Genomic DNA, 72,089 nt, shown 5'->3' on the forward strand with positions numbered 1-72,089 from the left:
ACTCATTCAAAACTGCACCCTTCCAGCACACTGCGAACTCCCCCCACCCGTCCCCTTTCTATTAAGTCTAGCCCACTCTGTCGGCGGACAATGGTGACTGGGCTCCCTTCCGGTTTGCTGAGCGGAGGCCGGAAGTATTGGTTTTAGGGGGTCTGGGAGTAGAAGAGTGTTGATAGCCGCAGCCAGGGCAGCGAAGGGGTTACCCAAGTGCTCGGATTCTCGCGGCTGTGCAGGGTGAGTGGTGCTCGCGATCCGGCGTGTGAGGCCCATCCCGGGGACCCATCTCCGCGGGGCGGCTGGGTGGGCCAGCGCCAGGAGCGCACCTGGGCAGGTGTACTGGCGGGTTCCCTGGTTCCGGGCTCATCGGCGAGCTCCGGGATCGAAGTCACGCCCGGAAGTACCGAGGCGCGAACTTTGTCCCTTTGCCCAAACTTGGAGCTCGGCAAGTGTGACTTAGCTCGCTGGCGCCGCGATCTCCAGCGACAGCCGGGCCTGCGAAACCCGAGTCCTGCGGCGCTGACTCCAGCACTAAGTTTAGTTTCTAACGTAAACTTGCCCGATTCAAGAGAGTTTGCGCAAAATCCGAAGCCCAGTGTTCCCCATGCTGCAGCTGCTGTTGCAGCTGTGTGGCTACGTTTAGTAGGAATAACCAACTCAAATTAGCAATTTCCTCAGCTCAGCATCCACTTCTATGATTAGAACTTTTCTTAAGTGATATTTTACAAAGGGCTTAGGGGTGTAGTTTGCAACTTGAGAAAACTCCAAAATGCAACACCAAATTCCTTTTGGATGGAGACTTTGGGTTATGTCAGTTTACCGAAATATTAACTTTTACAGTAGTTGAGTAGGTATATGAAAGAATATATTTCTAAACAGAACTTGGGAACAGAAATAAGGGTTCAGTTGAGATTTTAAGTTAAATGCAAAATGTTTTATATCTGAAGACGAAAGGAGAGAGTATTTCTTAAAATACCTACTGTTTGTTTTATGTTTTGGAAGGCTTTTGGTAAAACTTAACCAGAAAAGCTTTCCATTTTCAAGAGTGAGGCTTTACTGGCAAGTGAACCCTGACAACTTAATTGCCATTGTCAAACGCTAAGAACTTTGGGTGTGGCAGTCTGAGATCTAATCCTACCTTCAACCGGAAGTTTGCGTAGGAAGTGAAAACTTGGTTCATTTGGAAAGGAAGCACCAGCCTGAAAATGTATTTTTTTAAAACTGCTGTTGGCTCCAAAAAAATCACATGCTTAGCTTGAGGATAAAGTACATTGATTAAATGAAACAGGAGATTTGGTCTGGATACTATATGCTATCACACTAGGAAGTGTTTTTGTTTGTTTTCTTTTTCTTTAAGTAGGCTCCAGGCCCAGTGTGGAACCCCTCCAGGGCTTGAACTCAAGACCCTGAGATTGAGACCTGAACTGAAATCAAGAGTCAGACACTTAATTGACTGAGCCACCCAGGCGCGCCACTAGGAAGTGTTTCTAAGATGGGCGTTTTTCCTTGAAGAATGTATATTTTCCTAGGATACGATCAGTTTGAGTGTCTGTTCTGTAGGAAAAAAGCTCTAGATTATTTTACATTTATTAGCACTTCATAAATGTTACATTCTAGGATTATAACTAGAGTAATCTTAATATTAGTATGGATCAGTACCAATTTATAAATGAAACCATAGTATGTAGAGAGGCTGAAAAATCTTCCGGTTGCCCTTGATGTGTCGGAAAAGCCTCTTCTACCACTTAATCTATTGTAACATCTTCCTTATGTGATTTTTTATTCCTCCTTTTGTCATAACCCTGAATTGAGTCTCTTCCTATTTGATCAAACTAAAACACACACACACACACACACACACACAAATACATTGTTCCGACACTTACCTCTCCTGATTTAAAACAAGGTTAGGGGCACCTGGGTGGCCCAGTGAGTTAAGCCTCTGCCTTGGGCTCAGGGTCCTGGGATCGAGCCCCACATTGGGCTCTCTGCTCAGCAGGGAGCCTGCTTCCCCCTCTCTCTGCCTGCCCCTCTACCTACTTGTGATCTCTCTGTCAAATAAATAAAATCTTAAAGAAAAATAAATAAAACAAGATTATACTCCTGTAAATCTGTAAACTGAATCTTCTTGACCACCACTGTTTCATTCACTTTCTTGTGCATCTGAAATCCTTTCATATTTCATAGACGCCTGTACTGAAAGTTTCCCTGCTTTAAAGTTTCATACAACAAATATGTCTTCACGCCAGAGATCTTTCGTTAAGTGCTTCAAAAATAGACTCCAGGCTCTTACTTAGAATGAGTGAGAATACTCTTTAACTTGAAAATCTCTGATGCCTACATCTTCCCGTCCTATATAAAGAATACTTACATTGATGCATGAAGTATTTTCAATGTTTTTTACCTTAACTTTCTAAACTTCTGTGGGAGTTGTGCATTTGCTGAAGGCTTGTTACATGAGGAGAGTTAGTCTCACTCCTTTGGGGAAAGTAAAAGTGGATAATGAAACTAGCATCATACCGAAGGGAAGACAGTGATAATATCATAAGTGATCTGCTCTTTGGGATTATAGCACTGTCACTTATTTGGGTCCCTCTACATCAGTGTTTATTCCACCCATGTTTTTTTTTTTAAGATTTTATTTATTCGAGATAGAGCAAGTGAGTAAGAAAGAGAGTACATGCGTGTACATGAGGGGTGTGGGGAGAGGCACAGAGGGAGAGGGAGAAGCAGGCTCCCCACTGAGCAGGGAACCCTATGTGGGACTCAGTCCCAGGACCCTGGGATCATGACCTGAGCCGAAGACAGGTGCCTAACTAGCTTAGCCACCCAGGCACCCCTCCACCCATACTTTTAGTTTGGTAGGGAAAAAACCCCACACTTCCCTTTAGAGCAACTTACTGTGAAGCTGAACTGCCTATTGCTGGAAGGTTCCTGGTTTCTGTGGAAGATGAACTCATACACAAGAACACAGTCTCCTTGGGAAAAAAAAGGCCTAGGTAGTAACTTGCCTAACATTATACTACCAGTTTTGGTAGAATTAACTACCTTAATTTGTTAGAATTAAAACTATTATCTGAATCTCTTAATTCTAAGGATGTCTTGCAGCTCTTAAATGGTGTAAGGTTTTTCAAGGTCTTTCTCCACTTCCTCAATCTCTTAGAAAAAAGATCTTTCTCAGCTTACAGTATTTGATAATCATTTACCACCTTTATTTCATTATTGTCACACATGATTTTAACTTAAGAGTCCTGTTTCAGGAATGAAAACTGATTCATAAGTTTAACCAATCCTTTAATTTCTTTAGAGTTGCTTCCCCAACTAGATTTCAAGCTTCTTGAAGATAGGACACTTCCTTACATTTCTTCATTCTTAAGTAGTGTTTAACACTATTGATACTTGATGTACACTGATGTAATTAAATGATCATATTAAAGACTGATAATTAAGTATTGATTGAGCTAAAGAAAAGTTCTTTGTGAGACACTGTCAGTGCTGACCAAAAAAAAACCCAAAAAACTTTATAATTTTTACAAACTATTTTACAATGAAATACAGATTTAAATAATGTATCATTAAAAGAAAGACTAATGGGTGGCTCAGAGGGTTAAGCCCCTCCTTTCAGCTCGGGTCATGATCCCAGGGTCCTGGGATCGAGCCCCCGCATCGGGCGCTTTGCTTCACAGGGAGCCTGCTTCCCTTCCTCTCTCTCTGCTGCCTCTCTGCCTACTTGTGATCTTTGTCTGTCAAGTAAATAAATAAAATCTTTAAAAAAGAAAAATAAATAAAAGGAAGACTAATGGGAAATACTTTAAAATTAAAATAAATATATATAACTTCATAGTGCAAACTAAGTGTTTTTAAAAGGTACCTAGAGGATGCCCATCAAATTTAATATTATGAGGTTTTATAGTTTAAAAAAATCTGCCAACCATTTGACCTATAATTCTCATCAGTTTCTTTGTTCTTAAAATAACTGGCATTCCTGCCTCATGAAGGGAAGACAGTGTTGTCAAAACAGACTATTTTTAAAGACATGCTTTGGTTTGCAAAGACATGGCATGCCTAAAATACTAAAAAGGTGGACTGGTAAATCTGTGTCACTCACTGGGTTTCAGCCACTCGCCCAAGTCCTTGAGTACAGTTAAGAGATGGAGGAATAATATGCACTGTAATTCTTTGTAGTTTTTGCAAGTACATTTAGAATAGAGGGAAAAATTACAGCCCTATGTAGTTTAGATAATAATGGTATTTACTACCCCCCAAAAGGTGTTGCAGAATAATAAGCATTCGAGAATGGTGCAGATAAATTATGACAGGCAGCCTCCCAAATTGTGATTAAAGAAACCTTGTTAATTGGGGAGGAGTGTATATCATAACTTCTGTGTTGGGTAGGGTATATCTTACCAACAACCACATTCCAGTATATCACCGAGTGCTCTGTTGGACGGCCTGGAATTTGTGACTCCCCTTTGTGGAATTTCCTACTAAAATCTGAGAACAGATTTAGCTTTAAAAAAAAAATCTGAAGCAGAGCTTTTCTAATTATTTCTATAATTGAATTTAGTCTGGGTGATGTGGTATAATCAAAGAAGAATGTAAGAAATAACTTTAAGCTCATAGGAACCATTGTATTCTGAGGTCACTTTGCAGTGCTGAGATCTAGGTAGTACTTCATTCTTTGCAGTCCACAGATTTATTTTTAGAGCAAGGGCATAGTGTTTTGCTACATCATAGCTAAATGTTGTTTTCAGAACGTAAGCTTTAAAATTGTTGTCCTGGTCAGAGAGTGAAATCAGGAGTGCCTATTTTAGGCCTGCTTGGAAGAATATAACTCAATACAGTGGCCTAGTCTTGCTGGTAAGAGGTTTTGCAGACTACCATCGCCACCCCGGCTCTGAAGGATGGTACGGTAAAATTTTGTTATCTGATAGCTATGTGGCTTTTCACTCCAAGCGAATTTTTATAGTCTTTTAAAGATTGAGTGTTGAAAGGAAAATTGCCTTTTCAATTTTAGGTATTATTAGGCTTTTTTTTTTTTTTTTTTAATTTTTAACTTAAATTTTATGGGGATAAATTTGGATTGGAGAACAAAGTTCATTTCCATAGCTCTTAAAATGCGTTCTAAAACTTCTTTAAAAGAACTAAATAGATTTAAAAACTGTTGTGCTATGATTTTTGTCTAGAGAATGTAGTCACCTCAAGTGATTTAGCTTGGCTCTGTGTAAGAAATTGGTTTGGGTAGAATGGAAATAAATTATAGGTGAATTCATAGTTTTTTATACTTCTCAGTTAGCTTTTCAACAAATATGTTTTTAAAACTACTTGGATTCCAGAAGGGAGGGTACAGTTAAAATTGTTAGTTGCAAGTGGACGAATGCTATTTGACAGTGGAGATTAAGAAATGAAGACCTATTCCATCAATTAGTCTTCCTTCATACTTTTCTGTCCATCTTAGAGTGGGACACCTAGTTTAGGCTAGGGCTGCAGGATAGACTTGCTGAAGATGAATTAGTATTCCCTCATACTGCCATAACACTGAAGTATAGAACCAGTTCTGTTTCCCCAGGGTACCTCTATTTTGTTTCTTGTTTTCTCTATTGTTATTAAACCAGTAGATTTGGTTATCAGTACTTTATCTAGCTATTCAGCAGTATGGGAGACATACAATCTTGTTCATAGGCTCTGAGCTTTGAATTTATGTTGGTTTTAGTCTGGAATTCGAAGTTAGTGACAGGCTGTTGATTAGATGTCATGACTACTAAGGATGAGCAAACTGAAAACATGAGTCTGGTTTTTCTCTTTTTAGTTTGGTTTTGTAAGTAATAGTATTGATTAGTTGAGTGAGATTTTTTTGCTAAGTGGTACTATTCTGCTGAGTAGTTCTTAGGTACATCTCTAAGTAGCTCAGACATGTCAGGAAGTTTTATTCAGTTTACTTTCTGTTAATCTTTTTTTTTTTTCTTTTTGCATTTCCCTTCCTAATTAGGATTTAAACACCACCATGTCGAGCAAAAGGGCAAAGACCAAGACCACCAAGAAGCGCCCCCAGCGCGCAACATCCAACGTATTTGCCATGTTTGATCAGTCACAGATTCAGGAATTCAAAGAGGCCTTCAACATGATTGATCAGAACAGAGATGGTTTCATTGACAAGGAAGATTTGCATGATATGCTTGCCTCCTTAGGTAATGATCAGTTTTAATATTAAAGACTAAATAGAATTTCTATAATGCCTGTGAAATCAATCTAATAATGTTGTAGTTTACCAAGATTGAAAGTCTGGAACAGTGTTCCCCAAAGTGTGGTCCTTGGACCACCTGCAAATTTCTGGCCAGGCCTCAGGATTGAGCTGGGGGCCAGTGTATATGTGTGTGTTGTAAACACTGATATTATGAGAGCAACAGTATTATTCCTCCTAACATCCCAGTGGAATAGCATACAATCTCTAGACTCTTAATACAGGCCTTATTCATTGAGAAGACTTTTCCCCAAAGTTTTACTATTGTGAATACAAACAGCAAAGTGTATAAATGATAATCTCTCATGTCAAAATGTTCAGTATGTTGAATACTTGGTGCATTTTGTGCTGTAATTAAAATTATGACCCTCCTTTTTATTTAGGAAAAAATCCAACTGATGAGTATCTGGATGCCATGATGAATGAGGCTCCTGGGCCCATAAATTTTACCATGTTTCTCACGATGTTTGGTGAAAAGTTAAATGGCACAGATCCGGAAGATGTCATCAGAAATGCTTTCGCTTGCTTTGATGAAGAAGCAACTGGTAAGTCTGAGGTAACCTTTAATTACCAAGTGATTTAATTTTTGGTTGTGGTAACTAAAACATATAATAACTTGAACTATGATGACATAATACCCTCAGGTTTATACCATACCTGTTTTAGGGACAGGCTTTTCCTGTGGCATGTTAACCACTCATTTTACTGCCTCTACCCCTAAATATTTAATTTACAATTTAATAGGTTTATTTGGAACTTCTCTAGGAAACTTATGTTACCCTTTTACTAGAATAACTCCACAAGGGTTAGTCTCTCTGTAATTGTGTTGAATGAATAACTTTCACCAGAGCAATCTTGAACCAAGTTTGAATTGGTATAGGCCATGACCCCAGTACAGTCCTGTATTTGTTTATCAGGTACCTCTCAGCCCTCAGATTGTTTACGTCTAGTTATCTAAACTTTTTGCTCTAGAATCAGGCTCCCTGGTTTCGTATGCCTGTTCTGTATGATAGCTGTGTGATTTGGGGCAAGTTACTTAACTCTAAGCCTCTGTTTTTGTAACTACAAAATGGGCAGTAATATTACCTACCTCATAGGGTTCTTGTATGGATGAAATGAAGAAGTGAGATAATTTATATATGAAGTGCTTACCGTACTGCTGGCATAGAATTAACTCTTAAAAAACCCCAAAAGTTAAGGGCGCCTGGGTGGCTCAGTGGGTTGAAGCCTCTGCCTTCGGCTCAAGTCATGATCTCAGGGTCCTGGGATCGAGCCCCGCATCGGGCTCTCTGCTAAGCAGGGAGCCTGCTTCCTCCTCTCTCTCTCTCCCTGCCTCTCTGCCTACTGTGGTCTCTGTCTGTCAAATAAATAAATAAAATCTTTAAAAAAACAAAAACACAAAAGTTAACTACATCAATGCTTGATCCTTTTGCAGAAGTGCATATAAGGGACATGTAAAGGAGTGACTCACATTGCATGTTTTTTGAGAAGGGAGGCACACCCTTTAGTTACATATCACTTGAACTATTTTATTTTAGCTTATTTTATTTTAGAGAGGGAGAGGGGAAAAGAGGGGTGGTGGGGAAGGCAAAGGGAGAGGGAGAGAGAAAATCTCAAGCAGGCTTCATGCCTAGTGCGGAGCTGGATGTGGGACCCCATCCCATGACCCCGAGATCATGATCTGAGCCAGAATCAAGAGGTGGATTCTTAACCGAGTCACCCAGGCGCCCCTACTTGAACTATCTGAAATAGTCCAAGTGCAGTCTGCTGTTGGAAGCATGGTCTCCACACACAGTATGGCCTCATCAGGCCTATTAAGGTATACTATCCTTGACTATTCTATCATCTTCGCAACTTCCAAACTCTTCTGTGCATTGTTGTCCTAACTTCTCTCCACCGTTGCTTCTTCTATGCCTTCCTCATACCACCTTCTCTTCCCTCTTAAAACTCAAATTCTTAACAGTTACACCTGGAAAGGATTGGGTGTGGGGAGGGAAAGGCAGAGGAAACTTACTTTTTTTCCTCCTAAAGGCACTTCTGTATTGATTGAGTTTTTGATTGTGAGCAGTTGCTACTTTTTTAATGGAAGGGAATAAAGCCATAAAAGAGTAAAATGTCTTAACCTATTCAATCTCATCTCAGTGATCACATTCTTTATAGAGTCTTACTTATGTTTTTATACTGTTTTCTCCTGGTCCCAAGAAAACTTGAAGCCTCTCCTTTCATTTCACATCTGAAGTATTTTATTATCTCTCTTCCCGACCTTCTATTTTAGTTGTGTACTTAATCCCAATCATCACAGTCTCCCCACACTCAGAGCAATGGCTCTGTGTCTTCAACAGTGTTAGGTTCCCATCTTTGTAACCCCTTTTAGCACCTACCACACCTCCTCACACATAGTCGACGATAGGTTTATGTGATGGTTGAATGACATGGTTGGAGATGAGGATTTATTTCTATAAGCTAGAAATCTAACATTTGAGAAACATTTTTTTTTAAGATTTTATTTATTGATTTGACAGAGAGAGATCACAAGTAGACAGAGAGGCAGGCAGAGAGAGAGAGAGGGAAGCAGGCTCCCTGCTGAGCAGAGAGCCCGATGAGGGACTTGATCCCAGGACCCTGAGATCACGACCTGAGCCGAAGGCAGTGGCTTAACCCACTGAGCCACCCAGTCGCCCTGAGAAACATTTTTAAATGTAGACTGGAATTAGCAAAAACCCTGTAAGTTTAGAGTTTCTTTTGCGAATGGACCTTCTACGTAAAACTCATTTTATAGGAATATGTCGTCAATGTTTTAGCTTAATTTCACATACAAGAATATTATCAGAGTTTTCTTTTTACATTATGGATTTCAAAAATCTCTGTGCTTGGTCATTTGTCAACTTTGTGTTAGTACATTAGCGGTTTTCCATCATGATGGGAATTACCTGGGAAGCCTTTTAAAAATATCAATGCCGTGGGGTGCCTGGCTGGAAAAGTGTGCAGCTCTTGATCTCTGGTTCATGAGTTTGAGCCCCATGGGTATAGAGATTACTTAAAAATAAAATCTTAAAAAAAAAAAAAAATCAATGCCAGAAAATAAATCAAGAGTGGCATCTGGACTTTTTTTTTTTTTTTAAGCTCCCTAGGTGATTTTGATGTATAATCCAGTCTTATGAGAATCTTGATATTACAAATCCAGAGTAAAAAGCACATCTTTTGACTCAGCATTCCACTTCCCCAAATCCTAGCCCAGTGCCTGCGACAGTTAATGCTCAGATATATACTCAGATGTTTTTACACACTCAGGGCCAGGCTGTATTTGTTATAAAGTTTAAATTAGATTTGTAAAAAAGAAAAAAACATTAAAAATCTCTTTGTACATATTCAAAAAAAACCAACAACCTACAGACAGAGATAAAGTGAAATGCCTGAAGTAACATAACTTGTTAAAACTATCCGTTAAAACTGGCTGGCTCAGTCAGTAAAGCATGTGACTCTTCATCTCAGGGTGTAAGTTGGAGCCCCACCCGGGATGTAGAGATCACTTAAAAATAAAATCTTGAATACAAAAAACTGGACCTCAAAACTCAGTATTCTTTCTACTGAAGCACTTTATTGATGTTTATGATAATGGTATTCAGTGTTACTTGCTTACAGACTAAGTGTGGCCAGGGGTGCCCCACATTGGCCATAGAGTTTAAGAAAAGGGAAAAAAAAAAAAAAGACTAACTGGAAACATTCATGCTACTTTAAGGAACCCTGAGGCTTAGATTCCTCAGTCGTACTTTATTGTTGTTTAGGTGTAGGTTTAGGCCCTATTACGAAGATTGGGGACAGAAGTTGATAGAGCAGAGCAGGATCATAGAGCTGGGCAGCTGTCTGCTGAGGCTGGCTTAAGCATGTGAAGAGCCCATATTTCCTATATTTGCATGTTTGTAGTTCTTAACATGAACTATACACTTACTCAAGTGTAGATGTTCCTTGTAATCCTCAGTAGTATGTATTCTGATCCCCAGTTCTTTCTTCTTTAGGCACCATCCAGGAAGATTACCTGAGAGAGCTGCTGACAACCATGGGAGATCGGTTTACAGATGAGGAGGTGGATGAGCTGTACAGAGAAGCGCCTATCGACAAAAAGGGAAATTTCAATTATATTGAGTTCACACGCATCCTTAAACATGGAGCAAAAGACAAAGATGACTGAAAAGAACTTCAGATTCCAGCCAAATGTTCTTTGTTGCCACTTTGGGTATTTCTGAGACTTTCTCTTAGAGTCTGTTGCATGCCCTGAGCTTTGCAGCTTTTGCCTTTCTTGTTGTATTTATTCTCAGCCATTTTGGGCACATGCATCTCTAGAATCAGACTGGAAATGGGATTTTTTATGATTTTCAGAATAGAAAAAGGGCAATTTAACTTACCAGCCCCCTCCCAAAATAACTGCAGTCTACACAGAGTCAGTATATTTTTTCAGAGAAAGTTATTCACTCAATTTTTTCTGAACCATAATTAAACTTTATGATAAAAAACTTACTTGTTTAAAACTTATTTACCAAAATCGGCTTTTGTTAGTTGCATCTTCTAAGGAAGGGTAGATGAGACAAATCCTAGAAAATGATATGGTTATTAGACCTCTCCATTATTCCTTCCAGTTTCCCTAACAATCCTCTCTCTACTATATATTCCTCCCCCTCCCAAAGAAATCCAGTTTTAACTGCCTTAATTGGGGTTCCTGTACTTTGTCTTTCAGTTTTAAAAATAATTTTCTATAGAATTTGCATAGACATGCTAGCTTTGGTAGCTTTAAACCCTAAAATTTAACATACCTGTCAACATCCCTCCTTATCTGTTGTAAGCTTTTGTGCATTACTTGATGTCATTTAAAATTAGACCAGGCCACTGAGTGTAATTTTAATTTGTCCTAATTTTTAAACTATTTTAGGCCCAAAAGTTTCTATGGAATGTTTCTTACCAAAAAGATTTTTTTGTATTGTATTTCAAAATGTTGGAAATACAATCCAGTATTTTTTATTGCATGTAGTTTCTTTTTTAATAGAACGGTCCCTCTTGAAATACCATGTTTGTTTATGCAGAGAGTCACTGAGGCCATGTATGAATTTTGGACATTCCTGACCTGCCCACAATCAAAACAGCTGAAGCTACATGCCTGGGAAAGTGAGATCATTTTTTCAGCCCTAAAAATAACTTCTGCTATTTGCAGAAATGCAGGACTGTTTCAAAGTTAATCAGGAAGCGATAGAGTTTCATTTGCTTTAGGCTTCAAAAATCTAACTTTCAAATATTCATGAATTTAAAAAGACCTTGAAATGTTGCAAGAAAAAGCTGGCTGAGAAGGGTTGATGGCCTACAAAAATGAGTAATTGACAATTACTCTAACAACTTTATGTTTTATGCTACTATTAACAAGACTATCCTCAGACAAAGCCATTACCTCATTCAATAAACAATTACTGAATGCCTTCAAGGCAGCAGATCTTTGCACTCAACAGGATAGGTGAGCTAGATCCTTTAATCTGGTGCAGCCAACTTTATAGAGCAGAAGTAGAAAGACCAGTAACAAGACTGCTTCTGTACCCTTCAAGATTAGAATCTTAGCACCTCCCTTAACTCGTTGCCTTTTATGTGTGTCTGAATTTCATTCAGTGAGTTAAGCAAAATATATTTTTCCTAGGCTCATAGCCATGATGCTAAAAGCTTGTTTGTTGAATTGAATTTCCATTTCAACTGAAAACATGGGTCACTTCAGTTTTTAATAAATTTCCAAATAACATTGTTTCCACTATAGAAACAATGTGGTCTCATCTACTAAAATGTGCTCTTGCCGTATTCCCTTCATTTCAAATAACTGCTCAAAGAATCAGCTTCCATTAGGAATAGTGAATGTTCTCCATGCATGAAATAAGTCTCCTAATATGGTAACAGCATTCTCTAACACAGTAACTAGGTTTTACTTAAGATAATTGCCAAGAAAAGACTAAAGCATCTAACTCCAACAAGAATTTGACTAAAAAACCAGTCTCCATGAAGAAAGTCCTACATTCCAAAGTTCTCATGAAACCAGCCTACTGCGGTAGCATCCCTTATTCACCTGCTTATGATTATATTATCACTGGACTCCAGGGTCCAAGTTTAAGTCAGTCAAGGAGCGTAGAACTCAAGAGCAGGAAGTGATGAGTGCTACTGGGGGGAAAAGGGAGAAAGCCAAACCATATGAGACTAGTAAAATCATATTCTGAAAAGGAAAGGCAATCTTTCATAAGTACGAAGGAAAAAAGGACACAAGAGGTGTAACACCTAGGTTAGGGATGTGCAGAAGAGTTGTAAGAAAGATCAGATAGATGATAAAAGGGCTTGAAGAGGTAGAGCCACAAAAACAGTATTGTGGAAATCAAGTGAATCCTTTTAAGAGTGAGGTTCAATCAGCAGTGTTAAATCATAGAAAAGCTGAGTATATAGTAAAATTTAAATGGGGCCACGAGATTTGACAAGTCATTGGTCACCTTTGCTAGCTCTATTAGGTAGAGGTGGTTGTTTTGTTTTGTTTCTTTGTTCTTTTAATACTTTATTTATCTGAGAGGCAGAACATAAGCAGGGGAGGGGCAGAGGGAGTGGGAGAAACAGGCTCCTGCTGAGCTGGGAGCCCAATGCAGAGCTCAATCCCAGGACCCTGAGATCATGACCTGAGCAGAAAGCAAATGCTTAACTGACTGAGCCACCCAGGTGCCCCTAGGTAGAGTTTTGAATGCAGGATCCATAGTGCAGCATGAAATGGCGGACAGTGCCTAGGTTTAGGGATCAAGCCAATCTGCATTTTAATTCCATTTTTTCTACATGGCTTCATAACCTTAAATAAATTAAATTCCCTGGACCCCTATTCATTTGTAAAATGGAAGAAATGCTATTGGTTCATAATAGGAACATAATCTATTAATATATAAAGTAGTACTTTTTGTGACTAAGAGCAATATGGGACCAACTTAATGGAGTGAATTTCACCTGTTAGTTCATGCTAGCTTTGTATCCTTGGGCAGGTCATTCTTCAGTTTCATCACCTATATAACAGGGATGATAACCTCCCAAGTGTGCTGTGAAAATGAGAAACACTAAAGCTAAATGATTTGGCACACAGTAGGTATTCAAAAAGTTATTCTTGTTCTGTTTACCAATGGAGGGTCTGAAGCATGGCAATGAAGAGAAGCTTAAAGAAACGGCAAGATCGAAGGGCTCATCTTTAGAGATTCAAACCTGTCTTTAGACGGAGGAGGTGTAGAGGAAACAATCAGTGGTACAAAAATGAATCATATCCAGGAGACAGGAAGGAATAGAACCTAGATCACATGTTGTAGGATTATCCCTTGAGAGAAATAAAAATCAATACTCCTCCCCCTTAAAAGAGAGAAGGGTAGGTGATGGGAGTTTAATGGTAGTTGGAATAAAAAGCTGAGGTTAGGAGAAAGGTCCATAGTTGTTTGATACTAAATTAGCTCAAACTAGAATTTTATTATACTAAAGGGTTGTAATCAGAATTGAATGAGAGTATATTAAAAAGCCTATTAGTTTCCTGGTACTAACTAGATGATCAAATAATTCACTTCAGATTTCCTGGGTAGATCCAGTATGTAGACTTGTATCTTCCTTAAGTGTACAGTTTCTTGATTTCCCTGAAACATGGCTTTTTATTGTCCTTGAAGGCATTGCCAGAACTCACCACATGGAAGAAATGCCGTTTTCCCAATCCTACTTCTCCCATTTCCACTTGCTCTTGACTGTCCAAGTCCCTGTATCCTTTTACCCTAGATTCTATCTCCCTACTCAAATAATGTCATAACGTCTCTTATTTATCCACATACATTTTATGGTTGTAATGAATATACAATTTGTTTTTTAGTTTAATACATCTTAACTTACTTTTCATATTTTGGTAAAGCCACCATTTTTATTTTTAACCATTCTTTTCAATGACCACAATTATCTTTGACAAGGATATGCTTTAATTAGCCATTACCTAAATGCTAGATATTAAGATATTCAGCTTTTCATTAATAAATATTACATTTTTCTTTTGAATCTAGAAAACAGTATACCCTAGAATTATGGTCTAGAACAGGGCTCTCCGGTAGAACTTTGTGATGATAGAAATCCCCTCTGTACTTTCCGATAAGGACACTAGCCACATGTGACTATTGAGCACATAAAATATATCTAATAAAACTGAGGAATAGAGTTTTTAATTTCAATTTAAATAGCCACATGTAGTTAATGACTATTATACTGAAAAGCACAGTTCTATAAAAAAATACGGAGATCAAAGTCAAAGTGCAGTCAGGGTCTTAATTAAGGTGGTCAAGATGAGGGCTATGGGATGGTAACAGACCTCTTGAACTCTACGACATAGACCTAAGGAAACCAAAATCTTTTGATTCCGAGTAGAATTTTAAAATTACACTATTGAACCAAAGAGCAGACTGAAGCCAAGGGAAAGTAAATCTTTTAGAACCAGGTGTGACTTCAAAAATTGCTTTTCAAATTATGAGAAAAATGCATTCTGTAATGATCTGGACCACAACATCAGCATCCCCAAGGTGCTTATTAGAAATGTAAATTAAGGCCCCAGCCTCGTCCTACTACATCTGACTATCTGGGGTTGGGGCTCAAGAATCTTACAAAGCCCTTCAGGTTTTGCTTACAGTGCTGTTGTTTAAGAACTACTATAGAATACTGAATCCATCGCTCCTACTATCTAGGAATTTCTCATCAAAGACTTCTAGAATATAAAAGGCATTTTTATTCCTCTCCCCCCAACATCTGTCACACTTTCAGTCACAGTGCTCAATAAAGGTTTGGTATTAAGTTGACTTACTCTCCATTACCCAGATAGTGCTATTCATCTCTTATTCCAAGTGAGGCAACTGAAGGTTATGGGCACAAACACTATTTAGAACAAACCTTGAATAACGTAGCTTCGTGGTTTCCTGTTTTGACGAAGAACATCTTATAATGTGTGAGCGCTTGTAAGTATGTGTGTGTGCAATTTGGTCACCTATCGACCCAACGGAAAGCAAGTATTTTGAGTAAGACTTTCTTGTGGTTGGAAGGGGAGTGAAACGGTCATAGGCTGGCCGTGGTCTGTAAGGCGGTAAACCTTAAATGTGACGGTAGAAAAGCTCCGGTTGGAGCCTAGTTGAAAAAGAAAGGGTTTTCCAGCAGGCAGGGTCCGCCCGGCCGCCGCCCTCTTACCTTCCGTAATACGTGGGACGCACCCTAAACAATCACTTGTTTTACCTCAAGTACAAATAGAACTACGCGAGCTTTACTTCCCCGTGCTAACTCTGAGAGTCCAGGGTGGGCGGCTTCTGGCGCCGGGGGAACCCCAAATCCTGAGGGATCGCAGCGAGCCCCGCCCAGCCCCACCAGGTCAAATTCCAGGACGGGACCAGCGCCCCGCAGCCGGGGAATGCGGAAGGGCCGCGGGAACTCGCCGTGCCGGGCGGGGGAGGAGGGCGGGCCAAGGGACTGCAGCCGCACGCAAAGGGGGTATGCAGCAGCAGGTCCCACAGGCCACAGAAGACAACTAAAGGCCAGGCTGTGTTCGCCGGCCCTAGCCCGGCTCCGCGGCCCACACAGTGCGCTTCGCTCGGTCTTGAGCGAGAACACCTCTCGCATCCCCCCCGTCCCGAGTTGGATCCAGCCGCGCCTTCCGGTGCGCTTTCCGGTCCACCTCTCCAGGCAGGAAGTGCCGGCCGCCGCCACTGTCGCGCCGCAGCTCGGCCATCGTCGCCGTCGCTCCTCGTCTCGCGCAGGGCAGCCCGGGTTCTGGTGTCTGGCGGCGGTGAGTGGCACTCGCCCCCGCGCACGACACCCTTCGGGCCGCGTCCGTCCCTCCTCCCTTCCGGCCTCGCGCCGGCCGCCGGACCCCGCCCCAAGGGTCCGGGACGCTGGGGGCCGGGGACTGCGGGACCTGTCAGGTTGGGCGAGAAGGGTGGGCGAGAAGGTCTTGGCAGTGGCCCGGCCTCCGCCTGGAAGTTGAGAGGCCGGGCAGCGGCAGGGCAGATGAAGCTGGGCTGGGGAGACGCCCTGTCGGAAGAGGTGGCTGGGTCCCCAGCAGAGGGTAGACCAGCCCTTGCGTCACCCGGCTGACTTCACCCACCTGGTGCCTCCGACCGCCCGGAGGCTCCGCTGCCAGCGCCTTGCCCTCGGCGGGCCCAGTCGGCCGATGAAGGTGTTGAGCGCCTGCTCTGTGTCCCGACATGGTGCTAGGTGCTTTGGTGGGTAGGAGTCTACTGGTGCCTGCTTCTTGCCTTAGATGAAGTGTCCGAGGAAACTATTAGAGCACCTGTGTCGGAGTGCATGGTTGGTACAGGCTAAAATGTAATGATTTCCGTAGGAGTTGTAACTCTCACTGTGTCTTGCATCTTGTAAAGATTTAGTTCATTCGTGTTGATTGAAGAAAAGGACGAATAACAAAAGTCAAGAAGGATTTCCTGGAGAAAGAATCATGACCTTATTGAAGACCTTGGATTTAGCCCTAGGAGGTAGAACTTAAGTATTTCTGGCAGGATCTGTGGAAGGAGGTAACAAGACTAAAAGCTGAAAAAGTGGGAATTGTGTTGTGTGAGAAAGAGGCCGCGGGGGGAGAGACTAGCTTGAAAGAAACAAGAAATATAATGAATAATAGCTGGATATAAGGGTAGGTAGGTAGGTAAATAAGTGAGGCGTTTTTACAGATGTCTTGAAAACTTGACCGAGAAATAAGAGATTATGTAAGAGGCATCAGGCAGTCATTTTGGATTCTTTAAAAGGGAGTAATATGAAGAAAGGGGGTGTTTAGAGGATTAGTTTGGCAGCCTTTGTTTAAGATGGATTTAGAATGGTCTTTTGATAAGAGAAGAATCATAACGTTTTCGAATTCAAAAGAACTTTACAGATTATTTTGTGAAATAGATTATCTATTTAATAGATTATCTTTCATTTTATAGTTGAGGAAACTGAAACCCAGAGAAGTGAGATAATTTGCCCAAGGTCACTTGAAGGATTCACATGTGCCGTCCATTTTCTCTGTAAGCATTAGGTGGACCCCGCTGGACCTCGTAACTAAGTGCACAGCTTTTTGTTTGTTCAGGCTCTGTTGAATGAAACAACTTTTATAATGGCTGGCTTGATATTCATTTATGCTTTAATGAGACTGAATTTGGACAGGATGAACTGAAACTTCTGAAGGATAGATCCCCAGGTGAAGGTCATTGTTTTAGGAAATAAAAGAGTCTGTAAATAGGGCTGGTTGTCCCTCTTTTCTAGGATTCAAAGACATTGGGTATCTGGGGATGAGTTTCATTACCAGCACCTTTCGTATTTTCCTTAGTCTGCATTTTAGCTGTGTGGTGACATTGTTTGGTACCCCCAACCAGCTATCCACGTTTTCCTGATAGAGAATTTGAGCTGTCTATATATATAGGATATTAGGGGCCAGTGGTACAAGCTCTGGACCTAGACTTCCGGAGTACAGATACAAAATATAAACTCTACCATTTTCTAACTGTGTGGCTGTAGGCAAATTGTTTATTCTCTTTGCCCTAATTTTGTCATCTGAGAAATGGAGATAACAGCACATATCATTAATTCAGAGGGTTAAATATGTTAATATATGTGAAATGCTTAGACCAAGGGCTAGCACATATTTAGCACTCAGTTATTGTCTATTATCAGCATTGTTTCCTCCAGATATGGAACAGGGGTTAACTGGTAAGTTTTGTTGAGGATCGCTTAGGGAAGACTCCAGTAGAATTAATGTTGAACCATGGGTAGACCATAGAGAAAAGATTATTTTGGGAGTCAGATCCAGGATCTACCTTATGTATGTATATGTAATTCTGCTTGTGATAGGAAGGAGGCATATGTATGTATTTGCTTTACTGATATTTATGGAGCACCTACTGAGTGTAAGGAACTATTATACCATACAATCCAAGGTAAAAAGGTCACAAAAATGTGTAAGTAAATGACATGGCAAGAGAATATTACTGGGCAGTAAAAAAAGAATAAACCACTGATAAAAGCAACAAGATAAATGAATCTCAGAAATATTATATTGAGTGAAAGAAGTCAGGAATATAGAATATAATTCCATTTATAAGAATGTCAAAGACGGGTGCCTGGGTGGCTCAGTGGGTTAAAGCCTCTGCCTTCAGCTCGGATCATGATCCCAGAGTCCTGGGATCAAGCCCTGCATCGGGCTCTCTGCTCGGAGGGGGGCCTGCTTCCTCCTCTTTCTCTGCCTGTCTCTCTGCCTACTTCTGATCTCTACCTGTCAAATGGATAAATAAAATCTTAAAAAAAAAAAAGTCAAAGACAAAACTAATTTATAGTTAATAAGTTTCTGATTTATAGGGGCACCTGGGTGGCTGAAGTGGGTTAAAGCCTCTGCCTTTGGCTCGGGTCATGATCCCAGGGTCCTGGGATCGAGCCCCACATCAGGCTCTCTGCTCAGCGGGGAACCTGCTTCCCCCTCTCTCTCTGCCTGCCTCTCTGCCTACTTGTGATCTCTGTCTGTCAAATAAATAAATAAAATCTTTTTAAAAATTTTAAAAAATAAATTTCTGATTTATAGAAATCTGAGCAATGGTTGCCTATGGGAGAGGGTCATTGACTTGGAAAGAACTTTCTGGAGTGATGTTAACATTTATAACTTCATTGGGATGGTGGTTACATGGGGGTTCACATTTATAAAAACTCATTTTTAAGATCTCTACATTTTACCATATATAAATTTCACTGCGATAAAACAAAATAATATATGGGAGTTCAGGGGATGGAAAGTTTACTGCCAGCTGGGATGATCATAAAACCTGTAATTTTAAAATGACAGCATTATAATGTATGTGGTAAATATTAAAATACATATACTATGAGGAAAGCTTAGTTGGTACCAAGAGGAAAGCTGTAAAAATTGTGTTTGGCTCTGTACAAGAAATAATAGATATAATAATTTATAGAACTGATTACATACTGGCCTAAATATGCAGTATAAAAACAGTGATATGTCATTAAGTATATGAGGTTAATTTTGTGAACTGTTCTGGCTTGATTATATACTAAATTCTCCTTATGATTGCTGTTTTCAGACTGTTGCTCATGTATCCAGTCATTTGATCCTCCTAATTAGCACTAACATTAGTCTTGACTACAATAATGACCATGGGAATCCATGAGAAATTTCTAAAGTTTCTGACAGACCATGCTGAGCGTGAGAATTAAATCAGAAATGACCTTAACTTTTAGCAGAACCGCTCTGTGCTTTTTTGCATTCATTTACTGATAGGCCTCACCATGTGCCTCTACTTACAAATTGTCCTTGCTAGAGGAGATTCCCTAAGCATCCTGACCCTGGGCCTCCACTACCATTCTGCTGGAGCTTGGCTGGAACTTGAACTCTTCATCATGCCTTTGCTCACAAAATCAGCTCCTCTTCCCTTTCCAGTTACCTCATTTTTGGAAGGAAGCTTTATGCTCCTGATTTTTCAACCGGTAGCTGAGAAAAGCACTATAGTTCAAGTAGATCTTTGGAAAAAACTCCAATTAGGAAGCAAGAAGAACTAGCAAAATCAGCATAGGCATCAGAAGAATAGGATAGTGTTGATGGGAATGTTGAGGAAGTGGTGACTCTGTTGCAGTTCAGAGAGGCACTCACCTAAGGGGCACCTGGCTAGTACAGTCAGAGCATGCAGCTCTTGATCTCAGGAGATCATGAGTTTGAGCCCCACGTTGGGAAAGAGATTACTTAAAAACAAATAAATAAACTTTTAAAAAAGTAAATAGTATGAGTAACTGTGGGCTAACATTTAAAAACCTATATGGAATGGTTATAAATTACTAGAAAAATCTTTTTAAAATGGCAAAAATGAGGGGTGCCTGGTTGGCTCAGTTGGTAGAGCATGCAAATCTTGGGTCTCGGGATTGTAGGTTTGTGCCCCATATTGGGTGTAGAGATTACTTTAAAAATTAATAAAATCTTTTTTAAAAAGAGCCCGCAGAACTTGGAGAATAGAAGGAATTAAAATTTTCTAACCTGGAATCAAAATTCCCTATCTAATACAAACTTGACTGTGGCCATAATTCTGAAATAAATCATTGTCCTATTTTAATATTAAAGAGGCCAAGGAAACACAGTGGCTTTACTTGTTTTCTAGTACTGTATAACCAATTACCCCAAATTCAGCACCTTAAAAAAGCAATAAACAATTTCCAAGGGTCTGGAATTCCAAGGCAGCTTAGCTAGTGGTTTTGAGTCTCATGAGGTTGTAGTCCGGGTGTCAGCTGGATTGGCAATCATTTGAAGGAAGAGCAGCGTCCAAGATGGCTGACACACATGGCTGGCAAGTTGGTGTTGACTCTTGGCGGGGGGCCTCACTTCCCTGCACATGGACCTTTCCATAGGGCTGTGTAGGGCCCTTGTGTCCTGGTGCTGGCTTGCCCCAGATTGAGTAGTTTGAGGAAGAGCAAGGCAGAAGGTGTATTACAAGATCACACACCATCATTTTTGCAATATCCTATTGGTTATGAAGAGTAGCAGAATATGCCACTCCAAAATAAGCTACTTTGGCATACAGATTGTTTTGAACTGAAGGCAGTTGAAGAAACAGACAAAAGAAAAGCTCTCTTTCCTGTTTGCCTAAAAGCAGGACATAAATGTACAACAGTGTCCTTCCTCCCCTCCAAGAACAAAGATTACCCTCTGGAGACAACTTTAGACTTTTATCAGTGGAGAAAGCCCTGACTTTAGTCTACATGACAAGCCTTACCCCGTTTACTGTGCAATTTCTGCAACTAGCCTCTTCCCCTCACACATACTTCCCTCTTTGTCTTTAGCTGGAGATGATGTCTAAGCTGACTTCTAAGTTACCTTTCAGAGTAGGCTTTTGCCTGGATATCTCCCATATATACATGTTAGTAAATTTCTGTTTGTCTCTTGTGAATCTATAATTACAGAAGTGTCATCCAAGAAGTCAGAAGGGTAGAAGGAAAATTATTTTACCTCCCTACACAGGTCAGCCCTTTTCACTGTTGGATGGGATTGCACAAGGGCAAGAGGGCCATCTTGGAGTTTGGCTACCATCGGAGCCAAGGAACAAGTTCAGATGCTCTCGGAGGCCAAGGAACAAGTTCAGAGCTCTCAAAAGGGTCTCAGTCACATAAACAAATTCCAGCTGTGACAGGAAGCTGTAGGGAGTAGTGGGAATTGCTTACTGAATACTCATTATTACAGGAACTTGGGAATGCCGGTCAAGTGACCCCTTATACAGTTTTTCAAGATGTTTGAAATTTGTTTTTATTAAAGTAACTATTCAGCTTTTTTAAATGTTGGCAAACTAATTCAGTTACTTAAAAAGGCATTTTAGGGGCGCCTGGGTGGCTCAGTGGCTTAAAGACTGCCTTTAGCTCAGGTCATGATCCCAGGGTCCTGGAATCAAGTGCCGCATCGGGCTCTCTGCTCAGCAGGGAGCCTGCTTCCTCCTCTCTCTGTGCCTGCCTCTCTGCCTACTTGTGATCTATATCTGTCAAATAAATAAAAAAAGTCTTTGAAAAAATAAAATAAAAAGGCATTTTAAAAAATCACCCCTGGGAAAATTAAATGAACCTCTCTGAAAATTGCATATAGTTTGGTAGCTGCAGTTTGTGACTTCTGATCTGCTTCTTTTATTTTATAGATGAGGTCAGTGAGGCTCAGGACAGCCAAAATGACCTAAGGTCATGTAACTTGTGAATGACAGAACTGGCATTAGTATCCAGGTCTCTAACATCTCCATTAAAACATAATGACCAAATTTTTAAAACTGAAGGGACTCAGTACATAAATAGCACCTTCTAAATGGTTAATTTTCATTCCCAACCCTCCTGCATGGAATCGCCCAATGCACTTTTTAAAATAGCAGTCATGGGCCCCACCCATCAGTTTGTGTTAGAGCGGACTAGGACCTAGGCATCAATTTTTTTAAACTTCCAAGATGATTCTAATGTGCAGCCAAGATTGAGACCAGAAGGTGAACTGCTGTGAGAGAATGTTTACTTGCCATATGGTGACAGCAACCAACTGACTTAAAACACTTAAAGGAAGAAGCCTCAAAGGAATGTCGAAGTCCTAGGTAGCTGCCAGAATATGCCCCATAAAAGTCAATAAAGTCATATAGGCTGATGAAGTTCACAAGCAATTTCCGCTTATTAGTGATTATTGTGCCCGTGGTTTGATTTATACATCAGTATTGCAAGTGTTTTGCAGACATGTAGATTATTATGTAAATATGTTGACACCACAGCCACATATACCAGTATTCCTATATCCCCGCCCTTCTTGTAAACTCTGTGACCAGGACATATAACCTTTAGTTCACACTATATGAGAAATTTACCAAAATAATGAAATAAAAATTTTGAGGAGGAAATTAGAAGTTTTTACTGCTGTTGAGGGCTCTTGATTACATTATATGCTGGTCTATATGGATTTTTTTCTATAATTATAGTTTATGGAGAGGGTTGGATTATTGTTTTCTCTTTAACATGTATAGGTTAAACATTAATTTGACAGCCCAAGGTAAAGGTTTCAAGCCTTTATGATGTCAAACCAAGGCCATGACTGGTAGGAAATACTGTCACTTTAAATAAATCTAGATTACACAGTCCATTCCACTATGCAGTTCTATTCTGTACGTTGGTTTCCCCAGTTATTGTCTGAATTTATTTGAAAACTCGAGGACTTGAATTCAGAAGAAAGTCACTGCTCAGAAATCATTGGGAGAGGGGAGGGGAGGGATGCCTGGGTAACTCAGTTACGTGTCTTCATCTTGATTTTGGCTCATGATTTCAGGGTTGTGAGATTGAGCCCCACTGGGCTCCCTGCTCAGCGGGAAGTATGCTTGAAGTTCTCTCTCTCTCCTTCTCCCCCCACCCTCTTGCACACACTCCCTCTCTTTCTCTCAAATAAATAAATAAAATCTTTTTTAAAAAAGGTCAGTGTTGAATTACATTGATAGTATTGAAAGTTTTTAAAAAATTTTGTGGTAAGGGGTGCCTGGGTGGCTCAGTGGGTTAAAGCCTCTGCCTTGAGCTCAGGTCATGATCCCATCGAGCCCCACGTCAGACTATCTGCTCAGCAGGGAGCCTGCTTCCCCCTCCCTCTCTCTCTACCTGCCTCTCTGCCTACTTGTGATCTCTGTCTGTCCAAAAAAAAAAAAAAATTTTTTTGTGGTAAAATGATTAGAAGAACCTATAGTACAAAGTGAATAATATAAAAGTAGAAATAACTTTTAATAAATGGGGTTTGGATCCCGGCTCTGCCACTAGGTGACGTTGGGAAAGTTTTTTAATAGCTTCGATCTTCTGTTTCTTCATATTTGTAAAGCAGGTATGTTAAGTTTTTTTTTTTATTTTTTTTTTAAGATTTTATTTATTTATTTGACAGAGATCACAAGTAGGCAGAGAGGCAGGCAAAGAGAGAGGAGGAAGCAGGCTCCCTGCTGAGCAGAGAGCCCGATGTGGGGCTCGATCCCAGGACTCTGAGATCATGACCTGAGCTGAAGGCAGAGGCCTTAACCCACTGAGCCACCCAGGCGCCCCAGGTATGTTAAGTTTAATGCACATAATGTGCCTAGCACATGAGTCACTCAGTAAATGGTAATGGAGCCCTAAGTTAAGTAAACCTTTAATTTTCTCGCTGGTCTTAAAGCATTTTGGGGCTGGAAAAAGAGCAAGAACAGAAGTACACAAGGTAAGAAGCTGCATGGTTCCATACAAGCAGTTGGGTGCTGCTGAAGGAAAAGTACAAAGAATGGCTAGAGATAAGGCCGGAGAGGTCATTCTAGTGTATGGAAAGGAGGACCTTGTAGACCATGCTTAAGAACTTAAACTTTCCACTATATGCAGTGGGGAGCCCAAGAAGATTCTTAAGAGAAAGGTAAGGTCATATTCATATGTTCGACACCATTGGCTGGAATGTAAAGGGCAGGTTAGAGGGACGAAAAAGCAAGAAGATACGTTATTTAGCTATAGAAATATTCTGCACAGAAATAATGAAGACCCAGTTTAGGGTGGTGGGAGAGGAATGAGGAAGATGAGCAAGCCTGAGAAATATTCAAAAAGCAAGGGTTGATTCACCAGGGAGAGGGAGGAGTTGGGAATGACTCTAGGTTTCTGGCTTGGCGAATTGGTAAATGATGGTGTCATTAACTGAGAAAAGACAGAAAGCTGAGAAAATTTAGAAACAGGAAGATAATGAATTTGGTGTTCAACACATTGATTCTGAGTGTCTGTGGGGTGTCCAAATGGGTGCCTTTCACAAGCAGTTGGGTATTAAGAGTCTGCAGCCCAAGGGAAAGGTCAGGCCTGAACATACAGACTTGGTAGTCATCAATGTTGTCAGACCAGTGAGAGTTGATGAGATCATTCAAGGAAAGCAGAATGGAAAGAATTTTAATAAGCCATGGACTGCTAGAATATTGGGAAACATGAATATTTAGGTGAGTGAAGATAAAAGCCTAACAAGAAATGGAGGAGGACCAGTCATAGAAATAGAACAGAGAAGAGTAAATTGGTATCATCAAGTCAAATGTAGCATTGTACATAAGCCAACCTTTCCAATACCACTAGGAGTCTCCCTTGTGGAGCATCTGGATGGCTCAGTCATTTAAGCATCTGCCTTCAGCTCAGATCATGATTCTGGAGTCCTGGGGTCAAGCCCCATGTCCGGCTTCCTGCTGCTTCTCCCTATCCCTCTGCTTCTTGCCCCTGCTTGTGCTCTCTCTCTCAAAATAATTTTTTTTCTTTCTTTTTTTTTTAAAGAGTCTCCCTTGTAATAGTGGAATGTCTTCGAGGTTGGGAAACTTGCCCTTTTCCATTTTGGACAGTTCATTTCTTTCTTTCTTTCTTTTTTTTTTTAAGATTTTATTTTATTTTTTATTTTTTATTAACAGATAATGTATTATTAGTCCCAGAGGTACAGGTCTGTGAATCGTCAGGCTTACACACTTCACAGCACTCAACATAGCACATACCCTCCCTAGTGTCCATAACCCAACCCAACCACCCCCTCCCTAGCCCCCTCCCCCCAGCAACCCCCAGTTTGTTTTGTGAGATTAAGAGTCTCTTATGGTTTGTCTTGGACAGTTCATTTCTACTATTACTGTTCACCAAGGCCAAGAGTTGTTAAGGCTCTGAAGAAAAGAGGCATAAAATGATGTCAAACACAGCAGAGTGATCCAAGGAGTTAGACTGGATTTGGCAGTTTGAAAGCAGTTGCAGTAGAGGGGAAAAAAGCCAGGTTGTGATGGGTTGAAAGTGAGTGGGAAGCGAGAAAGTAGAGAAAGCCAAGATCCTTATCTCAGATGGAAAGGGGAAAGAGGATGGTAGTTTCTTTTGGGGGGATAGTTCCTTTCAGATTGATTGTTTTGCTTTACCTCACTTTTCAGCTGATATGTGTGTATGTGTGTAGCATATAGGTGTGTGTGTATATATATATATATATATATACACACACATACATATATACATACATATATATATATGTATGTGTAATATATATATATATATATATATATATATATAAATGTGTACAGTTTTAAAGTGAAGTATAGGGAGAAAAACTTTTTTAGAAGAAGTTATTGTGTTATTACATTGAGCTTATTACCTGTTCTGTAATCTGTTTTGATTAGGGCCATTGATGAATTGCCCTTGATTGTTTTTCACCTTCCTTCCCTGTTGCCTTCACTTTTGGGGTCAGACTTGTCTTACCATCTAGTGGCATTTCTGGCCTTACTGGTTACCTCCCGTTCTCTCACAGGCATTGCTCCTAATAAAAACCTTTGCATGTTTAATCCCTTCTTGGCATTAGCTTCTTGGAGAACCCCAACCAAGCTTCAGAAATGTTTCAATACTATAGACTTTTGGGGTAGCTGTAGGGTTAGCATTACACAATTGACTATTTTTTAAAATAAAAATTTGCTCTGGGATGTTTTTCTAAATGAGTCTATTACAAATATAATTTGTAGATACTGAGAGAACTAATTCTTGCCTTCAGATTTACTGTCTTTTGTACATATTATATCTTAAAGGAACAGAATCAGAATTTTTAGCACAAAAAAGTTGTAATCACCAGTTTTGGAATAGGAAGAAGAATTAAAGCATAGACAAGTGCCTTGCTGGTAGACCACATTCTGTCTCTGATTTAACCTTCAATGTAACTAAACTCAAATAAACTGTTACAGGACAGAGAGAAAACTAACACTTAAATGGGGTAGAGAAGGTGTTGGAATATGAACTCTATGTTTAGAATAAGAATTCTAAGGCTGGTGTACTTCAAACTTGCACCACTAAGCCAAGCTTCAGAATACCCAGAGTTGGGGTTGGGGTGGAGGGTGGGTTTTTTTGTTTTGTCTTGTTTTTGTTTTTGTTTTTTTTAATTGAAGAAAGAGAAGTAAACAGTGTAGATTAAAAAGAAAGAAAGAAAAGAAAAGAAAGAAAGAAAAGAAAAGAAAAGAAAATTCATGACTAAAAATCCTAGAGACCAAAGTCCAAAATTGCCTTGGTCAGCCACTGCCCAGCCAGTCATTTGCTTTCATACTATGGGGCTTCAGAGTTAAACAACAGTCCCCAAGACCACCCTCATTTCTTTCTTTCTTTTTTTTTTTTTTAAGATTTTATTTATTTATTTGACAGACAGAGATCACAAGTAGGCAGAGAGGTAGGCAGAGAGAGAGGGGGAAGCAGGCTCCCCGCTGAGCATAGAGCGGGATGCGGAGCTCGATCCCAGGACCCTGGGATCACTGACCCACCCAGGCGCCCCTTCCACCCTCATTTCTGATGCCAATCGCAAGTTTGGGCCCCCAAAGACAACCCTCAGGTTTGATAATTTTGCTAGAATTCACATAATTCATTGAAAGCTGTTATATCCTTGGTTATGGTTTATTGCAGTAAAAGGATTCAGATTAAAATCAGCCAAAGAAAGAGATGTGTGGTACAGTCCAGGAGTGTTCCAAATGCAGAGCTCCAGTTGTCCTCTTCCAGGGACAGTGTTACTCCTCCTGGCAACAAGATGTGACAGTATGCATGGAGTATTGTTAACTAGGAAAGCTCACTTGATCCTTGATAGCCATAGTTTTTACTGGGGCTCCACCACATAGATACTGTTAGCTACTCTGTGGCTGACCTTAGTATCTAGCCCCTTGAGAGGTCAAAATGGTAACACATGACCCATAACCCCCACAATAAATTACATTGTTAGATTGTCTGATGTGACCCAAGACCCCAGATATAGGCAGGACACTCCACAGGCTTAGAGATTATCTCCCAGAAGCAGAGAGGACAAAGGCTAAGCCTCTCTTTGGGCAAAATTGTTTACTACATAGGGCCATTGGTTTTATATTTTAACCTAGATAATACCTATCTCATAGGGCAATTATGAAGACATTGGATGGAAAAATTGCTCTGGTCTCTCTGGGTTTTCCAAGGTTATACGTAGCTAGTAATGGTGGAGCTAGGATTTGAACTTAGGACTTTCTGACTCCAAAGTTGATAGTATTTTTGCATTGTGTTAATTTAAAACTGCAAATAAAAAAATGGAATGAAATGTGTTCATGCTATTTGACATTTACTTTTTTTTTTTTTTTTTAAGTAGGCTCCATGCCCAGTGTGGAGCCCAACATGGGGCTTGAACTCACAACGCTGAGATCAAAGATCTGAGCTGAGATCAAGAGTAGGACTTGTAACTGACCGAGCCACCCAGGCACCTCCTATTTGACATCTAAATTATTGGTGGCTTTCAGTAGAGTATTGGAAGCTACCATTGGTACCATATTATAGAGAATTGAGGAGTGACTGGAAAGATGAGAAAATGGAGACAGTTGAGTATCAGACTGCTATTCTATACATTTTGTCAAAGGAAAGGGGAAATGAGGATGAAGCTAGAAGGGATGCAAGATTAAAGAGTAGGTTTGGGGTGCATGGCTGACTTCGGTTGATAGAGCATGTGACTTGATCTTGGGGTCCTGAGTTCAAGCACCATGTGAGTTCAAGCCCCATGTCAGGTATAGAGATCACTAAAAAAAAAAAGTAGGTTTTAATCATTTTTTTAACATGTACCATACAGTGACTATACTAGTTCCTTTGTGAAAGTTTTCTCATTTAAGTCTCACTGGCATTGAAATAGAGGCTGTTTTGCTATAAAACTGAGGGTTGTGTGAGGTTCCCTGGTTTTCATACTGTGTTTTGAAAAACCAAGGGTCAGAGAGGTTATGCAATACTGGTAATAAAATGGAGTAAAAAGAGTACCTATTGCAGTGGATTATTAGGAGGATCCAATAGGATGATCCTTGTAAAAAGTTAAATGAAATGTCAGCTTTGGAGTCTTTCTCTTTAGGGGAGCCCCAAATCCTCGTAACAGTACTTGGCACATAGTAAGCTACTCAATAAATGCTAGCTATTGCTGTGTATTTTTAAATTAATTTCCACTTTAAAAAAATGAGTCTCATGAAATTTGGAGGCAAGCTATTTAATGATTTCTATTCTGCTTCTTAAATTTTTCAGAACTGCTTTTTCCTAACCATTTAATTGTGACATTGGAAATAAAATTGAAATGTATATTTATTCCTACACAATTGAAGTAATAATTCTACATTAAGAAATTTTTGCTCACTAACTTGACGTATTACAGGTTCTTTTTTTGTTTTGTTTTATGTTTAATGCATTCTTTTTTGCTTCATGTTTTTTCTTTTTAACTCTAGAATTAAACAGCCACCATGTCGAGCAAAAAGGCAAAGACCAAGACCACCAAGAAGCGCCCCCAGCGCGCAACATCCAACGTATTCGCCATGTTTGACCAGTCACAGATTCAGGAGTTCAAAGAGGCCTTCAACATGATTGATCAGAACAGAGATGGTTTCATTGACAAGGAGGATTTGCATGATATGCTTGCTTCTCTAGGTAGGCTTTTATATTCTTAATATGCCCACCTCCCAAAAATATTTCAATGTTTTTTGAATTATTTTTTTGTGTGATGTGTAAGTATTTCTCTCCTTATCTCAGAGGCCTAGTGAGAGATGTCTAGGTAGGAAGTGCCAAGTTGGGGCTGACCAGTCATAAGAGGATTTTATTTATCATTTTCTTACAATTAAGGTAAAGAAAATATAAAGATACAAGATTTAAAGCAAACAGAAACTGCCCCTTTGTCATTTTGGTTATATGGGTGTTAATTTATTATTCCTTGTATGATTTTGTTGTTGTTTGGTGTAATCTTAAAAAGAAGGATGAGAAGGAAGGTCTTCCACGTTCTGCCCCAAGTCAGCAGTGATTTTACAGCTGGGAATGGTGAGCCTCCTAGTTCTCTGTAGACTTGCTGGGGAAGGGGTGCAGGTCAGGGATAGGCTACAGTTAGGCTCTGCTCTCTGCTTGTTCTTGACTATTAGCCAAAAAGGACAGTTCAGGGGCAAGCGGGCAAAGAGAGAGGTTGTTATTCTTTTCCTCTTAGTAACCAGAACACAGTTTTGTTCCTCTATTTTATTTCTTTTTTCTATCATATTATTTTGAAAAATTTTAAGCCTATAAAAAGTTGAAAGAACAGTGCGATGGACATGCATACATTTTTACCTAGATGCACCAATTTTTAACATTTTACAACATTTTCTTTATTCAGAGTGAGAGTAAAATCAGGATATTGAACTAAGTTACTGACTTGGAGGTGGGTTGGACCCTAGTGTTTTAAGTGTACTCTTTTTGGGCAGGTCACTAATGAAAAAGGTGGTGGAGTAAAACTGAAGGACTTAGTTGTATTACAAAGATTGAACACTCAGGGCACCTGGGTGGGTCAGTTGGTTAAGTGTCTGCCCAGGTCTTGATCTCAGGGTCCGGGGATCAAGCCCCACATTAGGCTCTTGCTCAGCGGAGAGCTTGCTTCTCCCTCTTCCCCATCTTCCCCATCCCTACTCATTCTCTCTCTCAGATAAATAAAATCTTAAAAAAAAAAAAAAAAAGTGAACACTCAAGCCTGTACCCTGCTCATAGTAGATGCTCAATTTTTGTTGGGTGAATGAGGGATAGTAGAGGAAGAGACTGACTTTGGGGTCTTCCATTTTGGGGAACCCATGCTTTTTAAAGATATGTATTTATTTACCTTTCAAATCAACAAATTATATTGGATGCCCTGAATTGGGCCCATAGGTGCTTAACCTAAACCAATTCATTTTAAGTCCCTACGTCTTTTCAGTACCCAGGTTTTCTTGACACCTTTGGGTTAGACATTTTTCCCCCAAAAATTATGGCTATAGAGTTGGATTAAATTTGAAGGTAGAAAAGTAGATCTTTTTTAGTTCCTTTCACTTATTCAGTGAATCTTGAAACTAATTTTAGGCTAATTTTTGTATTGTTATGTTGAACAGGTATAATGAGTGAGACAGGTAATATACATACAGTAAGACAGGTTGCCACTTGGCATTTAAATTTCACTCAAAGTCCCAGGAGGAAAACTACATATAAAGCATAATTCTTGATTTGACTGTCATTAGCACTTAGCTGGATGTAACATTCAGATGCTTCCTCAGATATGAATATCTAACTTAAGATGTACTTTTCCTGGAGAATCATTACAAACTTAATGTTGGAAGGGACTTTTCAGATACCAAGTGTAACCAGTCCATTTTACAATTAAAAAAAAAAAAAAAAACAACTAAACCCTAGACAGCTGCCACCTTTCCTCAGGTCACACAGTCAGTGGCAGAACTGGGATTCAAACTCACTGTTTGAGACCCTCCATTCAGGGCTGCTTTTCCTACACCTTGGGAGCCCCAAAATGCCTGGACCAAGAGAAGTGCTTTGTTGTTCCCACCAAGACTGGCCAGTCCTGGGGACTTTCTCCTGACCTCACATAGAGGGTCAGAGGACTCTCCCTCCATAGGGAGAAGTGGTCTCAGATGAAACTGAGATGAAGATTTCCCATTATGAGCAATACTAAACTAGTTTCACCATATGAGTAAATCATGTCTGGCAACTGACTAATAGATAACATTGTTCAAAGTGAGCTCTTGCTTCTAAACCAACCTAATAGTTTTGGCTTAAATGACCAGCTTACTAAATAAAATTTTTGACGCATACCAGTTTATGGGCAACTGTGCCACAATTGGAAATACAAATATTTCGATTTTTTAAGCAACGGGCTTCAAAGTGCCCTGATGGACTTTTAACATTATTGACATTTAAGATGCAGAAATGTGTCATTACCTGGTTCATGGTTTCAGGTGCCTGTATTTGGGGGGCTTTTTTTGTTTGTTTATTTGTGAGGGAGAGCATGAGCTGGGGGAGAGAGGCAGAAGGGGAGGGAGAAGCAGGCTCTCCACTGAGCAGGGACCTAATGTGGGGCTTGATCCCAGATCCCAAGATTATGACCTGAGCCAGAGGCGGACGCTTAACCAAGCCGCTCCAGGTGTCCCTCAGGTGCCTGTTTTTCATGAAAATAGTGAAGGAAAGCTTGCAGAAAGTATCAGTGAATGAAAAACATTCAACCTGTGCCCACAATACATTCTTATAATGATATAGCAAAGATTTTTTACATTGTTAAAAATTGTCTTTTAAAAATGTTCTTAATGCAAGTTAATTGAAAAAATAGTTCCATGTGATGGTGATATAATTTAAAAATACACTGGGGAGTAAAGCAGTAGCAAAATAATTATGTATTGAAATTAGTTCTTTGTCCTTAAACGTTAAAATGTGAAATCTTCTAGGGAAGAATCCAACCGATGCATACCTTGAGGCCATGATGAATGAGGCTCCAGGGCCCATAAATTTTACCATGTTCCTCACGATGTTTGGTGAGAAGTTAAATGGCACAGATCCAGAAGATGTCATCAGAAACGCTTTTGCTTGCTTTGATGAAGAAGCAACTGGTGAGTGCTCTTTATTTGTTCATGCCCACCCTCATTCCAAACTATATGAAACACTTTTTAGGAAATAAAAAAAGATGAGTAAAATATAACTTTTAAAAAAATGAATGAACTACCATTTATAATAGTATAATATGACCACGAATGGGAGGTCACGGGCATATAGGTCATAAAGCTGCCCAGTTTATGATATTAATCTTTGAATTTGGTTCGGAGCTTCCTGAAAGCCAAATGGGGAATTGTCTGTTAAATAGTATTTTTTAGACAATGAAAACAACTTCTTCAAGTGACTGTAAATCTCACCAAAAAGTATAATTAACTAACTTGAACAGTTAAAATCTTTTTTTTTTCTCATTTTAAAGAGTATAAAGCCTTGCTATTCACATTTCTTACTCCTCTCATTTCCCCTTTTCTTCTCTCTTAACCCTCTCCTTGGCCACCCGCACACTTCCTCAGATACACCTGGCACCCTCCTTCCTGTCTCTACCTGTCACAACTGCACTGTCCCCCATGCACATTTGGTCTTTTTTCTGGGCAGCTGCCTACATCTCTGAAATACAGAGGGTTTTCTTTTTCCTCCTCTAGAAAACACTTGCTTCATATTAATTTTGTAAGCATTATAATGTATTAACTGTGCTTTTACAGTGAAAAAACTCTAGGGGCGCCTGGGTTAAGCTTGGTTCAGCTTCCGACTCTTGGTCTCAGCTCAGGTCATGATCTCAGGGTCCCGAGATTCAGCCCCATGTTGGGCTCTGTGCTTGATGCAGAGTCTGATTGAGATCTGCTCCCTCTTCCTCTGCCCATCCCCTGCTCACACTCTCTCTCAAATAAATAAGTGTTTTTTTTTAATTCTGAAATGAAAACCCAAAATTAATAGGCAAACATAATGATATAGTTACATATTGCCTTAGTGCACTAATTTACTTTGTTCATGTAAATGTGGATATTCTGAAGTATTTTGCAACACTGACCTAGTTTAGAAATGAACCATTAAAGTGCCAGGATGTATTCGTGACTCCTTCTGTCTCCTGCCTGCCAGGCACCATCCAGGAAGATTACCTGAGAGAGCTGCTGACAACCATGGGAGATCGGTTTACAGACGAGGAGGTGGATGAGCTGTACAGAGAAGCGCCTATCGACAAAAAGGGAAATTTCAATTATATTGAGTTCACGCGCATCCTTAAACATGGAGCAAAAGACAAAGATGATTGAAAGAACTTTAGCTAATACCTTCCAATTGCTTTGTCTTACTCCATTTTATTTCCCAGACACTTTCCCCCACCCTCATAGACCTGTTGCATGCAACTTAGTTTCATAGCTTGGCCTCTTTTTTTGATGTATTTATTCTAGACCTTTCTGCCACTTAGCACTTGTATAATCAAACTGCAAATGGGGTTGAGGTTGTAAATTGTGCTGAAAAAAAGATTGCGAATAAAAATCAACAAATGTGAAAGCCCAGGAAAATATATCCGGTATTTCTGGTTTTGCTGGATTTTTACATTTTTATATAATAAAAACACTATTTTGAAATAAAGATTATGCTGACTCAAATGAAATATAATAGAAAGTTAAACAAGTGGTAGTTGGGGGTAGTCTTTTTTTTCTTTCTTTCTTCAGATTTTCAACTTCACATTCAAATCTCATGGTAAAGCTGATTTTTCACTTATGTGAGACAGTATTCTTCAGAACTTCTAAGTACAAATTAACATTATGCAGTAAAAACTACTTATTGCCCTTTTTTTCATACTTATAGTAAGTCAGATGTTTAAACTATTGGATGATATATATAGGATATATCTGAGAAAACATTTAACATTTTATGGATCTTAGAGCCTAAGAAGATGAGGCAAAATTCTGAAGAAAAGAATAGTTATTACTAACATTTACTGTATATAAAGCACCATACATGGGTGATTTTTTTCACTGAATCTTCCCAAGACCCTTGTGAGACAGATTTTTGTTAGCTCTGTGTTTCAGGTGGGGGTACTGAGCTCTGCAGAGTTGAGTGATTGAGTCACTAGAATAAGTAAGAGGATTACAACCTGGGGTGCCTGACTCCAGAGCTTATAGTCCTGGAACCCTCTGCTCTCTCTGCGAAAAGCCCCAAATGCCTAAAAGGTCAAGACATTTCCTTTACACTCTAACATGATTTTGGAGTCATTGAAATTTGAAGTAATTTGTGGAAATTGGTTATTTGAACATAATTTCAGGGAAGTATCACGTTAAAAAATAGAAGACAAATGATTATGTGTGAAGGGTGTTCGTGTGGTGTATAGACTATAGGCTATAGCAAGGACTAGAAAACAGACATGGCTGTTTCAGAGCTCATTGAAAATCCTCAAGGCCAGGCCATGTGCAAAGTTAGAGAAGAAAACCTAGAAAAGGAAAAAAATAAATAAAAATTTTCCCAGTCTTGTTCAACTATCTATTCCCTCTCTTAAAAGTGTTGTATTGGTATTTTATCTGCTGCAAATGAATGCATTTTCATATCATTTAGTATTTGTACCTTAGAGCTTGGTATGGTAGGCAAATTCCTGGCCACATATTGCCACTTAATATTTGAGGGGTTCCTTTTCATCATCTTTAAAATGAGAGAGCAGTTCCATTGTCATGGTCTAGTAGAGTGCTTGCGCTTCAGATCTTTGACCTTTATTATCAAATCCTCACAGCACACGAGGTAGGTAGGGCAAGTGTTATTCCTGCTTTTCTAGTGAGATCTAAAGCCAACTGTCCAAGCTTCAAGTCACCACGCAGCGTCACACCAGGTGGAGGATCGCTGAATGTCGTTAAGGAAAGGGAAAATCTACCATGACAGTCTTGATCGTCATTAAACCTAGACTGATCAGCCACTTGATCTATGCTAGGCACTGTTGTAAGTGTTGGGGATAACTGGGAGGCAGGACAGACATGCTGCCTGCCCTCCTGGAGTTCACATTCTCTGGTGAGAGGCAGGTCAGTGAGCCATAAATATGACACAAGTACTATGGGACAAAGAGCAAGTGTGGCAGAGGGCCTCTGAGATGTGACATTAAGCAGAGATCTGCATGACAAGAAGAGGTCACTTTTCCTTCCACGAGGCAGGAGCGTGGGGAGAACATTGGACAAGGACATAGGATGGTATTTACTGCTTAGTTTAAGTGTGGGATCCTAGGGTTTTGGGAGGGAAGAAAGATGAGTTCGGGTTTTGGAAACTTAACCTTGCCATTGTGTATAAAAAGGAGGGGCAAGATAAGAAGCAAGAAGGCTTCCAGTTAGGAGACTATCACTGTCATCCAGGTTAGAGGCAAGGGCGGCTCGGACTCTAGAAATAGTAGAGGAGGTGGCTAGAAAAAGCCTCTCCCTGCCTCTCCTCTGCTCCAGCCCTGTCTCTTGGACATCATTCCAGCTGCTATCAGTTTGATTTATTCTGTTGTTCCGCTTAAGGGCAGATTTAATAGACTGGAAGGGAAGAAATTTTCAAGACTATAAAAAATGCAGTTGTTTCTTAATATGTTGACCTGACCTATCCCTTTCTGTTTCGTCTATAGGATCTCTAAAGAGAGTTGTGGAATCCAGTACTGTAAGGCACCTGAGTTAGGACCGTGTTCCTTTCTGGTGTTCAGTAAGTGCTGGTGATGATGGTGAAAACTCTCTAGTAGCTTTCCCTTTTTTGAGAACCACATAGTGATGATCTCAAGTTGACAGTTCATCTTTTGGGTATCACACTGGGATGTGTGGTTCAATCTCGTAGTTAAATCTGTACTGACTATTTACTAAGCATGTTACCCCACCGCCCTTTGAGGTGGGTATTTTTATTACACCTGTTCTACAAATGAAGCACTGAGGTGCAGAGAGGTGACTTACAAGGTTACACAGCTGGGAGGCAATGCAGCTGTACCTTGAGTTCAGCCAGTCTAGCTCCAGAACCTGGCCTCCCAGGAAAATGATTATTGGAAATAACACCATTAGTTTCTTACCATCAGAAAGAAGTTCCAAAACTCTGGAAGGTGGATAAGGTAGGTATTGTTAACCCATTTTACAGTTGAGAATACTGAGTTGCAGAATTTCCCTGACTTGCTCAGCTTGATATAACTAGACAGTATCTGAACCAAGACTAGCTTTCAAGCTTTTTAAGAGCTACAGGGCTTCTCATTGAACCTGTAGTTTCCTAATTAAATAATATCTGTAGCCTAACCAAAGTTTTTTCTAATTTGTAAATTTATGTATACTCTATATCATATATATGAAAACCATTAATATTTATAAAAATGAAATTATATTTAATTATACATCTAATGGATTATCTTTTCTAATAAAATAATTGCATAGAACTAAATTTTAAAATTCAGCAATCCATATGTGAATAAATAGTTAATTTCCTTGATTGTAAGTTGACTTTATAAAAAATATTTTAGGGGCACCTGGGAGGCTCATTGGGTTAAGCCTCTGCCTTCTGCTCAGGTCATGATCTCAGGGTTCTGGGATTGAGCCCAGCATCATGGGATCTCTGCTCAGCAGGGAGCCTGCTTCCCCCTCTCTCTGCCTGTCTCTCTGCCTACTTGTGATCTCTGTCTGTCAAATAAATAAAATCTTCTAAAAAAATTTTAATGTTTTTGAAAGCAGGATGTTTTATTATCTATATATATATAATATTATTTATCCTGAAAAATAATTGTATCAGTGTTGCCATTCAAAACTGGTAAATCTTAAAAGATAAGAAACAGTCTTTGAAATATAAACTACTGAAAAATCTTGTATGAATAGGCTCTGTAAATATATCATGGGTAAATATGAATGAGAATGTGAAAGTTTATCACATATTGAAATTCTGAGAAAAGTTTTCTTGAACAGAAAAATGCTGAGGATCACAGATTGCAGACATCACCTTCTTTTGTCATATATAATTTTAGAGACAATAATCAGAAGTGTCACTAGATGGCACTATGATTCTTGCTACAGTCGTAACTTAGTCCTTAATGAACTTGAGTGATAAAGCAAAAGGATAAATATGTAGAATATTAGTCCCAACAATGCTGTAACATTATCAAAATTGCTTCTTAAAGGGAAAGAATTAATTTTAAAAAGTCTATTGCAGTGAAATTCATACTATTTTGTGAACCCCAAAATCCAGGGAGCAATCTCTCAGACTCCTTTTTACAATGTTGTATCATTCGTTCACTCATCCATTCAATCAATGAATCAATCATTTATCCACTTACAAATACTTATTGACTGTCTGGAAAATGCCAAGACCTCAGCAATGCTCTGGTTATTTTCACACTGAAGTAAGGAATTTTGATGGAAGTAAGATTATGGCCTTTGCTCTCATAAGCCCTGAGACCTCCATTTATTGACAGGGTCCTCTTGTGCAAGTCAGTATTATCATTATCACTTCTGTTTTAGAGAGGAGAAGATCAAGGCACAGAGCCAGTGGAGGGGTATCAAAATACTTTGTAAAATCATGTTCTATGAATGAATATTACTACTACTTGAAGAATGTTGAGAGCCATTTCTATTAGTAGTTCTATATAATATACTCTATTAAGTCACACAGCTAAGCTTATTAAGATCAGCCCCAACACAAATGACCACAAGACAGCTTCTTAGTGTAGCTGTTCCCTGACTCTACCTCTTAGAAATACCATCAGAGGGGCGCCTGGGTGGCTCAGTCGTTAAGCGTCTGCCTTTGGCTCAGGTCATGATCCCATGGTCCTGGCCCGGCATCAGGCTCCCTGATAGGCGGGAAGCCTGTTTCTCCCTCTCCGAACCCCCTGCTTGTGTTTCCTCTCTCTTTCTGTGTGTGTGTGTCTGTCAAATAAATAAATAAAATCTTAAAAAAAAGAAAATACCATTAGAACCAAAAATGAAGTTAACAGATCTGAAGTGTTTTGGCAGAAGGATACCAGGAGTATGTTGTGGGGTGTGTATGAATGGGTGTGTTTAAGAATAAAAATTGTTTCAACAGGTCTTGCAGGAAGGCAGCCTAATCTTTTACTGGTACTGCTTATGCTGCAATTGATTTTGCTCCCAGTGTACAATCCTGCCTTTCAGACAACCCATTCTGAATGAACATGATGACGAAGCATATTTCCTCACGGACGTTGCTAACCAGCACAGCAAAACTGAATGTGAATACTTGATTCACGTTTTGTAATAATCTGAATGGAAATTAACAATGGCTCAAGTTAGGAGGTTATGCTCATTGTACTTTTTCTCAAGTTATCTTCTTATGTGTGACCTATTTATTCGGTTCTTAATTACTAAAGTGGACATTATGTCTGAGTGCTGTGGATAACAGAGTTTCTGAACCTACTTTCTAGAAGTGTCTGACAGCTTAGCTCTCTGGATGCACGTAATAAAGGTTAGTTCTCTCCCTTTCCCAGAACCCCAAACACAGCTGTTCTCTGTGGCTGTGTTGGGGCTACAGCTGATGGCCTAACAGCTCACCAAAGAGGTCAAAGATGGTTTTTATAAAATGCTCTAACAATGATGCTTATTTTCCCAGCACTACCATTGTTTGCTTTCAAACCAGGAAACAACGGTAACTAAGAGCTCAGGCAAACAGGTGGCTCAGTCAGTTAAGTGGCTGCTTTCAGCTCAAGTCATGATCCCAAGGGCCTGGAATCAAGCCCCACCTCGGGCTACCCACTTAGCGGGGAGCCTGCTTCTCTGTCTCCCTCTGCCTGCTTGTGTGCTCTCTTTCTCTCTCTAAAACAAGGTTTAAAACCTTAATTTAAAAGTTGAATATATGGAAAATATTCAAGATTTCCTGCTTATTTTGGAGTTAAAGAAATTCAACCTATTCTCTATGTTAGGTCCTTACCAGGTTATAAACACTGAAGGTGGGTCTGCTTGCGGAAAGGCATCTGGAGAGAAGCTCCCACTTCTCAGGTCAGAAGATTAAGGCCTCTGATCCCTCCAATCTCCCTGGAGACATCACAGGCAGTTGTGGGCAGAACTAGCCTCCTACTCCGGGCTCTCCCTAGCTTCCATGGCCTCCTCCCCCTCACCCAGTTTATTGGGCAGAACTGGCTGCTGTGTCCAACCCAAGAGCTTTTCCCCATTGTTTTTACATCGCTCCCGAGCTCAGCACTCTCCCTCTCACTTTTCCCCACACTGAGTTTTTACACCTTTGGGGCCCAAACCTTGAAAGGACATACAAAGAGAAGAATCTGGTAACAGAGACAAACAGGGAACAATGCCTGCATCCATGGGAATAAACAGAGCAGTCTCAGAGACCAATCATAATGGCAGATTTTAATCAGTGATTTTTAGAACCTTCCCAAGAAAAAAGATTTGTGTCTCTGTCTCTCAACCTGTCCTCATTTCAGGTCTCTAAGAGAACCAGGGAGGTTTTTTTTGGTAGAATCCTTCTTAAACTATATCACATTCATGGAACTCCCCGCCCCCACCACCACCACAGAACACACATACCTTGTTTGTGAGTCTGGCTATTTCCCTGATAAAAGACAGAGTCGAGAGCCCCAGCCTCTTCTGTAACGTCAACCCAACCAGAGCAGGAACCTCCCTTTAGCAGCCTTGCCATGCAGAGTGGGAGATCCATGATTAGTAGTTGACTGGTTGATCTCAAGCAAATCCATTGTGTACTACCCAGAAAGTGGGTGAAGGAATACCCGTCACCGGTCTGAGATGGTCACACTGGAAAGATGTGCAAATCCAGGCTGGCCCTTCAAATAGGCAGGACTGACCAAGAACTGAGTGAATAAAGTGAAATGGAGGGGAAATGGACACAATCAAATTTGTACAAAGCAGAAACAGACAAAAGCATTTCAGAGACAAAAAACAAGTACTTTTATCCCTCCACAATTGTGGAGTTTGAAAATGTTAGTATTTTTGCTTATCTTTTCAGTATATATCCATCTTTGTATGTGTGCATATGGTTTTTGTGGTGGACTTTTTTTTTTAGATTTATTTATATATTTATTTGACAGACGGAGATCACAGAGAAGCAGGCAGAGAGAGAGGAGGAAGCAGGCTCCCCGCTGAGCAGAGAGCCCGATGTGGGGCTCGATCCCAGGACCTGGGATCATGACCTGAGCCGAAGGCAGTGGCTTTAACCCACTGAGCCACCCAGGCATCCCTGGATTTTTTTTCTTTTTCCACCTGTGTTCCAGATGCCTGTCACCTTCACCACTTTGCTACTTGGCTTGAATATTTCAAAACAGACCTCAATTTTTAAAGTCTTCTATGGCACATTTTTCTTTTATTTGAAAAGACATGTTTGATTTAGACAATACAAAGAGGTCACCCTACTTTCTTTGCATCTGGGCTAAATTGGAAGTAGGCAGCAGAATGGGTTACCTCTGACCAGTGGCAGTTACCTCTGACCAACAGACTGACCATGACCTGTGGGGGAGTGGTAGTCAGGGTGGTAGAGGCAGAGGTCCAGTGCATTTCCCCAGCCTTTATGCTTCATTGTATCACAGAGGCCAGGAGTGGCAAGCGGATATGGAAATCTGTGGCCTCGGTTTAAAGTGGAGTCCAGATAGAGTTCATACCACATTGAGAAATCATATTCCTATTCAGAATGGATCTGTGGGCACACACACATGTATTCATGCAAACATAAATGCATCAAATGTCTCTGGAAAGATGTACAAGAAGATGGTTGCTATTGAGGAGGGACTTGGGTAGCCATGGGCCAAGGATGAGAGGGAGACTTAATTTCACTGTAAATACTTTTTTGAGAATTTGGAATTCATGCTTGCATTTCCTATTAAAAATTAAAACTCTGATAATCAACAAGAGGATATATCCTATAATGCTGGGTCAATCTAAAAGTAGTCCCCTAAAGCACTTCCTCCTTTTCCACAAAAGGGATAAAATCCTGCTTGTTACCTCAGATGGAAGAGTGATTAATGTGGCATGTTTAGTAAATAGTAAAACACTATTGTTTTACTACAGAGATAATTAAGATCTGCCAAAAATATGTTACCATGTAGCAAAACGCTCTTGAATGCCATGAGTTTGGGGGGCTCCTGATAACAGTGCTATGGAAAAGACGTTGAGGACTTTGGTGTCTGTATTGGTTGAGCCTGGATGACATCTTTCTGCTCCTGTTGCTGAAAGCTCCATACTCTTGGAAGGACCTGACCTAAATAAGGCTAGAGCAGTGGGGAATTGAGAAAATGAATGAATTAGACGAAGATACTGAAGAAGCAGTTTGTGGAGACCCTCTTTCCTCCCCGCCCCTCAGGCATTCAGGCAAGTGTAATATCCAGTTGCATATAACCCTTTGGTTATGTCATCTTGCTTCACTTCTTGCCACCACTACGAGATGGGCACTCATCTACTTTTCCTGACAGACGGAGATCACAGAGAAGCAGGCAGAGAGAGCCTGAACTTTTCCTGAACATCCAGGGCTTTCTCCAGTTCCTTCCAGATTCTCCAGCATGATCGCTTCTCCCTCCTTGCACACAGCCCAGAACAAAGAGACTGGTCAAAGGACAGAACATAGATGCCATATATCTCATGTAGTTTATCTTATTAGGTTACTTAGTTAGTTATTCATTTAATAAATGTGTATGAAAAACCTACCATAGGCCAAAAGCTGTGTTAGGCTCTAGAGATGTAGGACTAGAAAAAGTTCCCAATCTAGTGGGGAAAAATAGAGTTTTAAAAAATGCATATGATTAGGGGCCCCTTGGTGGCTCAGTCACTTAAGCATCCAACTCTTGATTTCAGCTCAGGTCATGATCTCAGGGTCGTGAGATGGAGCCCCGCATTGGGCTCCTCACCCAGTGTGGAGTCTGCTTGAGATTCTCTCTCTCTCTCCCTCTGCCCCTCCCCACCTCAAATAAGTAAATAAAATCTTTTTTTTTTAATGTATAGGATTTTTATCATCTAGTGTTTATATAACCTAAGCTAGGGTAACATAGGGGCATCTTCCATGAGCATTCAAACCAGCCTAGGGTTGTGCTGATCAAAGAAGTGATCAAGTTGAGGCTGGAAGGGCATGTGGGAGGGTGCCAGCAGGCCATGTGGGGGGTGGTGATGGGTGTGTGTGCTGTTGCTGGCTGCTGGCAAAAGAGCGGGTGTGGGGAAGAGTGCGGGGCATTTCAGAAAGAGTTAATAGTATAAAATGAGAAATGACCATGGTTCATGAGGAACTACAAATTGCCAGCATATTGAAAACATAAGATCTGGGACACCTGGGTGGCTCAGTTGGTTGGACGACTGCCTTCGGCTCAGGTCATGATCCTGGGGTCCCAGGATCGAGTCCCACATCGGGCTCCCGGCTCCATGGGGAGTCTGCTTCTCCCTCTGACCTTCTCCTCGCTCATGCTCTCTCTCACTGTCTCTCTCTCAAATAAATAAATAAAATCTTTAAAAAACAAAACAAAACATAAGATCTGAGACAGGACAGAAGTATCAAGGAAAGATGAAGGGCTTTAAAGATTTTATTTATTTATTTATTTGAGAGAGGGAGAGAGAGAGTAAAAGAGAGCATGAGAGGGAAGAAGGTTAGAGGGAGAAGAAGACTCTCTGCAGAGACAGAAGCCTGTTGTGGGACCCTGGGATCTTGACCTGAGCCAGAGGCAGTGACTTAACCAACTGAGCTACCCAGGTGCCTGATAAAGGGCTTTAAATGTCAAACTAAGGCATTTGAGTAGATCCAAAGCTGGAGAATCACATCGTTTAATAAGATTTGTGTTTTATAAAGATAACTGAAGGCAGCAGAGAGAATGTATCGGGGGTAGAAACATTAGAGGAAGGGGACCAGGTAAATGGCCTCTGAAGTATTTCGGCAGAGAAGGGATGAGATGGTAAAGTGAGGCAGCAGTTGCCAGAAAAGGCAAGAAAAGAGATGAAACCCACAGTATGGACAACTCTGATTTTCCTTCCTTGACAACAAGGGGTTAGGATATCACTGCAGGTTGACCTGAAATGAGTTTAGGAGAAGTGACCAGACAGCATCAAAGCATATGTGAGATCAAAGACTAAGTAAGAAAATAGTTCAAACTTAACCAAGAGTAGGGAACTAAGGCCAGGAGAGGCAGAGCATGAAGGGAGAAAGTGCAAGTAGTTACTGATTTTGTGGGACACCTGCAGCTGCTGGTGACTGTTCTAGAAGTCCTAAAGAAACCAATGTAGGACACATCTATGGGAGTCGGAAGGAATCTAGGGTCATCCACTTCCTGGCTTGAGTATCTGGGTGGGTGGAGGTACAAAAGTGAGAGGTGGAGAGTTCAGGGAGAAAGAGTTCTAAGGAGAAGATGATGAGTTCAGTGTTGAACTTTTTTGAATGGTAGGTGCTTGATGGCCATCTGGGCCACATTCACTCTGGAAAGCATCTAGGTAATGCAAGAGATGTGGTGGAAGCTAAGAGCAAAGAGTCTCAAGAAAGAAGAAACAAAGTTTGTTGCATCAATGAAATATAATAGGTGTCCATTGGACCTGACAATAGAGAAGTAACGGGTGCTCTTAATGAGAACGTTTTTGTGAGGTTAATTGATGAAGCATGATCCTTGGGAAAGCATAAAAAGATGGAATCCAGATCAGAGAGAATTGATGGGAGATCTCATGCTCTTATACTGGAGGGAAGAAGGAATAATTCATGACAAAGCAAATATGTTTCCTGTGTGGGCTGGGTTTGCCATGTGTGTCTAGGCTTTCTTTATGCAGTTGTTTGGCCCTTAAATAATTATTTCCAGGCACTGATTAATTGGTGTGGTGGCCTTGTAATACACCAATTTGGCTACACTGAACTACTCTCCATAGAATTTCATTTGTTGTATGTTTCTGGTTATAGTGGGCCCCAAGGGCTGGTTTCTGAACGGAGGCCAGTCTTGTGAGAGATTAGGGCTTTACACTGTTATTTGACCTAAAAAGGTACTTAGTGTTAAGTACCTAAGGACACTAAAAAGGTACTTAGTGTTAAGATTGCATTGCAAGCATTGTTTATAATAGCTAAACTACAGAATCAGCCCAAGCGTCCATTGATATATGAATGGATAAAGAAGATATACAATGGAATATATATATAAAATGGAATATGATTCAGCCATAAAAAAGACTGAAATCTTCCCATTTGCAACAAGATAGATGGAGCTAGAGAGTATATAATGCTAAGTGAAATAAGTCAGTTAGAGAAAGATAAATACCATATCCTTTCACTCATATGCAGAATTTAAGAAATAAAACAAATGAGCAAAGGAAAAATAGAAAGAGATAAAGAAACAGACTCTTAACTATAGAGAACAAACTGATGGTTACGGCAGGGGGATGGGTGAAATAGGTGATTGGAAGGAATTAAGAGTGCACTTATCATGATGAGCACGGAGTATGTATAGAACTGTTGAATCACTATATTGTACACCTAACACTAATATAACACTGTATATTTACTATACTGGAATTCAAATTAAAAACCTGAAAAAAAAAAAAAAGGAAAGTATCTCAAAAAAAAATTTTTTTACAGCTAGTTTGTTCAGATCAGGATCCAAACAAACCCCCACATTGCATCTTGTTGAATAGATTCCTTAATCTCTTTTAATCTATACATTTCCTTCTCTCTTTTTTCCCCTCACAATTTATTTGTTGAAGATACTGAGTGTCTCGTTCAGTACAGTATACTTTTCAAACTTCTAAACTACACACAAATCAATTTGAGATCTTATTTTGAAAGTAGATTCTGCTTTAGGGGCGCCTGGATGGTCAGTGGGTTAAAGCCTCTGCCTTCGGCTCAGGTCATGATCGGAGCCTGCTTCCTCCTCTCTCTCTGCCTGTCTCTCTACCGGCTTGTGATCTCTGTCTGTCAAATAAATAAAATCTTTTTAAAAAATTAAAAAAAAAAAAAGAAGAAGAAGAAGAAGATCGGTCAGGGAGCCCAAGATCTCATTTCTAGTAAGCTCCTAGGTGAGGCTGATGCTATTGGACCACAGACCACATTCAGACTAGCAAACTCTAGAGCTCTCTCCTGTCTGGATTTTGATGATTTCACCCCATGATGTCATAACTCTGACCCTGTGTCCCCTCTCAACTGGTGGTTAGATCTTTTGGATTAAGTGGAGGCTCCTTATACACAAAGCAACCTTCCTCTGTAACTTTTATTTTTTAATTATTATCACTTCTTCTTGTTTAACTTTTAATATTCCTTCCAAAATGCATATTTTAAGCACTCTGGAAGTTTTCTACTGGTATCCTTATAGCCCTTCCATTTAAAGTTTTTGCCCAATTTATACCAATGGCGCTCCGTAAAAATACTTTTTAAGGACAGGAGGGAGTGTATTTGGTAGTTGTGAAGTTGGAGGACATGCCAGTGTGACAGGGAAGAAGGCCTAGATTGGGCAGAAGACCAGAAGAGAAACAACTACAAGACTCCAGAAGGAAGGGCCTTGGGGCAGGGGCATGAGGCAAGCAAGGTAAGGCCTGGGTGATAAGAATAGGGGCAGAGGTTGTGAAGATCAGTTGCTAACACCAATTCTCAAAACCCAGTCCCAAATCTCAGAAGCACATGGTCGAGGTGGGGGGTGGTTAAAACAGTATCTTGTTCTGACCCCTCCAATCAGAATCTCTCAGCAGAGAGCCCAGGCATATGCTTCATAGGAAACCTCTGGAGATCCTGATGTAAAGTGGGTGTAGAAACCACTGAACTACATCCAGTGCCCTACGTTTCCACAGTGAACCCCAGTCACGGTGGGGTTTGCAGTGTACTTTCATTCTTGGTGGGCACTGGGTAATCTGGATCTCTGTTATTTCATTTAACAGCCAGGACATTAAAGCATAGCGGTTAAGCACTCCAGTGAATTTAAACTCTGGGGAGGAGTGTGGTGTTTACACTTTCATACATGACACCATTCACAGACCAATTATGTTGGATTTTCAGATTAATTAGATGACCATAGAGTTGCCAGGCTCTGAAGGAACTGGAGCTTGGACAAGAAAAATGGAAATAAAATTTGTAAAGCATTTATAAGTTTCAGTGCTCTGTTTTCAGTTATAAAGCCAGACTTCAGCAAAAAAGAAGAAAAAAGTAAAAACAGAGTAACATTCAAGCACAACAGTAAGAGCCTGCTGGGCCATCACAATCCACATGACCTTGACCTTCCCATCTCCTTGGCGGGCTTATCTCACACAGCCCTGGTTTGCAGCAAAGTACTGGCTTGGTTGTGAATATTATCTTTTTATGGGCTTCGGTCATTCAGAGGGTAAACACAGGCTTTCAAGGATTTGAGGGAGCCTCCTTGTTAAAATGTTTACATTATTTCCTCTTTACAGCCACATATGTGAGTGGTACACATTGCTTCATGCTCTGCAGATAATCTTCTGGCTCCTCAGGCCTTAGCTTCGGCACTCATCACTTCCTTCTGATCTTGCCTGTTGTTTCTTTTCTCTTGTCACATCTGGCCCTCACCCAAGTTCAGCCTGCTTCTGAGTGTGTCTTCATGGGCATTCCAAAGCATTTTGAGAAACCCTGCAGTGTTTTCACTGCATTAAAACCTTTAGGTTCGAGGAGGAATTGAACTAGTGATGTTGATTTCTTTTCATTACAATCATTTTTCAGTGAGCAGGTCCACTAACACCAATAAATTGTAAAACCTGAACAAGTTTTATGGATGCTATGAAAAGTACTGTTTTTCCCTGGAGCCCAAATGACATTTGGTCAGAAATGGAATGCCAACTGTAGTCAACGTCCTCGGTCAATAACATTTAGGGAGGTGACTCTGGGGCCCCTTGTAACTGTTCTCACCCCTTACACACTGGGAGGTCACCGAGTGCATTCCACAGCCAATCTGAAAGGCTTCCTGAATTATCCAGTCCATCCTCTCCCTCATCGGGTCAAATACTGAGAGGAAGAAGGACTCTACTCAGGCTGTGTAGGTTCAAATCTCAGAGCTTACCAGCTTATTAGTTGAACTTATTAGCTGTCTTGTTTTGCACAAAATTGTTAACCTCCTTAAGCCTAATTTTTTATCATCTGTAAAATGAGGATAACATTAGCACCCACTTTAGAGGGCTGTTGTGAGCATTTATTATAATACATGGTAAGCACTTATCATAATGTCTGGCTCATTATAAGTATTCAAGACACTTCAGTCATTAATAAATTTCTCCAAGGTTTGTTGATAAATATTCTGATTTACAGCACAGTATTATCAAGAATTATAAAATAATTTTTGGTAAAAAAAAATTGTCAAGAATATGATCACTGTGATAAGAGATGACTAAAAACATAATCAAGGAACCAAATAAACCGTTTCACCTTCTGATCTTATTTAGTCCAATATGTTCCTTATTTGTGCTTCTTACACTCTTTTGAACACATGGACTGGCATTCCAGGTTGATTTTTTTTTTTTTACTCTATGATTTTTTAAATTCTATTTTACTTTTTTATTGAGGTATACTTGACATGTAACACTGTATTAGTTTCAGGTGTACAACATAATGATTTGAGATTTGTATATTGTACACCTTGTGAAATGATGGACACAGTAAGTCTAATTAGCATCTGTCATCATACAAAGGTACACTTTTTTTTTTCTTGTGATGAGGACCCTTAAGATCTACTCTCTTGGCAAATTTCAAATATGCAATGGAGTATCATTCACGATAGTCAACCTATACATTACATCCCCATGACTTAGTTATTTTATAACCGGAAGTTTGTACCTTTTGACACCCCCCACCCTTCCAACCCCCACCCCTAGGTTGAGTCTGCAGTGATGGCAGTGTGCCAGAAAACAGACTAAGTCATATTATCCTAAGTAAGAGTTGCCACATATTATCAGCATCAGGGAATTTCAGGAGGTCTGCTAATTTTAATCTTTCAGTTAAAAAGAAAATACCACAACAGCAAGGATTTGATACAAAAACATCAAACTCTCCCATTCTATGTACCCCAAGTCATTTAGTGAGGAGATGTTCTTTGACTTGTTTTAAAGCAGTAAAATGCACATGATATAAAATTCATAAACAAGGATGGAAAAAGAAAAGAAAGTCTATCTACCCCAATCTCCTCTCCAGAGGGAACCAAGACTGCCTATTACTTGTTTTTGCTCATACTAGTATATATTCTAGAAGCTCTGTACATCAGTTTGGCCTAAATGTTCTGCCAAATTCTGCCACTGTTACAGGATTTCTTCTCCTTCGGTGTTCATGGTTCTTGGTCACCCTGCTTCGGAGAATGAAGAAGTAGACCAGACAGAGTGGTGGGCAGCAAAGCCAAAGTTTATTGGGCAATAGTACGAAGCCCCAGAAGAGGGAGGGGACCCGAAGGTTGCCACCAAAGTTTCTAAATCTAGGGGCTTTTATGCGCTCTTTGGTGGGCTGTTTTAATCTCATTAACCCTCCCTGCATCTGTCACCCAATCAGGTTTTTGTCATCTGCCTATCACGTGGGAAAGGGTGGAGGGCTCCTTCCAGGGTGGTGTAAGATCCTGCTAAGGGTGATTTCCTTTTAGGGCAGGGCCCCTTATCCCCACCTGCCTTTCTTCCAACTATCCTGCATCACCATTTGGCTTCAGCTTAGGCCTGTGGAAGACTGAATAGTCAGTCAAATGCCAGTTCACCTTCAGCCCTGGCACTCTGAGTCTTGTGCACAATCACTTATCAAGCAGGGGGAAGGTCTGCAAATTATCAGCCAAATCTGGCTTCTCTTCTGTTTTGTAAATAAAGTTTTATTGAAATCCACCACACTCATTCCTTCGTATAATTGTCTATGGCTGCTTTCACACTAGGTGGCAGGGTTGAATAAGTTGCAACAGAAATTGGCCTGCAAAGCCAAAAGTATTTCATTTCCAGCCTTTTAGGGAAAAGGTCTGCGAATTCTGATTAGGCTAAATAGCTATCATCATAGCTAATCAGCATGAAAACACCCACAATCCAAACAAGGCAAGACATTGAGTGCTAATATCTGAAGTCACTTGTAAACACAGGAGGCATTCTAAATATAATTCGGAGAGAAATACCTCCCCCAAGTGTTTTATGTTGCAATTCTTTCAGTTAAAGTATAAATTTGTATTTACCACTGTAAAAAAAAGTGTTGTAATAATTAATGCAGTAAAAGTTAAGTTTGTAAACAAAAGCCATCACCAAGAACTTTCAAAGAGTTTAAATAAGACAACAGATTGACATTGAATAGTGCAAATAAATAAGACAGAATTTTAGAACTTTAGGAAAGAATAAAATGTCCTTTTTGAGTCTGTAAATATTTATAAAAAATTAAGCATTAATACAAAGGACAATAAGTGAGATTAGAGAGTATCAAAAGGCTGTACCTGCAGACTTGTCTGATAAAGTGAGTGAATAAAATAGTTCTTAAGAATTTTGATTATTTGCTATTTAACTCCAATTAGGCCATATTATTTCAAGAAAAAAAAATCCTATTTGAGAATTCCTCTCATCTTCTAAAGATGAATTAAATGCAGAATGTCAGCTTTGTTATCATTTTAGATTGTCCAGAGAAGGAAAACTCCAACATCGCATGTAACGACAACTGAGATACATTTAAACATAATGAAGATTATATAGAGGTATAGAGAAAAAGGAGGTACCCCAAACACATTTTGTTTTCACTCTTCTAACTTCAAAATGCCAGGCACCATGGTTCAACTTTGAGGATATGATGCTCAGTGAAATAAGCCAATTACAAAAAGGCAAATACTGTGAGTCTACTTTTACGAGGTACCTGGAGTAGTTAGATTCAAACAGATGGAAAGTGGAATGGTGGTTGTCAGGACTTGTGGGAAAGAGAGATGGGAAGTTACTGTTTAATGGATCAAGGACTTCAGTTTTATAAGATGACAAAAGTTCTGGAGATGGATGGTGGTGAGGGTTGCTCAAAATTGTGAACGTACTTAACACCACTGAACTGTGCACTTACAAATGGCCAAGATAGTAAATTCTATGTCATGTATTTTACCACAATTAAAAAAAAAAAAAGATTCTATGAGAATACTTCAAGAAGACAATGGCTTTATAGCTTTGAGTCCATTGAGCTTAAAAATATAAACAGAATCCTGCTGAAATGACTTCTATTGACTGTCAACTATCTTCAATAATTGAAGTAAAAGGATTCTGGAGAGTTACCCAATCTATAAATCTGAGGTGCAAAGTTCCTCCTAGAAAACATGCTACTGAAAAACAACTTCCTAAATTATATTCTGCTCTAGAATACACACACACACACACACACACACACACACACACAATGTTATTAAAGGAGCCGGTTGAAAGAGAACGCCTGACTTCCCTGTTGTAAATGTGCAGTGCTGTGAACACAGGACGTGCTGACCCACTGACCCCGCTATGGAATCCCTGTTCCTGAACCATGATGGCAATCTTTAAAGATGTGACTACTAAATATGTAACTAATATTTGAATTTATTTATTTATTTTAAAAGTTTGTTTATTGATTGATTTTTTTTAAGATTTTGTTTATTTATTTGAGAGAGAGCATGAGCAGGGAGCAGGGGTGGAGGAGGAGGAGGAACAGAGGCAGAGGGAGAAGTAGATTCCTCACTGAGCAGAGAGCCTGACATGGGGCCTGATCCCAAGACCCTGGGATCACAACCTGAACTGAAGGTAGACACTGCATGAAAGAGCCACCCAGACACCTCAAAGTTTAGTTTATTTATTTATCTTTTTTTAGTAATCTCTACAGCCAACATGGGGCTCAAACTCACAGCCCAAAGATCAAGAGTTGCATGCTCCTCTGACGGAGCCAGCCAGGAACCCTATAATTTTTAAATTTTCAATAAAAATTCAGATTTTTTCTTGTAGTAACCCAGAAGTTCATTCTGTAGTGGTATCATCTGTTTCAGTCTTAGTTTTAACTGTATATTGATTTTAACAGCCAGCCATTGGGAATTCAGTCAAACTGTGGAGTTGGTACAGAAGTACATATAAAAGCGTAAATGTACATGCAGGAGATCAAAGCATACATGTTATATTTAATTTTTAATGAGTAATGCATCTTGGATAACCTTACAGATCAGGATATACCACCTACAGGTATTTATCCAAAAGAAATAAAGGCATATGTCCGTACCAGACTTACACACTGATGCTCATAGTGCTATTTGTAATAGTCCCAAACTGGAAACAACCCAAATGACTATCAACAGGTGAATGGCTAAACAAGTTGTATCTAAATGGAATACCAATCAAAAATATAAGACATCAACTAAAAATATATAGTGTCATGGAATACTAATCAATGATTAAAAAAAGGAATGAACTATTGATACATACAACAACATAGATAAATCTCAAAATATTTATGCTTCTGGCTTCTTTAAGCCAGACAACAAAAGAGTATATATTGTATAACTCCATTTATATGGAATTATAAAATTCAAACTAATCTATAGGGATGAAAAGAAAATCATTGGTTGCCTGGGGACTGAGGATGGGGAAGAGGAACAAGGGACAGAGAAATTACAGGGACACAAGAAAACTTTGGAGGGGACAGATAATTATTTTCATGTGGCCATAGTTTATCCTATGTCAAATCTGACCAAATTCACTTCACTTCACTCAGTAAAGCTATTCACTTCTCAGTAAAGCTATTAAAAAACAAAAGTTTTCAGGAGTTGGTAGTATGTCTACTCACACATTTCACAAATTCAATTTAACCAAACTTTTTTTCAGTAAGAATTTTAAAATCTGTTGTTGAAATTAGCTCTTCTCAGGATTGTATGTGGCAAATATTTCCCCAATTTTGTTGCTTGTTTTTTAAAAACTGTATTGATGTGATTTTTTGTTAAATAGAAATCTTACATTTTTATAAAATTAAATGCTAGTCTTTTCTTTTTTAAAGATTTTATTATTTTTAAGCAATCTCTACACCCAACATGGGGCTTAAATTCACAATCCCGAGATCAAGAGTTGCATGCTCTACCAACTGGGCCAGCCAGATGCCCGTAAATCCATGTCTTTTCTGTTTTTGGCTTGTGGTGGTATACTCTGCTTAGAAAGAAGTTCCTCTTCAAAATTATACATTTAAAATATTCCCACATTTTTCTCCTAACATTTGATTGCTTTATATTTTACATTAAATTCTGTCTTGAATTATTTTTGGAGTAAGGCAGGTATGGAAGTTTTATAATAGATGTTAATATCTGGTAAGGCTAGTCTCCCTCAATTCTCTTCTTTTTTAGCTTTTTTTTTTTTTTTTTTTTGCTTATTTGTTTTCTTTGCTGTTTCCTGGCTACTCTTGTATATTTATTTTCCAAAGATGAATTGGAAATGAGTTTCCAAGAGTTAATGTCTCCTAGTAATACTGTCTTCTTCCCAATTCTCTTTGCATTTGCAATTTTTTGTTGCATAGTTCAATAATATAAAATCTGATCTGTACAGATTTATGACAGTTATATCTTTACTGCTTTATCATTGTAAAATTCCCCTCTTTTTCTTTTCTCACCTTTTTTTTTTTTTTTTTTTTTTTTTGCTGACTTCATCCCTAACTGATCTTGATGCTGGCTCTTTTTATGGTTTTCATTTCCCTGTGATGCATTGATCTATCTTTCCCTTTCAATATTTCTGAACAACTTTGTTTCTGATAACTCTCTTCAGCATTTAATTGTTTTTTAAACAATTTGATTCTTTTAAAATATGTATTTAATACTTTTATAGTTGTTCATATGCTATATATTTAATATTGTTATAATATAGTTTAGATTTTTAATGCACCCTTTGTTTTACTTCGTGATTTCTATTTCTCTTGCTTTAAAGTGTATATTCCTGGGGTGCCTGGGTGGCTCAATGGGTTAAGCCTCTGCCTTAGGCTCAGGTCATGATCTCAGGGTCCTGGGATCGATCCCCGAATTATTGGTCTCTCTGCTCAGCAGGGAGCCTGCTTCCCCCTCTCTGCCTGCCTCTCTGTCTACTTGTGATCTTTGTCTGTCAAATAAATAAATAAAATCTTTTAAAAAAAAGTGTACATTCCTTTCGATAATTTGAAAGGCTTATTCTTATTGTCCAACATTAGTTTTTTTTTTTTTTAAGATTTTATTTATTTATTTGACAGACAGAGATCACAGGTAGGCAGAGAGGCAGGCAAAGAGAGAGAGAGAGAGAGACAGGAAGGAAAGAAGGCTCCCTGCTGAGCAAAAAGCCCGATGTGGGGCTCCATCCCAAGACGCTGGGATCATGACCTGGGCCGAAGGCAGAGGCTTTAACCCACTGAGCCACCCAAGCGCCCCTAAAGATTTTATTTTATTTTATTTTATTTTATTTATTTTTAAAAAGATTTTATTTATTTATTTGACAGAGAGAGATCACAAGTAGACAGAGAGGCAGGCAGAGAGAGGGAGGGAAGCAGGCTCCCTGCTGAGCAGAGAGCCGGATGCGGGGGTCGATCCCAGGACCCTGAGATCATGACCTGAGCCGAAGGCAGTGGCTTAACCAACTTAGCCACCCAGGCGCCCCCCACCAGATTTTATTTTTTAAAGTAATCTTTACATCCAACATGTGGCTCAAACACACAACCTGGAGATCAAAAGTCACACACTTTACCAACTGAGCCAGCCAAGCACTCCCACTTGTAGGTCTTCTAATAGTTACCTTTTATGAATTGATATAATAGATGAAATATCTATCTTTTAGTCATAAAATGTAAAGAGTTATCTATTAACTCTGCATTAGAAAGGATAAAAAATTATCACATTTAAAAAAAATTACCACATTTAGACTTCCTTTCACATGTCCCTATCTCCTAATTTTTGCTAGTTACATATATGTGTGTGTATACATATTAGTGTGTTTTTATTTTATTCTACTTTATTTTTTAAAGATTTTATTTACTTATTTATTTGAGAGAAGAGAGAGAGAGAGAGAGCACGAGCAGGTGGCGAGGGGAAAAGGGAGGAGAGGGAGAAGCCAGTTCCCCACTGAGCAGAGAGCCTGACATGGGGCTCAATCCCAGGACCCTGGGATTATGACCTGAGCCGAAGGCAGACACCAAACTGACTGAGCTACCCAGGCGCCCCTATTTTTTTTTTTTTTGAAGATTTTATTTATTTCAGAGAGAGAGTACGTGCGTGAGTGGGGGAGGGTCAGATGGAGAGGGTGAGAGAGAATCTCAAACAGACCCATGCCAAGCCCAGTGTGGGGTTCAATCTCATGACCCTGAGATCATGACCTAAGCGAAAATCAAGAGTTGGATGCTTACCTATTGAGCCAACCAGGCACCCCTTTCAGTGCTTTTTTAAAATAAAATTTTTATCTTCTTCTTTAATTTCCTCTAGTTGTTGAGACTCCTTTCTTTAAATGGATTCAATGCCCATGACCTCTTCTGTGACCGCAGATTTTCTATTCTAGTGGTTCTCAAACTTCAGTATGCATCAGAATCACCTGGAGGGTTGACTTACTGAAACAGAGGCTACTGGACCCCACCCCCAGAATATCCGACTTAATAGCTCTTGGGTCGTGGTCCCAAAGCTGCATTTTTAACAAGTTCCCAGGTGATGCTGATGCTGTGGGTCCAGGGACCACACTCTGGGAATCACTACTCTATACGAGCTCCTGTATTTTGATTCATTTCTGGGCTAGCTTCGTTTAATCCTCAGAGTCTTTTTAAATCAAGGGTTCAGGGTGCCTGGGTGGCTCAGTAGGTTAAAGCCTCTGCCTTCGGCTCAGGTCATGATCTCAGGGTCCTGGGATCGAGGCCCGCATCAGGCTCTCCGCTCAGCGGGGAGCCTGCTTTCTCCTCTCTCTCTCTATGCCTGCCTCTCTGCATACTTGTGATCTCTCTCTCTCTGTTTCAAATAAATAAATAAAATTTAAAAATAAATAAATAAATCAAGGGTTCACAAATTTTATATTCCTTAGGTCTTACAAGTGCAAAATGTTTGTGTGTTGCCTTTATAGTTAAAGGCAATGTGATTCAGTTTATCATCCTCAAGTCAAATTCTTCTCCCTCTTAGAATTTCATAGTCTGTTACTGATCTGGGAAAGTTTGACACCAGTCCCGTTTTTCTCTTTTATTGGTGATTACCTTTGTGGCCCTGAAGCTTGAAGAATTCTTTGTTTTAAAACCTAGTAACTTAGCTAAGATATTGTTTAGTGTTGATCCTTCTTAAGCAATTCATCTTAGAACACAGTAGACCTTTCCACACATGCAGTTGTATTTCTTTGTTTCAATTTTTTTCTTCTATGGGATCTTTGAATATGATTTCTATTCCATTTATTGTGGTCTCTGAATCAGGATATCAGCCATCCTGATGTCAGACTATTATAGTCTACGCTGCATCTAATTTCTTTCCTAAGATTGTTAAAATCTTTGTGTTTTTCCTCTGCATTCTCTCTGATTACTGCAGAACTTTCCTTCATGTTATTAAATTAGTTTTCAGCTACGTGTGTTCCATTTCTTGCTGTTCTTAATTTTTTAAACAATGCATTGGTGAAAAACAAAAACAAAACAATGCATGATTGTGTTTCTTTTCTTTCCTTTTTTTTTTTGTTTTTGTTTTTGTTTTTTAACTTAGTGTTGTGTGTTAGGGATTTCCAGAAAAAGAGACCCAACAGGATATATATATGTATCTAAGCACAAGGCATGTATATCTATGTATATCCTGTTGCTTAGGAGACAGAGACTTAAGGAATTGGCTCATATGATTATGGAGGCTGAAACACCCTAAGATTTGCAGGCTGCAAGCTGGAGACCCAGGAGATCTGATGTTGTGGTTCCAGTCCAAGTCTGAGGCCTAAGAACCAGGAGCGCTGATGGCATAAGTTCCAGTCAGAGAGCTGGTAGGCCCATGTCCCAATAGGAGCCAATATTTCTGTTGGAGTTCAAAGGCCTGAGAAGAACAATGTCCCACAAAAAGTCGGGCAGGACGAGTTCCTCTTATTCAGCCCTTTGGTTCTTCTATCCAGGTGTTCTGCCGATTGGGTAAGGCCCACCCACACTGGAGAGAGCAATCTGCGTTACCCAGTCTACAGATTAAAATGCTGATTTCATCCAGAAACAGCTCATAGGAACACTGAGAGCAATGTTTGACCAAATGACTGGCCATCTTGGAGCCCCAACAAATTGACACATAAGATTAACTCTTACACATGGCAATCTTAGCCTTCCATTGCCTTAGCTCACTTTTGATTTCTTGTTTCATTGAATTTATATACTTTCTAATTTTTGTTTCATAGAATACAAGGCATTTGCCTTAGAATTTTGTAGAATATATGTTTCTTCCCAGATATATTTAATCTTTTGTTCGTGCTCTTTTTCCATATAGTGCTTTTTTCTTGTCTTTGTACAACCTTCCTTTTCATCTTACTGTTTAACATGGGGGGGCATCCAGATTTCCTATTTTCACAGATATGGTATGGATGAATTCTTATTACAATGTTTTTCACAACGATCTGAGACCTGTTTTTCTTCCTTTTAGAAATTCAGTCTGAGACTGAGTCTTTTATGTTTTTGTTCTCATAGCCTGAGGACAGGTTGAAGGGAGACTCTGGGAGAATTAGACTCGTCTGCAGGAAAGAAAATTCAAAGTAACAGTGTCTTAAACCAGAAAGAAGTTTGTTCCTCTCTCACTTAGCAGTCTATGGCCAACCCTCACAGCTGATATGATACTTTGTAGTGTTAGGGTCGTTAACTCAAGTTCACCAGGTGGTCCCAGGTCACACTAGCTCTAACCATCACAGCTGCTTTACAGCCAGAAAGGAAGAGGGAAGAGGAAATGGGAATGCCCACTCCATTTAAATACCTTCCCATAAGTTGTACACAATTGCTTCAGCTTATATCCCATTATCCAGAGTTTAATACCTATGAGTACCTCACTCCAAGGGTAGCTTAGAAATATATTTTTTTTCTGAGTGCCTGTGCCCAGTAAAAATGTTTGTTTTTTTAAGTAAGGAGGAAGGGGAGAACAGACAGTGGGTTCAACTCTTGGTGTCTCCAGGGTTGGGGTTTGGGATGGGAGGAGAGGAGAGCTTTGTGGAGGCCATGGGCTCTCATGTTGGGGGACCTGGTCATTGCTCTTTTTGCTGTGCTTGGGTTAAAAACCACTGTCCTAAAATGCATCCCACTTCTATCGATAGAGTATATATACTCTTAGACTCTAGCGGCTCTCCACTTAAGAGTAGAACCATGAAGGCTTTGTTTCTGATTAAGGAAAAATATAGGCATTTATTTCCTCCCCTTCCCCTCTGCTTCACCTGCCAATTGCCGCTCCCTGGCAGCCACACCACTCCCCTGCCAACGGAGGAAAGAAAAGATAAATGAAGCCTGTGGGTTTCAACAGTGTGCAGGGGGAAGGAGGGGTTTCATATGTAGCTTGCTGCGCATTTCCTTTTTTGTTCCCTTCATTTAGTTTTAGGAGATACTCTGATCTAGCTTTACCAGTTTTTTATCTTATCCCAAAGTCCTCTTCAAATGATTCCTAGATGGAGACAAAATATGTATTTTTAAATTGAGTGGATAAATTTATCAGAATAAGAAAAATTCAAATATTCCTAGATGGAGACAAAATATGTATTTTTAAATTGAGTGGATAAATTTATCAGAATAAGAAAAACTCATCTCTTTAGTGGCTCCTATGTCCCTGTCATGGACACTGTAGTAATCCAGAATGACATGTGATGACTCTCACATACCCAAAGATATACACTTATATTTTTCATAGAACACTAAGTACTAGATTACTTAAAAAATTAAAATTTCACCAAGAATAATAATATTCTCCTTTCCTGTGCTGCAGGCTATTTTTTTGCTCCTAACTCTATTGGTTATGGTAGCCCAAGAAATACTTTTTAGTCAGTGAATGAAGACATTTTATGACACTTTAAAAGGGACTCTAAGGGAAGCTTCAAAAACTATCTTACTGATAGATTTTTATTTCATGAAACACATCTTTAGTATTTTTCTCCTTAGATAGCTGTCTCTGAAAAAATCAGACTGGTCTATAACAACAGTCTGGCTCATTTAAAAGGCCTGATTAGAGTGAATAATAATGATAAATATATAATAACTATAACTAACATTTATTGAGCTCTTACCAATAATATCTTTGCTTAAACACAGCTGAGTGCTACACAGGAGTAGAGATACAGTATTTACTTCAAAATTAGATTCCTACACTTTAGTGTGAAACTTTCCTTTCTTCCTTTGCCCACCTTGTTTTAATGGGACACTTAATGTTGTAAACAGCACCCCCACCCCCGCCATGATAATACTGGCCTCAGCATCCAGAAAGCTGTCATATATTGCTGACTCACTCTTTAGCCCATGTCCCTGCGAGGAAGACAATTCTGCATTTTCCCTGTTATGTGTTTCTATTTCTATTACGTCAACTAACCCTCCGGGGTCCTTCAGGTTGGTTGGTAACTGTAGCAATTAGATTTTTTTTTTTTTTTTTTTTACAAACACTGTTCAGTAGCTTTCCTTTTTTAGGGGAGGGTGGGGGGTACTTTCATTTTATATCCATCTTGGATAGGCAGAGACTTTTCTTCCCCCCCCCCCCCCAGAAAATGTAAATCCCAGGGGAATGTATTGCTGATTCTGGTTTTCATTTGAATGCCCACCCAGGTCATGAGACATGAATTGTATGTAGTCTTTGTTCTTCCCCAAGCTCAGAAATCCTAACTTACAGGAAATTGGATAGAATCAGAACTCTTTGCAAGAACGGCAGCCATTAATGTGAGCTCTTGCAATGATCAAGCCTCGATCTGGGGCGACTTCCCCCCTCTGTGAAAGCAGACACAAGAATGGGACTTGTAGCCTCTCATCTCCAGATTCCGGTTTCTAGAGCAGAATATCATTTCGTGTCAGCCTGAGGTTTTACTCTTAATCGTCAGGATTCTGATTTTCTCTTGCTGTTCCTGGAATGTTTGTATTTGTTGGTAAACATGTCAAAAGATATTTATAAAGAATAGTTTAAAGGGTGTGGAAACCATCGATTTTAAGGATTTTAAGTATCAATTATCATTTTTGCTTCAACATTTCAGACTTATACTGAAGAACTGACTTTATAGTTATACACCAGATCAGTGGTGAATTTGACCTTTGCCTTTTGCTACACCACCACAGGAAGTTTGTAACCAGTTGCTTTCAAAGCTTTTCTATTCAAATCCTAGCTCTCGGACCTTAAGTGTCACTATCTACAAGAGTCATAGCTGTCTTTGTCACTGCCTTCTCCAGTCTCTCCTGAAATGTATTTCTTAGCTTCCTTTGACACAGGGGAAAGGGTATTGGAGTTGGCGTTTTCTCGATCCCAGCGTCCCTGTATCCCCTGAGAGGATCTGTGCTGGGTAGGTGAGATCACATGAGGTCAGCTGATGGTCAGATACCCAAACTCTGAGTTGGGAGTTTCCCCCACCCCCAACACATTGGTATCCCACACCAGACACTCCCTTTGGACTGGGGTCCAGTTTCAGCATCATCTAAGTCAGTGCTTTGGGACTCCTGAGTAATTACTTCCAAACTTCAAAGTCCATTTAAGGACCTGTTCTCTCCCTAGTCTTTATAATCAAACTTTACAGTCTTAACTGCAGTTATTCTTAACCGTTAAATAAGAAACAGTAATCTTTCAATAGATGATGTTATATAATAGATGCTTATATATAATAGAAACAATATGTAACATAATAGATATAATACCCACATGTTGGGGAAGGTAGAGATAGGCATTGATTCTGAGTAAAAGCAGTGAGAAGTACAGCAGGTATGAAACACAGAGCTTAAGACACACACACACAAAATCAATGTCCCTCTGTAATTCTTTTCCTCCTTCCGCGTTGTTTTCTCTGATCTGTAGAGCGTGTCAAAGTTCAAGTACAAATAAACTACAACAAAAGAGACCTAGAAAAAGTCTTTTTAAAAGAGATGTATTCAGTGTAAGATCTTTCACACGCTACTTTTAAAAAAGAACACTGTGAACAAGGACGATGAGTTAAAAGATAACAAGATGCTTTAAAAAAAAAAAAAATGGAATAGATTAAAGCACTCTTGACCCCGCTTCCTGATCCAGCTCACTACCCCATATCATCAGCTGTGCTTTCTGTTTGTTTTGTTTTGTTTTAATAATGGAGGCTTAAAAACTAATGCTTGGTTACAGAGGCCAGAATAGGGGTTACCTTTTGGGGATATTGACAGGAAGTGATCCGGGAAGCCTGCTGGGTGCCTGAACTGGGTGATGGCTACAGGGTGTGTGCATGTGTGCGCACACGTGTGTATGTGTGTGGAAATTCATCAAGCTGAGTACTTACAACTTGGCCCATTACTAAATGTAAGTTACATCTTCATGAAAAAGACTTTAAAAATTAGTGAAGATTGACCTAAGCTTCCAAAGGGCATTTCTAGCCCCCTTAGCACAGTGCACTGCCTGGGCTGCCTGACCCCTCACACGCTGTGTTTGGTGGGCACGATGTGGGGCTCACATACTGCATGTTGCAAGCAGATCCAGGTACCAGTGAATTGGGTGGGTGTCTGGCCACCATAGTTTGGAAGGGATTGTTTATTTCAATGCATTTAGGCTACTTCAAACTTATTAAATGAAAAACATTAAATAATTATGAGGTCACTGTTTAACATATATGAAGTAGGGTATTTTTCAGGGAATGGTTGTTTAGCAACGAGATCTAAATTGAGTGAAATGTCAGGTGCATTTGGAACAACCTCCCAGAGCTGACACAGCAATGTAGCAAAGTGCAATGGCCAGTCACTTGACCAGGGGCTAGGGGACTTGACTGCTCCTCCTGGCCTTATCACCAGCTTACTCACTTTGCCCAAGTCACCTGAACCCTCTAAGCCTCACTTTTCTTATTTATGAGGTAAGAGGTCATAGCTCTAAAATTATGAGACTACAAAACTGTGAATTTTGTAAACTCTTTGAGTGGATGAATTGCATAGTTGTCTGTCCCCAAGGGAGAGGTGATTTTTAAAAAAAATAAGAAATTACAGGGGCACCTGGGTGGCTCAGTTGGTTAACCATCTGCCTTTGGGTTAGGTCATGATCCCGGGACCCTGGGATCGAGCCCCACATGTAGCTCCCTGCTCAGAGGGGAGTCTGCTTCCCCCTCTCCCTCTGCCCCCCATCGCCCCCCCTGCTTGTGCTCTCTCTCTCTCTCAAATAAATAAATAAATAAACCTGTCTTAAAATATAAGAAATTACATAGAAATAAATTCAAACAGTATGGAAGGATATAAAATGACTTCTCCCTTTATACAAATTCTAGTCCCCTAGACTATACTGACTAAATATAATTAGTGTCAGTAACTACTTATCCTCTAAGAAATGTTTATGCAAATATGTATGTAGACTTTAAAATGTTTACACAAATGACTTCATACTAGATGCTGTCTATAGTTTGCCTTTTTTTTTTTTTTCACATGATAACATATTTTGGAGATCTTTCTCATGAAATACACAAAGTTACCTCAGGCTTCAACATTGTGCATCATAATGTATTTAACTGGTCTCCTACAATGGATGTTTGAGTTATTTCCTGGGTTTGTCATTATGATTAATATTATAATGAACAACTCTCCATGCCTATAAATAGGCATAATTTTGCAAATATATCCCATTTGATAATTTCCAGTAGTAGAATTACTGGGTCAAATGATGAGTACATTTTTTTTAAAAAATTTTATTTATTTGAGAGATTGAGAGAGGGAGAGCACGAGTGAGGAGCAGCACAAAGGGAGAGGAAAGGGACAAGCAGACTCCCCACTGAGCAGGGAGACCTACGTGAGATTTGATTCCAGGACCCCAGAGACCATGACCTGAGCTGAAGTCAGATGCTTAACCGACTAAGCCACCAACAGGCCTCTGCGCATTTTTTTGTAAGTAAGCTCCACGCCCAGTTGAGGTTCAAACTCGTGATCCTGAGATCACCAGTCACAGGTTCTACCGACTGAGCCAGCCAGGTGCCCTGACGAGCAGATTTTAAATTTTAGTAGACTGTGTTAAATTACCTTTTTAAAGGTTTACCAATTTATCCTCCAACCAACCACGTTAGAGGACATATTTCCTCCCACCCTTGCCACCATTGGGCATTACCAATCTTTTACATTTTTGTCAATTATATGTAAAAATATTTTAAGAGGTAGATTTTAAGATCAGAATGAAATGATGTAACATTACCAGCCTTCCTGTACTTCCTCATATTTGGCTTCACAGAGAGGTCCCTTTCGTCTTTTAAGTGTTTGGTGTTTTGCATTTATCAGCCTGTCATTTTATCCTATGATCACTGTAGAAGTTTAACAATTAACAAGATTTGCTTACCTTACTAAAGACTATCAAGACGCATTTGACATTTGCACTGTTTCAGTCCCTCATTTAGTTTCAGGAAAAAAAAAATGTCCTAATGGGCACATCTTCTGCAATTTAACTGATAGAGATTAAAACACAATGTACACTTCCCGGGCTACATTGTGCCCTGAGCCTTGAACAGTGAGTGATCCGGCAGCTCCTAGAGCAACCAGGTTAAAAGGAAAGACATTATGCTTTGCATAACATTCAGAGTTTTCCCTGGTTAAGTCATGTAGATTTTTCTCTCTGATCTAGAAGGCCCAACAGCTAACAGCTCATCCTAACAGCTACCTGCTAATCCTTCAAGAAGGCAAAGTACAATACCCTATCTTGATGTTGCTTCAGGCAAAAATATAACTGCCGAATATCAACCACATTATTTTGCATCTGGCTTCCCAGACTTCCTTGAACACAGCCAGTCAGACCAAGTCTATTTACAAAGAGGAAAAATGACACTCAATAATAATTAGTGATGAATTCAGCCGTTAGGTTGGGGCACACCCGAAATACAATTTCAGACTTGAAACCCTTCACTGCTTTAAGAATTATCACCCACAACTACCTTTCACTACTCCTACAAGAAATCCTAAGAATCTCTAGGAGTTTTTACATCCTTCCTTTGAGCTACAAAAATAAGCATCTCTCTGCCCTGAGCAAATCACCAGAGGTGACTGATAAATATTGTTTGTTATTTATTTAAGCCCTCTAAAAAGTGTATGAGAGTGTATTTGCCACAGGCACGGTTTTTGAAATTATCACAATGAAACCTAGGGAAAAAGAGATAAAGGAAAAGAGGAGAGGCAGGGAAGGGAGGAAAGGAGAGGAAAATGGGAAAGGAAAAGGAGGAGGTGGTGAGGGAGGGACTGGAGTAAGAGGTCCTCTGGGGGAGTATGATGGGGAAAGGGTAGAATTATTTTCAAATTTGTGTCCATTCAGCCTATTTTATTTTATCAGTCATACAAGGTCACATGTGTCCATTTAAAAGGTTCTCTCGGGATTTTAAGTCTACAAAATGGAATTCACATTACCACCAAGACAGTGAGAGAACAATTCTGTGCTAAAAATATGGGAGAGAGCTATTTGCGTCTGGAAATGTTGAGTAGATATACTTTTACCTATTTTCCCAGTAAATACAACCCCAAGCCCTGGACATTGTATGTAAAATATACATAAGAAAGCTCTGAGAAGTGGAGAGAGGAAGGCAGATCAGTGAGGGACCTCAAGACCAGCAAGCCCTGGGCTTGCTTTTCGCCTCCGATAGCCAACACCTATGGCTGAAGGAGCCGCCAACCCAGAAAGGCCGACAGGCACAGATGAAACAACAAAAACAAGAAAAGCCTCTTCTCTCTTGTCCAAGGACCCAGGGAGGAGCCGCATAGTCAAACACTCCAGAGCCTGTCCTGTGTTCATGGGCTGGCTACTCAACACTGCACAATGGTAGTTCTTCCCAAATCGATATACGAGTTTAACACAATTCTTTTCAAAATCTCCGTACACTTTCTGTAGATACAGGCAAGATCAGTCTAAAATTTATTAGACAAGGCAAAGGAACTATAATAGCTAAAACAAATTTGGGGGAAAAAAAAAGAAAGCAGAAGGAATCAGTCTACCCAATTTCTATCAAAACTCGAATAAAGAGAGTACAACATATTCACACAATAGAATACTATGCAGCAATGAATGAATGCACTATGGAACAGCCATGAAATTTATCTTCTATCTGATGTCTAATTAGGAGAGATTTTCCCAGTAGGTTTACAGATTATATTTTGAGAATATTTTTCTTTTTGTGTGGATTGAATAGGTAGTAAAACAAAACAAACAAACAAAAAACCCAAAAAAAAACCAAAACAGAGAATGCCTTAAGATTTTGTTAAATTAAGAATTTCAGGGATCTATGGATTTTTCTTTTTACCAATAAGGGATCTTATCTATTTATTTTTAAGTAATCTCTACAGCCAACGTGGGGCTTCAGCTCATGACCTGGATATCAAGAGCTGCATGCTCTACCAACTGAGCTAGCCAGGTATGCCCCCCATAAGGGATTTTAAATGAATCTGTTATATAGCTCCAGACACTTCTTATACTGACTGTTCTAGGAAGTTATTAGGAGAACTCTACTCTAACACTTTTTGTTGCTTTTACCATAGAGTGCAATGTATTTTATCTAACCCAATAAAATATAATGAATTTATTAGCGTTTAGAAGAGTCAAAGAATTTGTCATATGCCCATAGGTTACCCTATAATTTTTGTTTCCCGTCCTTCCCATCAGTAAAGAAAACAGCCGCATTCATAGCTGACAAAATCCATTTGTTGGCCCCAGGCTATCAAAGTTACTTTTGCAAATGCAAAAGCTGGCAGCGTTTTAATTTCGGATTGTCACATGTACTTGAATAAATCTTTAGAAAGAGTATTGCCAGTCTTGAAGGGTTACTGAAGATACTAAAATATTCACCAGACGAAAGGGCTGCCAAGTACTTCAAAAGCCCAACTGCTTCCTCAAATTACATACTAGACAGAGAAAGATTTGGGGAATGTTAACAAAATGAAAATATTAGTTACTCAGATACTTTGAAATCTGAACTGCTGAAATTGGAAGGAGCTATAGCTCCATCCAAGGTCAAAGGTCGATGAGAAAATGTCTTTCTAGATAGAATTAGCAAAATTCTGAATACCGTTGACTGATAACTATCACTGCAAAGATAGCCAGACTTTTGATTGGGACATTGGGAGAATAGAGAAACTGGTAAGGATTCGAAAGTAGTCTAATTTCTAAAGACTGAGCTGCTGGCTTACTCATTCAATAAATAAAGCTGAAGAGTTACCCCTGGGGGGGGAAAAATATATTATATGTTTATAAAAAATAAAATTAAAAAAATGAAATAAAAGAAGGGAACCATGAAAAAAAATAAATAAATAAAGCTGAAGAGTTTCCTACAGCTGCTGATTATAACATCTCCATGAAGGTAGCCTCTTAGCAGCTAGAGGTTTTTCTTTTCTTTTTTTTTTTAAACTGGAACAAAACTACCTATATGGCCTACTTAACTATCGTCCATATGTGACTTCTGCCCATCTTGCCAACTCAAACCCGTCCCCCCCTTAATGCTCCCCAACCTCACATCATGCTTCCCCTTTTTAAATATTTTTTTTACTTACTTGAGAGAGAGCAAGGGAGAGACAGAGAGAGCACACAGTGGGGAGGAGAGAAAGAAACGGCTCTCCAGTGAGCTGAGAGCCTGATGTGGGGCTCGATCCCAGGACAGACCATGACCCCCACTGAAGGCAAACGCCCAACTGACTGAGCCACCCAGGTGCCCCAGGCCCCTCCTTTATAGGAATCCTGGTCTTAAATCATTGGTTCTCAATGTTGGCTGCAAATTAGAATCATGTGAAAAATTTTTAAACATTTACTACCTGTCCTCTTTCTGCTCCCCCGCCCCTGCCCCCACCCTTAGAGATTCTAATTTTCTAATTTAACTGTTCTAGGGTAAGGCCTAAATACCAGTTTTTTGGGTTGGGTTTTTTTTTTTTTTTTTTTTGGAAGTTTCCCAGGTGTTTCTAAAGTGCAGCTACGGTTGAAAGCCACTGCCTTAGAATCCTGCCTCCTCAGCAAAAGCTCTTCGCCTGTCCCGCCTCCCCCTCGAATCCATCTGGCAAACTTCTACTCAGCGTTCCACCAGCAACCCACCAGCACCTCACCTCCAAGTCATTCCCTGACTTCCCCAGGAAGAAAATCCTCTCTCCTTTTGTGCCTCGTTACTCATTCTGCAGAGTTCCCTCACGGCACCGGGCGTGAGTTAATGAACTTTTTCCATGGACTGATCTCTGCTTCCACTGGATTGGGAGTTTACGGTGATGAGGTTCATCTCTGTATCCCCCGTGTCAATAAACATGGCTAGGGAAAGGAGGGACAGACATAAACTACTACGAGAACTCCATCTTCTCTGGTTTAAACCTCCAGAATCCCTTGGGGGAATATTTCCAAAGACCCATAAATTCTCCAAATGCTCCACTGAAGACCTGGCAGGGGTGATAAGTGATAGTGGAGAGGTTGGAGGGAATGTTCAAGGCTATAAAAATCCACCTTTAGGCCCAACTGTTGGGAGACATTTCTTGAGGGTTTTTGCAGTCAGTTTTGGTATTCTGAAAATACCAATAATAGTAACCGCTATGTACCAGGCACTGTCCTAAGATCTTGTTTCCCCCCAACGTGACTGATAAACAAAAAATTATATATATTTAAGATGGGGGTGTCTGGGTGGCAAAGTCAGTTAAGCTGCAAGCTCTTGAGTTTGGCTCAGCTCATGATCTCAGGGTGGTGAGATAGAACCCAACATGGGGCTTTGTGCTTAGAGTGGAGTCTGCTTGAGATTCTCTTTCTCCTTTTCCCTCCGCCTGTCCATCTCACTCTAAATTAAACAAATTAATTAGATTTTTAAAAAAAGATGTACAATGTGGTTTTTGGTTATATGTATACATGGCAAATTTAACTTTTTTTAGATTTCATATATAATGGATCAGGCACTATATGTCTTTCTGTGTCTGGCTTATTTTACTCAGCATAATGTTCTCCAGGTTTACCCATGTTCACTCAGATGACGGAATTTCCTTTTTGTTTTTTTAATTTATTTTATTTATTTTTTTAAATTAACATATAATATATTATTAGCCCCAGGGTTACAGCTCTGTGAATCGTCAGGCGTACACACTTCATAGCACTCATCATAGCACATACCCTCCCCAATGTCTGTAACCCAACCACCCGGAATTTCCCTTTTTTAAGAGTGAATAATATTCCATGGTGTGTGTGTGTGTGTGTGTGTGTGTGTGTGTGTGTGTGTGGAAATTTAGATTGTTTCCATATTTAAGCTATTGTAAGGAGTGCTGCAATGATCTTGATTTTCATTCTTTTGGGTATGTACCCAGAAGTGGGATTGCTGGATCTCATGGTAGTTCTATAACTTTTGAAAAAAAGTTTTGTTTTTTTTTTAAGCAATCTCTGCATCCCATGTAGGGCTTGAACCTATGACCCCAAGATCAAGAGTCCAACACTCTTCTTACTGAGCCAGTCAGGTGCCCTCTACTTTTAAATTTTTGAGGAACTTTCATACTATTTTCCATAGCAACTGTGCCACCAACGATGTGCAAGTGTTCCAATTTCTCCACATCTTCACCAAGATGTCTTTTGTTTTAGTGATAATCACCACTCAGACTGAGGGGATATCCCATTGTGGTTTTGATTTGCATTTCCCTGATAGTGAGTGATGTCAAGCAATTTTTCATATATGCATTGTGTCTTCTTTTAAGAAATACGTATTCGGGTGGTTTACTCCTTTTTTTTTTTTTTTTTAAGATTTTACTTACTTGACAGAGAGACACAACGAGAGAGTGAACACAAGCAGGGGGAGTTGGGAGGGAGAAACAGGCTTCCCAGCAAGCAGGGAGCCCGATGCGAAGCTGGATCCCAGGACCCTGGCATCATGACATGAGCTGAAGGCAGATGGTTAATGATTGAGTCACCCAGGCACCCCTTGTTTACCCATTTTTAAGTTGGGTTATTTGTTGCTAATACTGTCTTTATATTACAGCTGGAGAAATTGACACTAAAACCTTACTTATTTTACTTCATCTTTGCAACAACCTTTTAAGAAAGTAAAGCTCAGAGGCCAAACTTGCTCAGAGCAGTCACGAGGCTAATAAGTGAAATCAAATTCAGCTCTGCTACTTACCTGTTTAAATGCTTGAGAAGCACTGCCCTATGGATTTTTAAATAATCTCTGATGTCCATGAAATGGTTTAGGCTACAAATAATAGAAAACCATAAATCAGATCCACTTACACAATAACGAAGTTTATTACAACGTGAAATCTTGAGGTTAATTAGCCATAGCCTGATCTTAATTGCTGCGCCCGTTTCCTCCCCTTTCTCTTCTCTTTCCTCTGCCTTGTGTGGGCTTCACCCTGAGACTGGGTTTTCTCACTAGATGGTCACTGATATCATGGGAATCACACCAAGACACAGCAATAGCCATCTCCTAACCAATCATTTCCAAGGGAACAGGCTCCCCAAGAGCTCCTGGAGGAGCTCAATGGCGCTGGAAAGCCCACGGTGGCCTCCCTCACCCCTTATATTTACAGAGCATGTTGAGCTTTCAGAATTGTTTCATGGTGGTTATTGCTTTTGATCTTCACAACAATCTACGTCAAATGTGAGTTTGGGTTTGTCCTTGGTGGTGGTTTTATGTGCAGAAAAAAAAAATTTTTTTTAAGATTTTATTTATTTACTTGAGAGAGAGCATGAGCAGGGGAGGAGCAGAGGGAGAAGGAAAGGGAAAAGCCGACTTCCTGCTGAGTGCAGAGACTGAGGTGGGGCTCCATCCCAGGAAGTCAGACAGACGTTTAACCTACTGAGTCCCCGGTGCCCCCCAAATTAATTTTAATCTTAATATTCAATATATTAAAGGGGCACCTGGGTGTCTCAGTGGGTTAAAGCCTCTGCCTTTGGCTCAGTCATGATCCCAGGGTCCTGGGATAGAGCCCCACATGGGGCTCTCTGCTCAGCAGGAAGCCTGCTCCCCTTCCTCTCTCTCTTTCTGCCTCTCTGCCTACTTGTGATCTCTGTCAAATAAATAAATAAAATCTTAAAAAAAAATTCAATATATTAAAATACAAATCTCACAATCTAATCCTTTCTCAGGCTTTTAAGTCTAAGCTTATAAATTCTATTTTTACAACTCTAACAAGTTTGGCAATGACTTGAAAAAGAACTTTGATTGAAATGGTCCTATTTATAAACATAATCATATATTTTAGGACCTTTTAAATTGCACTTGTAAATTTAATATATGTTGATTTTATTAAATAATCATCTGACTTAATAAATAAAACATTCCTGAGCACTAAATAACTCTTTTTTAAAAAATTTGAGTATAGCTGGGACAGCTGGGTGACTCAGTAGGTTAAGTGTCTGCCTTCAGCTCAGGTCCTGATCTTGGGGTCCTGGGATGGAGCCCAGTATCTGGCTCCATGCTCAGCGGGGAGTCTGCTTCTCCCTCTTCTGCTGCCGCTCCCCCCTGCTCTGGTGTGCACTCTCTCTCTAGCCGTCTCTCTCCCAAATAAATAAAATCTTTAAAAAAATTTTTGAGTCTAGCTGACACACAATGTTACATTAGTTTCAGGCATACAACCTGTATGTCACGCTGTGCTCAAAGCAAATGCAGCTCCCACCTGTCCCCCTATGTCACTATTACAATATCATTGGCTATATTTCCTATACAGTGCCTTTTAAATCTGTCACTTACTCATTCCATAACCAGAAGCCTGTAACTGCCCCTGCCCTTCACCCAGCTTGCCCATCTGCTCACTCCCTCTCCCCTCTGGCAACCATCAATTCATTTTCCGTATTTACAAGTCTGATTCTACTGCTACTTTCTGTTTGTTTATTCATTTGTTTGTTTGCTTGTTTAGATCCCACCTATAAGTGAAATCATGTTATTTGTCTTGGGTTATTTTATTTAGCATAATACCCTCTAGGTCAGTCCAAATGTTGTGATCTCATCCTTTTGTATGGCCATGTAAATGAAATAATTCTTATAAATCTGATAGGTTAAATTAAACTTATCACTTGTTGAATGTGGAGTTCTCTTAAATAATTCAGTTCTGGAAATATACTTAATCACTTTCCAAATCAATTATGTATTTGCACATTTTAAATTGGATTGACGAGGCGGTTACTTTAATACTTCAATTACCTGCAAACATGACAAGTATAAAAGATACCAAATAAGTGCACATACCTTAAGCCAGAAACACAAATACCACAAATTTGGTTCCCTCAGATCATTTTGGGGACATAAGGACTTCCCTTACAATCTACGATTTCCCCATGTCATTATTGCTTGAGGTTGCATAAACACCAAATATTTAAGCCAGGATGCTAACTGAATTCTTACTTGTGAGGAACTGAATCGTACTTGCCGTTGCCGTATCAATTACCCTTAATTTCAGGAGAGCATGGATCAAATAACCCAAGACAAAGACTCTCTGATTCTTGCCTTAGAGGAGTCTTGCCCTCCCTACACCACTTAATTAGGTTTTGCATTTCTTTGGTTTTTAAGATACATAACTGTAATTTCCTTGACTCTCTAAAGAATGTGGAATTTGCTTAATTCCTACATTCTTTTTTATTCTTAGGATCTCATAACTCTTTTGTGGTATTAAAATGATGTTCATTTGAATTCTGTACTTGTCTGACTATTGGTTTGCAACTTCCAAGGTAATTCAACTGATGTGATTTAGGCTAGACAAGTTGCCTGGAAATCCTGTTTTTGGGTTCTCAACTTTATGGGGGTATTCTCTTAAAGCAAGCTTTCTTCAGCCTATGACTCTGTTACAGGAGATTAGAGAATAGTTATGCCCAACTCCCAAAGCTAGCCAATGAAGGGATTAGTACCCCCATCAAAGCGGTATGAAAATCACTGTAAACTTAAAACATCCAGGGGCGTCTGGGTGGCTCGACTGGTTAAGCATCTGCCCAGGTCATGATCCCAGGGTCCTGGGATTGAGCCCTGCATCAGGCTCCCCCTGCTTGTGTTCTCTTGCTTTCTCTCAAATAAATAAAATCTTTTTAAAAAAATAAACAAACAGCTGAACAAACAGCAGGCACAGAAGGAAACAATATCTAAACTTAAGCAAAGCCTCCTGAAAATACAGCTGCCCTTGACCCCCTCGGAGGGAGGTTCCCTTTTGACAATTAGCACTAGGAAGTGCAAATTCAGCTTCCGTTAGCAGCAAAAAGACTAATAGAATCTTCCATATTTTCCCATTGAAACCAAAATTCACCCCTTTTTTGTTAAGTAAACCTTTACCTCTCTGGTCTATAGTACTTGTTCATGTGCACCTGTAAGTAAACCTTGTCTTTGTCCTATTAATCTGTGTTTTCTAAAAGGGATTTTCCAAACTTTAGATTTATAGGAGAAAACTTTTTGGTTAGAACTACCTAACCTCATTTTATTGCTGTTGCCTTTATTGGGCTTCACAGATACTGGTGTTTTTGTTTGTTTGTTTTTTACAAACTGAAGGTTTATGGCAACCCTCCATCACCCAAGTCCACTGGAGCCATTTTTCCAACAGCACTTCCTCACCTCATGACTCTGTGTCACATTTTGGTAATTCTGGCAATATTTCAAACTTTTTCATTATTATATTTGGTTTGCTGTAATCTCATGATGTTAAACAGATGAGGAGTTGCTTCTTATAGATGGGCAAAGAAAGGAATTTCTTGAGATGGAATCTATCCCGGTGAGGATGCCATGAAGACTGTTGAAAGGACAACAAAGGATTTAGAATATTCCATAATAACTTAGTTGATAAAGCAGCAGCAGGGTTTGAGAGACTGAACTCCAATTTTTAAAGAAGCTCTACTGTACGTAAAATGCTATCAAACAACATTGCAGGCTACAGAGAAATTGCCCATGAAAGGAAGAGTCTGTCAAGGAGGCAAAATTCATTCTTATCTTATTTTAAGAAGTTGCCACAGCCTCCCCAAGCTTCAGCAACCACAATTATCAACATGGAGGCAAGACCCTCCACCAACAAAAATATCGTGACTCACTGAAAGCTCAGATGATGGTCAGTATTTTTAGCAATACATTTTTTAAAAAAGATTTATTTATTTTACAGAGAGAGAGAGAACATGCATGCGTGTGCAGAGGGGAGGGGCTAAGGGAGAAGGAGA

The 72,089-nt window shown here is 39.7% G+C and overlaps 2 protein-coding genes across 3 annotated transcripts; both read left to right on the forward strand.

The window, feature by feature from the left end:
• Positions 1–82: 82 nt before the first annotated feature.
• Positions 83–10,753, forward strand: LOC116878338 (myosin regulatory light polypeptide 9). Of its 2 annotated transcripts, none has more exons than XM_032875678.1 (4): positions 83–234; positions 5,987–6,185; positions 6,622–6,783; positions 10,255–10,473. In XM_032875678.1, the coding sequence occupies exons 2-4, from the start codon at positions 6,002–6,004 to the stop codon at positions 10,425–10,427; spliced, it is 519 nt and encodes a 172-aa protein (XP_032731569.1). In that variant the 5' UTR covers positions 83–234; positions 5,987–6,001; the 3' UTR covers positions 10,428–10,473. The 2 variants fall into 2 exon arrangements, with proteins under 2 accessions (XP_032731569.1, XP_032731568.1); XM_032875677.1 differs by lacking the exon at positions 83–234 and adding an exon at positions 4,782–4,904 and having other exon boundaries at positions 10,255–10,753.
• A 5,200-nt stretch (positions 10,754–15,953) lies between these two features.
• Positions 15,954–33,682, forward strand: LOC116878339 (myosin regulatory light chain 12B). Its single transcript, XM_032875679.1, has 4 exons — positions 15,954–16,070; positions 29,002–29,200; positions 31,990–32,151; positions 33,188–33,682. The coding sequence occupies exons 2-4, from the start codon at positions 29,017–29,019 to the stop codon at positions 33,358–33,360; spliced, it is 519 nt and encodes a 172-aa protein (XP_032731570.1). The 5' UTR covers positions 15,954–16,070; positions 29,002–29,016; the 3' UTR covers positions 33,361–33,682.
• The last annotated feature ends 38,407 nt before the right edge of the window (positions 33,683–72,089 follow it).

The sequence above is a fragment of the Lontra canadensis genome, unplaced genomic scaffold (assembly GCF_010015895.1).
Source record: "Lontra canadensis isolate GAN:19392208 unplaced genomic scaffold, GSC_riverotter_1.0 scaffold57, whole genome shotgun sequence".
Lineage (NCBI taxonomy): Eukaryota > Metazoa > Chordata > Mammalia > Carnivora > Mustelidae > Lontra > Lontra canadensis.

Excerpts from the sequence above, each read along its gene's own strand:
- LOC116878338 (XM_032875677.1), top strand. Across the intron at positions 6,186-6,621 it reads TGATATGCTTGCCTCCTTAG|GAAAAAATCCAACTGATGAG; the intron begins GTAATGATCAGT and ends CTTTTTATTTAG. Across the intron at positions 6,784-10,254 it reads CTTTGATGAAGAAGCAACTG|GCACCATCCAGGAAGATTAC; the intron begins GTAAGTCTGAGG and ends TTTCTTCTTTAG.
- LOC116878339 (XM_032875679.1), top strand. The coding sequence starts at position 29,017 with ATGTCGAGCAAAAAGGCAAAGACCAAGACCACCAAGAAGCGCCCCCAG. Across the intron at positions 29,201-31,989 it reads TGATATGCTTGCTTCTCTAG|GGAAGAATCCAACCGATGCA; the intron begins GTAGGCTTTTAT and ends GAAATCTTCTAG. Across the intron at positions 32,152-33,187 it reads CTTTGATGAAGAAGCAACTG|GCACCATCCAGGAAGATTAC; the intron begins GTGAGTGCTCTT and ends CCTGCCTGCCAG.